This window comes from Bos javanicus, chromosome 11, assembly GCF_032452875.1.
Source record: "Bos javanicus breed banteng chromosome 11, ARS-OSU_banteng_1.0, whole genome shotgun sequence".
NCBI classification, from domain to species: domain Eukaryota; kingdom Metazoa; phylum Chordata; class Mammalia; order Artiodactyla; family Bovidae; genus Bos; species Bos javanicus.
The window spans coordinates 31,410,909-31,482,997 of record NC_083878.1 but is presented as its reverse complement, the minus strand read 5'-3'; the positions used below and the strand labels follow the sequence as shown (position 1 = coordinate 31,482,997).

Genomic DNA, 72,089 nt, shown 5'->3' with positions numbered 1-72,089 from the left:
GAAAAACACAATACTTGTTAAAATATTTTTTAAACCATAATTAGGGATAAACTTGAAATTTACAGAGAGAGTGGAATTCAAGAAAGTTATTGCTTTGGAGGCTTATCAGGCTTCTACGTTACTGCTCTCTTCTCTCTACAGGCTGAGGACAGTCCCAGAGGACTGGCACCACACATTTGGTCCTGTGCTGCCTACACTGCTATCCCTGGCCATCAGGTGGTGGAGCATTCCCAGCCAAGCTCCTCAAGTTACAGATTGCTTCTAATGTTGTTGGTGGCTGCTCTTCTCTCCAGGGAAGCCCATGAGTAGGGGCTTCTAAAAAGAGATGTATCTCTGAGTACTTGGTATTCAGATGAAATGCACAATGCGATGTCGAAATGATGATCTAAATATCAAACAACTTTAAAGCTGTAGAGCATTAAACACACCTGCAGGCATGGAGAGCTCTTTAATCCTGTGGCCAATCTTCCTCTGTTTGTGCTTGGACTATTGTGGTAGGGTTTGGGTTGTTCTTCCTTTCCCCCACAATGCCTTGCTCGAATTTTGAGTGAGGATCTCAAACAGATAAATTATCTTCAAACTACAATTTCCAGCCTGTCGGCCCCACAAATGTTTTCAGTGGCTCCCTATTATATGGCAAACTCCTTGCCATGCCATGTAACTCCTATGAGTTCCCTCCGGGAATGTTTACTTCAGCATGGTGATTCTCAGTGGGGGGGGTCATTTTACCCTAGAGTGCATATTCAGTTCTCACAGCTTTGAGGGGGAGGAAGTTATTGGCATTTAGTTGGTAGAGATTAGGGATGCTGCTAAACATCCTACAATACCCAAGACAATCCCCCATAAAAAATTACAGTTTCAAACATCGATAGTGCTGAGATTGGGAAACCCTGCTCTAGATAAACAGGACTGGAAGCTGTTCCTGGTATATTGAGTGCACTACTGCCTACCATACAACCTCAGTTTTCCACCTTCAATTCCAAAGTATAACTCCTCCCTTGATTTCTCCAACTCTCCGAGGCTTTTCCAAATCCTCCCTCTCTCCTGCAGTTTCATACTATATTTTAGCCCCAATACAATGCAATATAATACAATGTAGGAGATGCAGATTCAATCCCTGGGTTGGGCAGATCCCCTGGAGTTGGAAATGGCAACCCACTACAGTCTTCTTGCCTGGGAAATCCCATGGACAGAGGGGCCTGGTGGGCTACAGTCCATGGGGTCGCAAAGAGGCAGACATGACTGAGTGACTAAAGAACAAACAATTGGCCCCATTCCTGTGTTATTTTTCTTAAATGTTTTATTTCCCCAACTGTATTATACACTTTTGAGTATAAAGAATATAGATTCTCTCTCTCAAATCCCCCACAGTATTTATCACAAGGGCCACACATATAATACATTCTAAAAAATATTTGTTGTTTGGACACAGGGAAAACAGCTCCTTGCAACAGCAGCCTCTCAATATAGCCATGTTGCTGCACTTACTATATAATTTGATTACTGCTCCTGTAGTCACTGAATTCCTACTATGCAGACTCAAGCCCAGTTCCCTTAAGGCACTGGCAGTCTCACCAGGCCCGCAGCTCAAGGAAGCGTAATGGAATATTGGTGATCAGGTATGGACCCATCTCTTTTCGTCACGCCTATTGGCTTGCTATTATCCTAAATGAGTGGCCATGTGGAACAAATCACTAACGTGAAAAGACAAGACAAAAATTACTAGGAAAGAAAGCATGAAATGGTAAATGTTTTATTTAATCTAGAATGATAGGGAAATGTTTCATCTGATGCCAGCTTGCTGTTTTAAAGAACCTCAGCCTCATTATTTAGGACTCCAAGCTTTAATGTGTCTTTGCACTGGAGAGCTTGCTAAGTTGACTCCAAGACCACATTACTGCGATCCTATCTGACTTGGTCTCTGCCTCTCATACAGATAAGTGGTTCATATAATTTAATTTACCAAACACTTATGGAGCATTGATTCTATACAATGCACATATGCACAATCCCTGGTGTTGTGGATGATATGAAGATGCCCTCATAGAATTCATAATTGGGTGCGGATGAAAGATTAAGTAGGGTGAATGGTAGTAGAAGGCAATTCTGTGAGCATTCCAAGGATAGAGTAACCAGGTTTAGCAAGTGGACAAGACGTCATTTTTAAGACCCTTCAAAAAGGAGAAATAGGAGTTTTTGTTTTCAACATCCTTTAATTTCTCTGTTATGTTAGTTTTCTACGGCTATTGTAACGAATTACCACAAACAAAGCTGAGTGCCAAAGAATTGATGCTTTTGAACTGTGGTGCTGGAGAAGACTCTTGTGAGTCCCTTGAACTGCAAGGAGATCCAACCAGTCCATTCTGAAAGAGATCAGTCCTGGGTGTTCATTGGAAGGACTGATGCTGAGGCTGAAACTCCAATACTTTGGTCACCTCATGTGAAAAGTTGACTCATTGGAAAAGACCCTGATGCTGGGAGGGATTGGGGGCAGGAGGAGAAGGGGACGACAGAGGATGAGATGGCTGGATGGCATCACCGACTCGATGCACATGAGTTTGGATGGACTCTGGGAGTTGGTGATGAACAGGGAGGCCTGGCGTGCTGCAATTCATGGGGTTGCAAAGAGTCGGACACGACTGAGCGACTGAACTGAACCACAAACAAATGTATCACTGTATGGTTCTGTAAGTCAGGAAGGTAACATGGGTCTCACTGGACTAAAATAAAGCCACCATCAGAGCTATGTGCTGCTCTGGAAGTTCAAGGGGCAAATCTGTTTCCTTGTCTTCTCCAGATTCTAAGCTGCCCATTTTTTGGCTCATGGACCCTTTTTTCCATTTTCAAATTCAGAGTGGTGGACTGAGTCCTTCTTATGCTTCATCATTCTAACCCACTCTTATCCTTTTCCATTTTTAAGGACTGATCAAGTCCACTCAAGTAGTTCTGGATAATCTCCCCACCTCAGCTTCCTTAATCTTAATTGCGTGTCGAGTCACTTCAGTTGTGTCCAACTCTTTGGACCCTGTGAACTATAGCCCACGAGGCTCCTCTGTCCATGGGATTCTCCAGGCAAGAACATTGGAGTGGGTTGCCTTGCCCTTTTCCAGGGGATCTTCCCAACTTAGGAATTGAACCTGCATCTCTTATGTCCTGGGCATTGGCAAGCGGCTGTCTTGCCAGTGTGCAAGTGCCAAGTGTCTTTACCACTAGCGCCACCTGGGAAGCCTAATCTTAAATATACGTGCAAAAATCTCTTTTGCCCAATAAGGAATATATTCACAAATATGAGGGATTAAGCTGTGGTTTGCGAGATTATTATTCTCTTTACTACACAATGTAAAACTTACAGTATGTTGAACAAATCTTAAATATACAACTTGAAGAATTTTTATGTGTCTATACCCTTATAACCATCACTAGGAAAAGATATAGCACACTTTAAACCCTCTCATTTGCTAGAAACTCTTGGTGACCCCTCCCTGTCATCCAAAGACAAACACTCTTTGACCTACATCACCATGGATTACTTTTGCCTGTTTTGAAAATTCATGTAAATAGAATCAAGCAATATGTACTACTTGTGTTGGGTTTCTTTTTCTCAATACTTTATGAGATTAATTTGTGTTCATACAACTATAACAATAACTTATCTTTTGTTTTTCTGGGTATTATCCTATTGTGTGCATAAACCATGTTTATTCATTCTCCCACTGTTAAGCATTTATAGTTGAGGGCTATTGTGGATAAAGATATGATGAACTTTCTTTTGCAAGTCTGTTGGTTTGTATGTACATATGTTGTTCAGCTTTAGTAAATACGGCGGAAGAATTTTCAAAGTGGTTTTAACAATTTACACTCCTACCAGCAGTAATAAGAATTTCAGTTGTTCTGTATCCTCAGTGACAAATATCATCATCAGACCTCTTGATTTGGGGGCTTCAGGTAGGGTTACAGTGGTGTCTCACTGTGATTTAATGTGTAATTTCTTGGAGGACTAATGATGTTGAGCACCTTTTCTCATGATAATTGAATATCTGTATATTGTCTTCAAGTCTTTTGCCCATTTTACTTTAGTTCAGTCATATGACTTTTTAAAAATAAAATTTGTAGATGTCCTTTATATATGTCCTGTATAAGATGTCCTTTAATAATTTATAGATGTTGTGAAAATAGGTATTTGTCAGATATATTTATTGCAATGTATTTCTCACCACTCTTTCACTCTTTTAATGATCCTTTTGGTGAATGAAAGTTCTAAATTTTAACAAATGTGTATTTATTTATTCATTGTTTTTACTTTTGTAATCTGTTTTTTATTAGACTTGACATTTTTATATGTGCGGAGTGAATATTTGAAATATTTAAGTTGATTGCCAAGTAACTATCTTCTGTATTGAATTAAATGACATCCATTTTAACTCATCTGCTTTCTGTGGTTTATACTATGATATGTTTATTCAGTGCTTTTTATAACTACATAATAATAAAGACCATTTTAGCAATCTTTTCTATGGTTAATGTTTTTGAGTTATATTTTTAAAATAGTTGCCTACTCCAAAAACATGAAGATATTCTCTTGTATCATCTTCGAGATGTTCTATTGCTTTGCCTTTCACACTTAGGTCTGTGGTTCATCTCAAATAATTTTTTGTACGGTGTGAGGCAGGCATCACATTATATTTACTTCTCATATTAATATCCATGTATCTCAGCATTATTTATTGAAAATATTGTCCTTTTCTCCTTTGAATATAGGGACAACTTTGCATTAAATCAGATAACTATAGATATGGGGGTATATCTTTGGACTCTCTGTTCTATTCCACCAGCAGATATGTCTGTCTTCTTGCCAACATATCAAAGGGACACTAGAATGAGAAATGCCATGCAGTGAACTCTGACCAACAGTACTTTCATTGGTTAGAACAAACAGCACATTTTCATGATAACTATTATAATTATCCTATCTTGTACCAATATTTACATTGGATGTTTCTTGAGGAAAGCAATTTTGCTGCCTGTTTTGTAATTACACATTTTATATCTAGTAGACAATCAATAATGATTGATTATATCAAACTGTGAAGTTTCTCAACTAAAGGATAAATACTGACGTTGTTAGAATATTTAAAAGACTGGAAACCTGTTGAGAAATACCCTTTAAAAGTTAGACACATATTAAGTAAACCAAACAAAAATTCTCTCATTAGGTTCAAAGACTGAGACTCAGGAAACCTGAGATACAGTTCTGGCAATGCAGATAAAGCTATTCTACATAGGGCCTGGTGAGTCACTGACTCTTTTGTGTTCAATTGACCTTATCTGAAAAATAATACTGTAATAATACTTCACCTTATAGGACTACTGTGACATTGACTTAAAAACAAACTTGAAGAAGAAAAGCTTGCTGTGAAAAGCTAAGATTTTAGCTGTTATTTAAATACATATATATACACACACACATATGTGTGTCTGTGTATAAACACAATTCATTATAAGTTCACATTTGTGACATTATTGAGTTATATATATGTGTGTATATATATATGTGAAGATTCTAAGACCCTGAAAGATACTAAAGAACAGTTAAATTAGCAACAGGAGAAGAACCTAATTTTAAAACAAATTTAGAGTTCACAGTGTTATGACCTTTAACTGATAACTAATCTTAAAATTATATTATGCATATATACAGCAACTCTTTATTAACCAGAGCCCTCCCATCATTAATTTGGCCAGAGAAATGAGTGTGTAAAACAGTAGCCACAAATGCTTAAACTGATGAGTCTTTCTGTGGACTTGTCTGATTTAATTGAATATGTGCATAAATTCAAAATCAGCAGCAATTAGAAAAAGTGTAATCTAAAAATTACTTACCTGACATAACACAGAGATTCAGTGCTCAATAAATTTATGAATAAATGAAAAATTTCTCCTTTCTCTGTGGTCCCAAAGTTCTATCTAGTATGAGTTGTGTATCTTATTGTAATCATTTATTTATATGCTGTTCCCTCCTGCACTATGAAGTCCAGACCAGTGGAAACTTCTTTAATCATCTGGTGTCCCCAGTGCCTGACACATACCTAGATACTAAGAATATATCTCTCAGCTAATGCTGATAGATAGACTTCTCACAATAACCTCCTGGGGATTAGGGGAAAACATGACCTCCTTTAAGGCTTTGACAAAGACAATCCAGAGCCAAATGGGAAAGTGTTGATTAGCCTATTGTGCTGGCCAATGCCTGTTTGGACACAAGTGAAAGAGGGTTGATATGAGGAAGAATTCCCCCAAAACGGTAGGTAAACTATGAAGAAATCAGTTCTGTACAGAAATACTGTCAGCTTCCCATCATTAACAACTGACCTCAATACCTCTGGACATAAGTTCTGAACTAAATGAATATTTATGGCTGTGCAATAGATAATATGGGCTGCCTTTGCCATGGTGAGACATTTTTATCTTTTATGAATCCTATACATTAGGATAGATGAAACAGCCACTAGTCAAGCCAAGCTGGTCTAGGCATTTGTTCTCTTTTTAACATTGGCCAAAATGTTGATGCAGTGTCTCTGCAGAAGAAACCTGCCAGCATTGTGGCACTGTGGCTCAAAAGACCACACTACACAGGATCCTGCCTGATGGAAAAGATGCATCTCAGAATGCTTTCTTATATCTCATGTTATTGACTTGCATAAAGGTGGAACAATTACAGTTAAAAATCAAAGGAAACCGAGAGGGCTGGTTCATATTTTTTAAATTGTCATTTTTTGTAGATATCACTAAACATTGCTTAATTAACAGCAGTGGGCAGGACCAAGCAGGATAAACTTGGATTCCCCGGGAGGAATCAGTGTTTTACATGCCCATTGAGTGTCTAATTAGGTCCAGAGCACGGTGTCCGAAGGATGGAACACTGGTAGTGTTTCGAGCAAGAGGCTAGCAGTAGAAGAATTTAACACGAACATTTGATGTTGAGAGCGGGGGTACAGCCAACAGAGATATTCTACTTATTAAGCATCTGCTCTAGGCAGTTATACGGGGCTTCCCTGGTAGCTCAGATGGTAAAGAATCTGCCTGCAATGCAGGAGACCCAGGTTCAATTCCCAAGTTGAGAAGGTCCCCTGGAGAAGGGACTAGCCACCCACTCCAGTATTCTTGCCTGGAGAATTCCAAGGACAGAGGAGCCTGGTGGGCTATAGTGACAAAGAGTCAGACATGACTGAGTGACTAACACATACACACTAGGCACTATATACATTATTTGAGGTGACCATGATGAAAACTTTTTGAAGAACAATTATTTCTCCAATAAAAATACTAAAACAGAAGTTTACAAAGATTACATAATAGTTTCAAGGCCATAGTATTGCAAAGAAACACAGAAATACTTCAATCAGATACACCTGAAACCCCAGCCCCATGCTTACATCACCATATTATTCTGAGTCTTGAAGTGAATTGAAAAATAGGTGGTGTTTTTAGAAATTTACATCAATGCTGCCCATAAAGAAGCCATTTGCTAAATGGTGCTACTGAGTACTTGAACTGTGGCTAGTCCAAACTGATATGTGTTATAAGTGTAAAATATACATCAGATGTCAAATATTTAGCATAAAATAATAATTTTGATATATTGGATAAAATATCATATATTACCAAAATTAATTTTACCTGTTTTTTTTTGTTAAGTTGCCACTCTATTAAAAAATTTAACATTACACACGTGACTCACATTAGAGGTTCATATTATATTGCATTGGCCAAAAGATTTGTAAGATCTTATGGAAAAACCTAAATGAAACTTTTGGCCAACCAAATATTTCTTGGTTGGGCAGCACTGAAATCACAGAAGCCTCTGGGAGGTTGCTCACAACAATCCTGGGGTGCAAGGACAGAGCATCAGTCCTTTTATTTCCATTGGGCAGAAATAAACCACCAGTTCTCAGCTAGTGGCAATTTGTTCCATTCCCTCCAAGGAACATTTGAATGTCTGGAGATGTTTTTATTGCTGTGACTGGATTGGGGGTGCTGCGGGCATTTAGTGGGAAGAAGTCAGGGATGCTGCTAAGCATCCTCCAATCCACAGCTTTCCTAAACAAAGAGCTATTAGAAGCAACACATTTACCGTGTCAAACCTGAGGAACCTTGGATTTGAGGACAAGGAGGATTAGCATAGGCAAGTGAGGTTCTCCATTTTCTGAAGAATCAGGGCACTTAGCAGAGAGGTAAGCAGAGACATGAACACAGGATCTGGGAAGACAGCATTAGGAGCAAGGTGCAAGGATTAGGTCTCATAAACAAACAGCATGAGTCTATTCAGAAGAACTAAAGTGGATTCCAGAGGCCCCAGGCCCCACCACACCCATCCAACCGAGGGTTAGACTGGAGTTACCGAGATCCAGTGATCAGAGAAGAGCCAAGCCCTGTTTGTCCAGCACTTCTAACTGTGGGCAAAGATGTGCAAAGACTTGGAGCCAGGCAAGTCCTGACAAATCTGACACATGAGATCAATTATATGATTTTTCCCAAAGAACTTTCCATGCGTGAGTGTCGACCTTGGCCCCCACTTACGTCGGGGCTCAACGAACAGTCTCCTGAACCAAATAACACAAATTGAATTTATGAAAAAGAGAATTGGCTGTGTGGGTTAAACCAGCATTTTCCGGAGATGCTTTATTGGTTTCAATAGACCTTTATTAAACATTTTAGAACACATTTCAAGTCAAAGAGACAGCTAGGTTTTTGTCGAAGACTGAATTTCACCAGTGAAATCTGAAACTTGTGATATGTGCATATTAAACCACAGAGGCCTTCACTTCAGAGGATGAAATGATTAAATTCTGCCTCTATTCCTGAGACACTGTAGAAAGAAGGAGGATGTGTGTCCTGTCAACAGTTTATTTTTAGCCTGGGCTGGAGACAGAATATTCTGTCTCAGTGCACTCAGCGATAGATGGCTCTCCATCTCTTTAGGTATTTGTCTGCGTCATACTGGTCCATATCTGATTATGAATGTTAACACAGAGAGTCATGGCATAGTCACAGGGGCATAGGTGACCTTAGTCACTGCATCCCTTTGGGTCTCTCCACTGTCCAAGTTTCCACACATATTTTACACATAAGAATAAGCTGAGAAACATACTCATAGCTGGGTGTCCATTACCCTCTCAGGGGAATCTTTTGTTTTAAGAAGAAGGCAGAGATGACAGTGAAACAAAGAATGAGGGCTATGGGACTGGAAAGGTGTGGACTGGGTTCCATTCTCACTCTCATAACTGAGCGAGTAATCATAAGCAAGGGACAGAACCCACTCCTGCCTTGTTCTGCTATTATGAAGTAGGAGCCATGATAAGTTGGCCGATTTCTTGGGCTTATATGAGATTAGAAAGAGCAGCATTTGTTCAGAGCAACAGATTCTGGAGTCACAGCAGGTAGGCTCAAGTCCTGGCTTTGCCATTTACTCACTGTGTAAACTTTTTACCAGTTACTCATCTCTGTAGCTCTGTGAAGTGAGAGAAAGAGTATCCCCTCTCTACCACAGTAGTGTGAGGGCTAACTAGGTTATGACAGGTGAAGCACAGAGAGCCTTCTGGTCCGAGATTACAGTGTTACTTAGCCCTTGGTGGAAAACACAGACGCAGGGCATTTGGACTGGGTTCCGAGGAGAGTGGGACCACAAATCACAGGAGTACAGGAAAGACCTTCTGGATTTATTTATTTCCTTCCTGCTTTAAGTATGATTTGTTACCGTATATAAGGTTTGATTAAGTAATTGCTCATTTCCAGAGTTTCCGCTCACATCATAGTCTGCTGGAATGCCACCCCCAGATCAGCTGGATGTGGCAGCCGCATGAATCTTAGAATGCTGGGCCTAGGTGCTCATTTGATCATGAAACAGCTCTAACCATAGAACTTGGCTGATTACAGGTGAGCAGGGATCCCAACTGAAAACTGAGTTGCAATTTCTTGCCATCTGTGTGTGTGGTGGGGGGTGAGGCTCTGAATAGAGTGATATCACCGTCTCTTGATAAGCCCTGGAGAAGCGAGCAAGATCTGCTGCTGTGATGACATTGACACTTACAGAGTTAGAAACCAAGGTATCATCTCCCTGACCCTCTCACTGGTTTCATTTGTGAAGAATGGGTTATGGGTACATCTTTTAGGGTGACAACTTTTGTCCTGACTGTAAGCAGCATCAGGGAGAAGAGTGGCTAGACCAGCCTAAGACTGGAAATAGAAGGTCCTTCGAGGTCACGGGTTTAGGGAAGAGCAAGTTTTTATCTGTCTCCTTGACTGTCTGATTTGATAATGGAGATGCTGAAAAAGAGTACCCTGTGAAGACAAGGCGGTTTATTTACACTAGGCACTGAATTGAAATAATATGCAGTCAAGAGGGACAGACCTAGAAGAATATTCCTAAGTGGTACTAAACAAGTCTTAGTACCAACCCACTTCTGCAATGGTCAAGTGTCCTCTCTAACCACATCTGCCCATGTTTTGCTGCACTCGCCTCTCTTCACCAAAATCACTACTATTCTTAGTTTGAGCACTGCTCAGCACTCTCTCTCAGAGTCATGGAGTCACAGAGCATCTGAACAGGTGGGAACTTTGAGAATACCTAAACTGAAGTCCTCATTTCTAAGGTGAATAGACATAGGCCAAGATATACTACCCAGACTAGAGCTCCAAATGACACAGCAACAGAGATGATGCAAGAAGCCAGAAAGTTTCTGTGATAAAAAGAACCAAAGAGACTTGGATTAAAGTGCCATTTAAAGTGAAGTCGCTCAGTCGTGTCTGACTCTTTGCAACCCCATGGACTGTAGCCTACCAGGCTCCTCAGTCCATGGAATGTTCCAGGCAAGAGTACTGGAATGGGTTGCCATTTCCTTCTCCAGGGGATCTTCCTGACCCAGGGATTGACCCTGGGTCTCCCACATTGCAGGCAGACGCTTTACCGTCTGAGCTACCAGGGAAGCCCATAAAGTGCCATTAGGCTAAGTAATAATTGCACAGACTTGGGAAGAACCTTCTATATTCTCCGCTCTCACTTTCTCATCTGCAAAATGAGGGTAGCAATCATCACAGTACATGGTTGTGAATATTTAATGAAATAAAATATTAGAGAATATCAAGTGGCAAGACTGCAATGGGAATGTGCTGGCAGGTTTGAGGAACAGATCAGGATGCTACAGCTGAAAGAGGGTGGGCAAGGGTGGTAGGAGATGAGGTCACCATGGAGGTCACAGTATTTGGGGCCTTCGAATCATGACAGAGGCTTTGATCTTTGCTCTGAGTAAGATGGGACACTTTCGTGGAGAATATCCTTCTGACTGCTATGGAAAGAATAGACTATAGAAGAGGCAGAGAACAGGTAGGAGGATATTACAAGAATTCTGTCAAGAGAGAACTGTGGTTGGGACCACAGCATAGCAGTAAAGATGCTGCCTTTGGATTCCAGAAATATTTTGAAATTAGAGCTCAGATGAAGCTGATGAAATGGATGTGAGGTATGAGAGAAAAGAAGAGTTAAGGATTACTCCAAACTTGTTTCAATGAAAGAAGAACAGATTTGGTAGAGGAAAAGCATGGATTTGGTGTTGGGGAGACTACATTTTGAGTACAAGTAGAAATGTTGAATAAACAGTTGAATGCTGAGTTTTGAGTTCATCACAGAGAGGCTAGCTGGAGTTACAAAATGTGGTCATCATTAGGATAGAGGTAGTATTTAAAATGTTGTCCCCAGATGAAATCATCCAGAAAATGAGTATGGGGACGGTGGAAACAATGACAGAAAACCAAGCAATGGGACCACTGGGGAATGGGCAGATCAGCGAAATAGAAAGAATGTACAATAGAGACTAAGAAGGAGCAAGTGATGAAGTAGGAAGAGAAGGCTCTCCCCAAAGAAGGTATTTTAAGAAGGAAGGACTATCCAGCTATGTCAAATGTTATGGACTGATCTAATTTGATGAGGACCGACAACCAGCCATCTGTCTAAGTAACACAAAGGTCATTGGAAATCTTTATGAGAGCAATTTGGGTAAGTCAGTGGGGATAGAGGCTTAACTAGAGTGGGTTCATTAGAGAAAGTGGGTGGAAATTGACTAGCTTGCCTACATATTAAAATATATTACAAAACTTCAAGAATTAAGACAGATTTTATTGGAACATGAATAGAAAGACTGACCGATGTAACAGAACAGAATTCCCAGAAATAGATTCAAATATATATATATATATATATATATATATATATATATATACACACACACACATATATATGAATTTAATATATGATAAAGGTAACATTTCAAGAATAAATGGTGTTGAAATAAAATATATACCATCTGGAAAAAGATAAAGTTGGATCCAACTTTATCCCTTCAAGATTTCCAATGAAATGCTTTGATGAAGGGGGAAAAAAGTTCTGAAAGAAATCATGTGAAATCCTTTACAAACGGAGTGGAGAAAACTTTCCCAACTATGACTCAAATTCCAGAAGCCATACAAAAGATTAATAAATTACTCTAAACAGAAATTTAGCAAGTCAGTATTTCACAAAATGAATTATAAACTATAAAAAATATTTTCAATATATATCACAAAAACACTAACTCTGTAATATGATTTGGAACAAAAATGACAATAACAACAAAAAAAAACAGCAAAAGACAAAAACAGAGAATTCACAGAAAACATAGATATTAATAGCCTTTCAACATAGGACAAGATACCAATGCATGAAAAGGAAAATATAAATTAAAACTGCACTGAACTATTATTTATCACCTATCAGCAACTGAAAAATTTAACAATATTCTCTGTTGCGAAGGCTGAAGGGATAACAATCATGGCCATGCTTTGCTGGTGACAGGGTACATGGCAAATATCCAGTGGGGGTAACCCAGGAATAGGTATCAAAATTGCAAATGCTTTGTATTAGTTTCCTAGGACTTCAGTAACAAAGAGACACACACAGAGTAGCTTAAAATAGACTTTTTTTTCACAGTTCTGGAAACTAGAAGTCTGAAATCAGGTGTCAGCAAGGCCATGGGGAAGAAGCCTTCCTTTCCTCTTTAATTTCAAGTAGTTTCTGGCAATCACTGGCATTCCTTGGTTTATAGATGCATCACTTTAATCTCTGCCTCCATCTTCACAGTTTTCTTTCCTGTGTATCTCAGTCTAAACTCCCTCTTCTTATAAGGACAATAGTTGTTGGATTAGTTTGGACTCTCATTTTAACTTCACCTCAATTTAACTTGAAATGACCTCATTTTAACTTGGTTACGTCTGCAAAGACTGTACTTCCAGATAAGGTCACATTCATGGGTTTCAAATGTTAGGACTTGAACATATTTTTCTAGGTGACACAATTCGACCCAAAACATACACTTTCCCTTTTGACCTAGGCAACCTACCGGGGGAGGCATTTATCTTATATATTCGTATCTCTTTAAAATTACATGTGTGTAAAGTTATTACACCACCGTTTGTGACAAAAGATTGAGAATAGCCCAGGTGACTACCAATAAGACCCAGTTCAACAAACCATGATATATCTGTAGAATGAGATATGTATAACTGAAAACGTGATTGAAGAAACTCTATGCATTAACATGTACTGAACGGTAGATAGTATCCACCATTCGGTGGAAAAAAGAAAGGTGAAAACAATTTGCTTTGTATGATACCTTTTGGGTAATAATATATATTTATTTTGGCTCATATTTGCATAAAGAATCATTAGAAAGATAAATAAGAAATTTAATAGAACAGTTTACCTGTTGGAAGGACCAAAGGAATGAGAATAGGACAGAGATGGAAGTGAGACATCTCACTGCAAACTTTTTAATTGTTTTGATTTTTAAGCCATGTATATATATGACTTGTTCAAAATATGTTGTAAGACTTCCACAAAAACAATTAGAGAATGAGAAGAGAGGACTGAGGGAACATGAACATATGAACCCTTTCTGCAAGTTTGATGCTGGTGAATTTTCTGCATGTAAAGTTTCCAAACCAGAAGCAGGATTCATGACTTTTCCCCAAATGATCCTTAAAGAGCTTCTTGATTGAAAAGTAGAGGAGTTGCCATTCAGTTGGCCATATCCCCAGGAATGCAACCAAGTTCTAACATCACCACCACCATCTTGATGACAGGAATTGATGCTGACTATAAATTACATGCTGATTTCACAAATGTGAAAAACTATGAATCTTAGAAAAGGTTAAATATGGTAGCACAATTTCTAGGCTGCACTAAGATCTCACTTAGAGTTTATGATCATGGACTCAAAGCAGATCTGGCTAGCATGGTTATGTGTTTCCCTCCACCCATATTTAACTGACTAAGAGGAGGTGGAAAATTGGGTTTACCCAGCACTGGAGTCTGACCAGGGCATAAAGGCTGAAGGGAGAGAGGCAAGGGAGCTGCAGGACATACAGGTAGAGATTATCATGGGGAGGAACCCTGAGCTGGGGAAGGAGGGAAGTAAAGGCATGGGACCATGACAGACCTCTCTTGGTAGGTGGCGTATTTGCATTTCTTGCATGTATTTATTTATTCATTTTCCAAACATCTACTGAGTGCCTCCATATGTACCATACACCATTGTAAGCACTGGGGATATGATATTAAGACAGAAAAGTATCCTCGTGTCATTAAGTTACATTCTGATATGTGAAAAACAGATCGTAGACAACAAAGAAACAAAGACAAATTAAGAAAACAGGAACAAGCCAAATAATGCTCACAGCTATGCAGAGATTTAAAACTGGGTGATGTGATTAATTGGACAACTAATTAGGGTAGTCAAGAAGAGCTTCAGTGATGAAGTGATGTTTAAGGTGAAGTCTGAATGGCATGAATGACCCAGTCCTGTACATTTCAGAGAGAATAAAGTGAAATGGGCATGGGGAAGGCCATGTGCAAAGGTCCTAATATGGGGAAAGTGAAAGACACTCAGTCGTGTCCAACTCTCTGTGACCCCATGGACTACACAGTCCATGGAATTCTGCAGGTCAGAATACTATAATATTGGAGTGGGTTTCCCTCTCCAGGGGATCTTCCCAATGCAGGGATCGAACCCAGGTCTCCCACATTGCAGGAGGATTCTTTACCAACTAGGCTACCAGGGAAGCCCTAATATGGGGCTCAATTTGTGATAAATATAGAAAGGAAGCCAGAGCAGCTGGAGCATGGTAGCTGAAGTGTAAAATGAGATGAGATGGGAGAGGTAATGTAGATCATGTAGCTTTGTAAACCAGGACAAGGGTTTAGATTTTATTCTAAGTATACACCTCATGGTATGATCTGGTTTGTGTTCAGGAATGCTCAATCTGTAAGCTGTAGGATGAATTACAGATCTTCCCTGATGAGGTTGTGTCCCTATAAACCCACTGCAATTTGAAAATATTTCAAGTAGAAAATACATTTAATACACTTATCCTATGGAACATCGTAGCATAACCTAGCCTACCTTAAACATGATCAGAATACTGACAGTAGCCTTCAGTTGGGCAAAATCATTTAACCCAAACCTGTTTTATAATAAAGTACTAAATAGTTCATTGAACACTCATTTTCAAGTTTCATTGAAAGTGAAAAACAGAAAGGCTGTCTGGGTACAGAATGGTACATTGGTTGTTGACCCTCATCATCCCATGGCTGCCTGGGAGCTGTGGTTTGCTGCCACTGCCCAGCATCAGGAAAGAATATCCTATTGTATTGCTAGCCTGGGAAAAGATCAGATTCCAAAATTCAAAGTTAAGGTTTCTACTGAATGTATATTACTTGTGCACCAGAGTAAAGTCCAACGACAGTAGGTCAGGGACCATCTGTATACAACCAGAACAATGGAATAACAGAGCCCAGTCAGAAAGTTATTGCAATTATACAGATGAAAAATCATGGTAGTTTGATGAGTGAGAGAAACAGACATTTAAAATAAGCATTCAATATCTTATACTTTTAAGTGGACAATGCTTTAATCCCTAAAAAGGATCGCATTGTGGTAGGTCAGAAAAAAAATCATTCAGAGAGATGAGTGAATACTTGACTCCAGCTTTTGAACACAGTCTCTTATTATATTCACCCCCTTGGAGCTATGGGTCCTGGAGGCAACCTTGGGAATATTCATTTATAACAAATGGTTCTATTCTACCAAAAGCTTACTTGAATTGCTAATAGGGAATTCACTTACTTGTGTAGAAGGAAGGAAAGAAAGTGAAGGGGAGAAGGGAGGGATGAAGTAAGGAAATAAAGGACCAAAAGAGGGAGGGAAAGGACATTGAAAAAATGGCAAGATCCCCATGAATGGAACTTTCATGGAAAGGATACAGTGAATACGGTGTGTAGCTCAGCTTTCATTCGGTAATTGGAGACCTGTGTTTTTAACATTCACCATGTCCTTCTCCAAGGCACATCTGAAAAAGGTAGCATTTCTGTCTCTCTGGAAATGATTAAGCACACACTTGTCCTAATTGTGTCTGCCGGCATGCGGTGGTGAGCAAACCTGCCCTGTCCATGCTCTATAAACAGTATAGGTACTAATGTTCATGAAACTCACTGCACTGCCTTTGGGATCATGGGATTTCTCCATCCACATTAACCTTTAAGATGAAGGATGGCATTTGCCTTTGCACAAGGTGGGTGAAGGAGAAAGAAAACACCCTAAAGATATGAGAGGCTCCAGCAAGCTGACAATGACATAAATAGCGACTGTGTTTTGGTGTGGAATGAGCTTTGTAGTAATGAACTGGGGCGGTGTGTGTAGCGGGGGAACAGCTTAAATTGAAAACCACAAATAAGTTCTACAGGATAAAGACACAGATTAGCTCAGTAGATTCCAGTGGAAGTAATGGGCAATAGTCTGGGTTGGCGAATATAGCTTTAAACATGTCCCAGCAGGACAGGCAACCTAGCAACATGGGTCCCAGTATCCAGCTGCATCATTTCAAAGAGCGATCTGGGAGGGAATAGACAGATATTTGAACCTGGGGACTAATCTTTACATAATTTAAATGTGCTGCAGACAGCCACACCTGTGCAATTGGCAATTTCTGTTCACAGCTCCATTTTTAGTAATCAAAATTAACTCTAACCTCAGCAAGATGTGGTTGGTACACAGCAATTTTATTCCCATGCCTGTAGCACGGCTTTGGAAAATTCCTGCACTTTGGCCTCGGTTGTTCAGAAGTTACAGAAAGAGTAACCTTTATTAAAAAAAGATTAAATTGGAGAAAGAACTGCCCTCAGACTTAGATGTATCTCATTTATACATAGAATTTTAAAGAAGTTCATAAGAATGGATCATGGCCGCTTATCACTGACATTTTCTAGAGAGGGTGTATTTTGATGACATAACGCAGGACTACAAGTTATTCATTAAGCAATATTGTAATCCTGGTAAATTAATTAAATCTCTATGCATGAAATTTGTTTCAGAAACTTGATGCTGGTTAGGGTGCCCCCTGAAATGGTAACCAGAGTTGTGATGTTTCACCTAGTGCTTTGTCACGTGACTCTCTGTGAACGACAGCATTCATTTTAGAGTTGCTGATGCCAAGTAGAAAAACACGAGCTGAGAAATGTTATTGGGCTGTGCTGTGATGTGATTAAAGCAGGTTGGACTGAGGGGTATTCTGGAACCAAATGAAAATGGCACTAGTGGAGGCAGGTCTGTGCTGGAAAAATGAAAGCAGAACATTCTTCCTTTTCAATGCAGGAAGCTGCAGGGGGAAAGGAGAAGAAAGAGCTGTGCCAGCATCTTGCCAACGATAATCATTTTTCAGTACCAATATCTTCAGCAAACGTAAATGCCACCTTCAGCTAATTCATTGCCAACCTGCCTTGATATCATCTTAAGTGATCAAGCTGCTAGATCAGTCTGTGAATGAGAGAGAGCCTTGAGAACAGAATTCTAGTCCCTTTAATTCAATTCTGTCATTTGGGGCTACAATTTAGTAAATCCATGTGTCCCAGCAAAAAATAGAATATAGTGAGAGCACATTTCAAAGCACTGATCATTATGTAATTTTTTTATGAATCCTCTGCAAATTCAGCACATGAATACATAGTACATAACTAGCCCTCCATGCTAGATGATTGAGCCAAAAACTATGACCTCACGTTTGGGAAGGCAGATACTATACGCTAAATGTACACACTACCACCACTCTGTACTAAAGGTTTGTCTTGTTATATGTCTAGACTTTTTAAAGTAGTAGAGAAAATAGTAATAATGCTCATTCAATTTATGTGTGTCATTTTATAGTTGTCACATTGTTATTAGTGCAAAAAGTTAAGGAAGTATCTTTTTTAAACTGTTAAAAAACTATTATTTGACTCAACAATGATGTTTCTCATGTCCTTGATGAAAGAATAAATTTATGACACATATTTTTGTTGTTTTACTTTCATATTTCTCTTTTATGCAAAGAAAATTTTGACCAATATTTGTGTTGAAATTGTCTTTGGTCACCAGTGGTAACCATAGATTATCTACAGATAAAATAATTTTTTAAAAAAAATCAACAAAAATATTCTATGAGAATCAATTGGTTTTATGGAATTTGCAATAAATAGTATTGTTTATGTTACTATTATTTGCAAATGTGTGCTATACATCCTATATATCAATAAATTCATAATAAGCACTCACGTGTGTGTGTGTGTGTGTGTAGAGTCAATTGTTAGACACTCACCACAAACCCACTGAGGACTAAGGAAAAGGCAGATAGGACTAAAAGTAAATTCACAAAAACAAAGAAAATGAAGCCTGAAATGGCCAAACTTCCATATTTAAAATATAGAACAGATGGAGATCTGGGTCACAGAAAATCAAAAAAATTGAAAGAATTAACAGAGGCTGGTCAAAGCAGGTAGAGTTGACAAGTGGCCTCTATTTTTGAGAACATGTACAATTTTTGTTTATACTTTACTCCTGGGATCTAGCAACTAAAAGATTAATATTAATATCTAGTAAATAAAGGATTAATATCTAGTAACTAAAGGATTAAAGGTAATCACATATATCAGATACTATACTAAACACATTCCATAGGGCATCCATTGTGCCCATAATAACCCAAGAAGTCAATATGGTCATCCCCACTTGTTCAGATGGAATACAGAGCATCAATATGACATGAGGCAACTTGTTCAAGGATACAGGACACTAAGTCTCTCTCTACTACCCAATCTCTCAAACTCTATGTTGGTTGTTGTTCCAGAAAAGAAGGACTTACTTCCACTGGAAAAAATATCTCCTTCATTTGAATCAAATTGTCCAGAATTTTAATCTACCTTTTCTAGCCCTTTTCCACCAAAAAGGACTCTTCAACAAGCTGTATTTTTGTCCATTTCACTTAACTTTTAACATATTTACCTTGTTTTCTCTCTGCCTTTTTCAAGTACCATTCTTCTGAATAGCTTGTCTTCACAAATCTCAGTTCTAATTCTACCCAACTTTAGAGTTCGACTTAAATGCAGTCTGGTCTGTGGATTCCTTGATTTTCCTGGCTTGAAAAAAAAAATCCTCTTCTCTACTCACTTAAAACACTTTATCTGTATCTCTCTTTTAGCACTTAACCACTTTCCACGTTGAATTAGGCAGCCTTGCCCAGATAGAATCTAGAACAACTCCACTCTCTTGGTCCTACCATGACACTCTCTCTTAGCATTAAACATTCTTCAGCTTGATTTTTCCCAATGTTACCTCCATTCATCTACCCTGGAAACCAGTTTCCCCAAATACCATTAACATTACATGACTCCAGTGTTTTAAAAGCACCACAATTTAGTGAATACTGGAAGGTATTATCCCTCCTTGACCACGAAGGCAGGGACACAAGACCAGATTTTATCTTTGTAACATTCAGTGTGACTTACCCATTGTTTTGTGGGTAGGAATAGAGAAATATATTGGTTGAATGAATGAAAAAGAATAAATAGTTTTATACTTGAGTAAAAAGGAACTAAGTGCACAGAGTACAAACTCTGGATGACCTTCCATAAAGCTTGCCTTTGGAAACTCTCATTTGTAAGTATCTAACTGGGCAGCATCTCTACCACAAAGCGAGGCCAAAGAACAGTCTAAGCAGCAGTTGACAGAGGACATCTCAAGGCATGTGGCTGAGTCTTCCTCAGTTTACTGCACAAGTAACGGGACAAGGCAGTGAAGATTTAGGAAATGTATCAATCTGGCCTCCCATTACCCAAAAGTGTCTCTTGCACTGGCGTGCCAGAAGGCCAAAATCTTTATAGAAGTTCTGTGTTCAGGTTTAGGCCCCTTCCCCATGGCTCTTAATTGAAAACTTCCTGGTAGGAGTTTGTCATGTATACCTAACAATTTTATCCCATGGTCCTCTTTTTCCAGGTTGGAAAGAGAGGACTACAGGAGAAAACGTGTGCCTTCCATAGAAAGGCTCCTGGAGTTAGGACACAGGGGAGCATTCAGAAAAGGTCATCAAAGGACCATCTCATTTAACATCACAAGTTTCCCAAACGCATATGTGATACGTGGGTGTGTATTTGTGTGGTATTAATACAAGGGTTTCCTCCTCTTGAAAGCTATTTTTTCAGCCACTGATAACCATAAAAACATTGAACATTGAAAAATTAGGATGAAAATTAATAACAATATTATTTTCCCCTTACCTTGACCCTGAGGTACTTTGGCTTCTGACTCACATAGGTTTGCAATGCTTTCAGAAACTCTATATACCTTGTCCTATTCCACTTTTTGGAATAAAGTGATATAAGTGTGTGGTTAACAGGGACTTTTGAAAGTAGTGGCCCAAGGATCATGGCTGAGGACGAAATCTGTGGATACAGTGTACCCAAGTTCTGTAGAGTCTAGCAGAAGCAATGGAAAGATGTATCTTCATCACCAATTATAGGCTGCCTGCCATGTTCCCTGAAAAATGATCAACTCTGTTACTGCCTCACAGCAAATCACTGATGCATGCTTCTCCCCTGCCCACTCACCTGGGGCCCCATCTCTCTTGCCCAGTGTCCACACACAGTCTGCCCCATCATGATTTATGGCTCAGAAAGAAGAGGACTGCTGGATGAGGTGTCTATAAGAGCAGATGGGAACCTAGACAAACCATCAAAGAGAAGAAAGGAGAAGGAGTAAACACGAAAAGAAAAATAGAACAACTATTAAATAATTCAGGACAGCTGCCCAAAAGGAAAACAGACACTGAATGGGAACAGAGCAAACAAGTAGATCAAGGTATACCAGAAAAGGAAAAAGCAGAGTGGAAAGAGGGAGATGAAAGCACTCACACAAGGGGAAAGAAGCAAAATGGCATTGCTGGTTTCTGGCAGGAATATTAATAACTGGATAAAGAATAGAAAAAAATAGCTGATAATCGCCCCACCCTCTGAAGAGGCCGTTGGCTTCTGACTCACATAGGTTTCCAATGCTTTCAGAAACTCTATATACCTTGCCCTGTTAGAGGCTTTTTGGAATAAAGTGATATGAGTGAGTGGTTAACAGGGACTTTTGAAAGTAGTGGCCCAAGGGTCATGGCTGAGGATGAAAAGAAAGGCGTTTTCACTTCATTCTAAAATGGAGATGCCACGTGTTCTGACATGGGCAGTGAGGCCTAACTCAGCTAAACATTTTAATCTGGCCAGAACTGAGGAAGCTCGGCTCATCCTATGCTGTGGATATTGACCCATCAGGGCAATTTTATTTTCCAACCATTAGTGAAAATATTCCTTGAATAACAAATGCAATAGATACAAGAGTCAGTGGGAATGCTTAACAAGCATTCTTCACTTGACAATGCTTTCCTCACTTTGCAAGAGGAAATCTATCCAGAAAAAATGTCCTGTGATGGTCCTGATGAGACACTGGGAGAGCAAACGTTTGCTCAGATGTTTACTGAGCACACTGCTATGTGCCAGTCCCCTTCCTCCTCCAAGTGAGTGAAGCAGCAATCTGGGGTGGTGCCAGGTAATCTGAGGACACTCTGTTGCTTCATCTTAGCAAATGCTCTGGGGACACAATCTTCTGACCATTTTTCCAGAAACAATCTGAGGGGAGCTTTTCTCAACTTTCCCCCACCCCCCACCCAATTATCACTCACTGAGGAGCCTTTCTAGACATTTTTTTTTTTTTTCAGGCCATACCTGCCCCAATGAAAATAGAATACCACCTTATATCTGTTTTTGTACCATGGCCCTTCAGAGGGCCAAAAACCACTTAATGTATAAATTTTCAAGAACTAATATTCTCCCCCTTAGGGGGTCATTTTACCCCTATTAAGATATCACCTATGTTCTAGGGGTTCAGTGACAGACCCCACAGATTCAACAAATCATCACTGAGCTAGACCCTGGTGGCACCGTGTACAGAAATGAGTAATACACTGTCCTTCTCCAGCACTCAGTGGTGACAGAGGTCGTCAAGCATAATATGGGAGGCTATGGGACAGATGAGAGGGCTCCCCTCATAGCTCAGTTGGTAAAGAATCTGCCTGTGATGCAGGAGACCCTGGATCGATTCCTGGGTTGGGAAGACCTGCTGGAGAAGGGATAGGCTACCCACTCCAGTATTCTTGGGCTTCTTTGTGGCTCAGCTGGTAATGAATCCGCCTGCAATGTGGGAGACCTGGGTTTGATCCCTGGGTTGGGAAGCTTCCCTGGAGAAGGGAAAGGCTATACACTCCAGTATTCTGGCCTGGAGACTTCCATGGACTAAGTTCATGGGGTCACAAAGAGTTGGACATGACTGACTTTCACCTTCACTTTCACTTTTCATGGGACGGAGTCCAGCAAAGGATACCCTCATTCCATGGAGGAAGATGGTCAGTCCAGAGGGAAGATGAAGGCAGACATCCTAGGGAAGACATGTGTGCTGGTTTATGAAGTTGAAAGAAGTTAACCAGAGAAAGGTGGGTGGTTGAACCAATCTTAGGAAGATGTGGCTTTTGGACTGGTTCTAGAGTTATGCCTGGCATTTGGACAACAGCCATTTGAGATATTCCTGAGACAGACTTAAAACAAGGAAAGTTCTCCCTCTTTACAAATATAATTTTTGGCTTATGTGTACAGTGAGTGTACAGTTTAAGAAACATTAAAAAAATTTTTTATAAGTGGAAGAATGAGGCAGGTGTATGTATGTGTGTGTGTGTGTGTGTGCACGCACATGTGTGTGTCTACCAATTCTGCACATCACTAAATATCTAGCAAGCAACACATGTGTATGAGATTTTAGATTTATTAGTTTATTTTAGGAGCTACATCAGTGCAGATCCCACCCCAACTCTAAGTGTGTTAAGTCCATAGAGTTTCTTATCCTTTGATTCCATCTATCCATTGCAAGGCCACTCAGGAAGCAAAATGCCCTGGATGTGGCATGGCTTCCTTTCTCACTGATTTGCAAAGAGAGGAAGTTTCCAGGATGATAAGTGACACAATTACAAGTTCACTGGTATAAGGAAGCTCTTATTTGTCTGTCTCAGTCAATCAGGGCTGAGCTGAAAGATTACATGGATCTCTAGGTCTGATTTTCCTCACAACAAAATGCTCTACTCATGGTTCACATCTCCACAGCATGTAAGTGAACATTAAAAATTTACCCTGCCCTACAAAGTCTCTACTTGGAGAATATATATATATATATTTTTTTGTTTAAAGAACAATTGTTGGCTGAGAGGGTGCCAGGTGCCCAGCAAGTTACTGTGGACGGTTACAGAATGTAACGGAGAAGGCGATGGCACCCCACTCTAGTACTCTTGCCTGGAAAATCCCATGGACGGAGGAGCCTGGTAGGCTACAGTCCAGGGGGTTGCTAAGAGTCAGGCACAACTGAGCGACTTCCCTTTCACTTTTCACTTTCCTGCATTGGAGAAGGAAATGGCAACCCACTCCAGTGTTCCTGCCTGGAGAATCCAGGGACGGGGGAGCCTGGTGGGCTGCCGTCTATGGGGTCACACAGAGTCGGATACGACTGAAGTGACTTAGCAGCAGCACAGAATGTAAGACATAAACATATTAGGAGCCTATTTCCTAGTTGGACACGTGCTTCAAAACATAACATGAGAAAATGCACACAGGTCAGCATTCACCAAAATGTTCAAAGGAGTTACCTGAATAGAATAGAAAGGTCCCTTACTTATGTATGTTTAAGAGCACTGGGGTAAACAAAAATCAACCACCTTTTTGAGTTCTTCATTCAGTCTTTAAAATGTGAATGTGAATCATTGAGCCACGAATCCCTAAAAGTAGGAGGGCCATATAATGTATTAGCTAACCTGGGATCCTTATTAGAGGAAGAGGACAGAATGGCCATACGTCAGACTAACAGACAAAAAGCAGAGCTATCTCAGGCATCCTTGGCTGTATGGTCACCTTAAGGGAACAGTCGATAGAATGTCTGTGTTTGTCAAACTCAATCCAATGTAACTTTTTGTTGCTGATGTTAAGCTAAACTTCCATAAAGGAGCTGTTGAGAATAATACCTGTACAACAGGAGAAGGGGTGGTGTAGGGGAAGCGGCATGGTTATTACAGGCAGACAGACTTGGGCACATTACCCAGCTCTACCAGATACTAAGAAATACTAGAGCACTGGTTCTTAAAGTGTGGCCATAAGACTAGCAGAGTTAGCATCATCTGGGAACTTGTTATTGATGTGAATTTGTGCCCCAGACCTTCTGAACCAGAAACCCTGGGGATAGAGAATAGCATTCATGCAATCTGTGCTTCACAAAGCTCCCAGGTGATTCTGAAATACAATGAACCAAGTACTGTATGTGACCTCCTGGAGCCTTGGGTTACCTATTTAAGAAATGGTGCTAATAACCTGCCTTATAGATGACCCATGGCTTGCAGCAGATGTGGGTACATTAAAATGTCTGCTACCTGTATTAGTCTATTGGTTCTTTTGGAGTTACAGATGGCACACTCAAAATATCAAATTAAAAACAGCTCAGTGAAGACATATATGAGGGCAAGGTTGACAAACCCCACTTCCAAGGCTGGGCCAATCCTCTGCACTGTCTGATACAGGGCAGGTGGAATGCAGGTTAGAGATACCCTCTGTACACATTATTCTTATATTATGGGACCTATGACTATTTTAACTCTCTGATTATGTATTCCCTTCATCAGATCCTAAATTCCTTAAGGGCAGAGGCCATGTCATCCAAATTTATTTTTCTACCCCCAGCACATAAGTGGTCCTTAATTCATGTCTGAATAAAGGAAAACATGTTTGTTTTTTTTTTAAAAAAACACAGTCTCTGAATTGTCTTGACACATCAGAAAAGAGAGAGAAGAGAACTGACAATGAGATAATAACTCTTTTTGCCACATACCAGCCCACAGGATTTGTCATCAGCCTAGAGCAAATTGTTCCAGTTCCTTGCTTAGATTTCTGCATCTTTTAAAACAAAGGCATAATGTATGAGGCTAAAGATGGAGTCCCAGCAGCACATCTTTTCTGGATATTGCTATTTCAAGCTTCCTTCTGCTGGGTGCACAGCTCCACTGCAATGTATGTATCATCAAAAACAAACTTTGTACTGGTTTGGGTCAGTTTGATAATCATTGTCTTTTAGGGAGGTCATGGAAAGATGGGAAAGTACATGGTTTCCTATAATTCACTGAGCAAATTATCCCTTAATTAACAGTTGAGTACATTGAGGCTCAGAGAAATCATTAGATGGTCCAGAGCAACTTTGCATTTGAGGGTACATTATAATTCAGAAAAGAGTAGGACTCCCCTGGCCTATTTAGGCAGAATGCTTTAACTAAGCCCTCTCATCTCTCCACATTATGCTGCAGAGTCTGAACACAGGTAGAGCTGTGGTCAGCTAAAGAAATTATCTGAATTCCATCTACTGGTTCTGCCTTATGAAAAACACATTTATGTTCAGTGTCTAGTTTTGACCCAGTAGGTTCCTCAGAAGCCCCGAATTTTTCTTCAGTATGATATTCCTTTCTTTTCCTGAAATTCCTTATCTGATCTAACTTTCAACTCCTCTGTATTTAATGAGCAATGCCCAGCATATGTTCAGGAAATATTAATATTTAGTGCCAATTCTACAGTTGATCTTAGCCAAAAGGCCAAGAAGCTATGGGGCTTCCCTGATAGCTCAGTTGGTAAAGAATCTGCCCAAAATGCGGGAGACCTGGGTTTGATCCTTGGGTTGGGAAGATCTCCAGGAGAAGAGAAAGGTTATCCACTGCAGTATTCTGGCATAGAGAATTTCATGGGCTGTATAGTCCATGGGGCTACAAAGAGTTGTACTCGACTGAGCGACTTCACTCAGTGCCAATTCTATCTGCTGCTGCTGCTAAGTCACTTCAGTCGTGTCCGACTCTGTGTGACCCCAGAGACATCAGCCATCCCTGGGATTCTCCAGGCAAAAACACTGGAGTGGGTTGCCATTTCCTTCTCCAATGCATAAAAATGAAAAGTGAAAGTGAAGTCGCTCAGTCGTGTCCAACTCCTAGCGACCCCATGGACTGCAGCCTACCAGACTCCTCCGTCCATGGGATTTTCCAGGCAAGAGTACTGGAGTGGGTTGCCATTTGCCAATTCTATCTAGTCCCTATTTAAACTCCAATTTGGTTCTGTCTGGATGTCTCAACCCTACTGCTCATTGTTTTAGTTCTCTGGTTCCCTCTAGGTTACTTATTTCCTCCCAATATTTTTAGAGTATTAGTTAAAAACTTCATATACTCTACAGAATCTGCTCCCTAGTTGATTACTCATTCCTTTTTATCATAAATCACACTCCCAAAGGTCTACAAGACAATTAATTTTCTGCAGTCCCCTCTGCCTCCAGTCACCCTCACCTTCCTGGAAGTATTTACTCAGAGCCTGGCATTGTTTAGGATACCATGTCCAAGCTCTCATATACATTCATCAATGGCACCACTAATATTAATATTGCTAACTTCAACAGCCATTTTCCTCTCATCTTAATCAGCCTTTTAAGAGCATTTGGCACAGTTGACTCCTTTGCCTTCAAAAAACACATTCTGTGTTCCTGTGGTTTTCTTCTGGTTTTCTTCCAGTCTTACTGGCCTTTGCTAATTTTTTCTCTTCTACCTGATGCTACCTGATGTCTACATGCTGGGGCATTCCAGAGCTCTTCTCCATCTGTATTCTTTTCTCTCCCTGGGCGATAGGTCTTAAATTTAAGATTTTACAGTAGGAAACATTCAAGTGATGTCAGGTTCCAGAGAGATGTGAGTATGGATGTTATTAAGATTAAGTAGAGTAAGAAACCAAGAATCTGGAGCTTCCCTGGTAGCTCAGTGGTAAAGAATCTGCCTGCCAATGCAGGAGAGATGGGTTCAGTCAATGATCCAGGAAGACCCCACAAACCATGGAGAAACTAAGCCACAATTACCGAGCCTGTGCTCTAGTGTCTGGGCCTGCCAACTACTGAGCCTGCGTACTGCAGCTACTGAAGCCCACTCGCCCTAGAGCCCGTGCTCTGAAATAAGAGAAACCACCACAGTGAGAAGCCATGCAGCCAAACTAGAGAATAACCCCTGCTTGTTACAACTAGAGAAAAGCTTGTGCAGCAATGAAGATTCAGCACTGTCATGAATAAATAAATAAATAAAATTATTTTAAAAAAGAAACCAAGAATCCAAGGTTTGGGGACAGATGCCACATGAACCTTGAAATCACTGAAAAACATGGTAGGCAAGGGGGTAAGAGAGCAGCTGCAAGCCAGGTTCCTGGTCATTTGATGAATTTGAAGGTAACAGTGGAGGATGGATGAGACAGCCTGATAGTAGGAACCAAAAGAGGCCTTGGGATCCGAAAAGTGTCCTTGGGACCTGAAGACTGTAATGATCTCACTTCTCAACTTGAACAACTCGAGTCACTGCTGACTTTTCTCCTCTGGACCACTCACAGTAAGTTGCTGAATATATAACACATTTATGACTCTAATTTTAAAAATATGTCAACAGATATGGCCTTGTACTGTTCTCTTTGACCATATTGTAAGCTCTGGGCCCCAGGAGGGAAAACACTGATTCAAATACCCTGTGAGTGTTGCTCATTCATACAACTTCACAGAAATAATAGACTAGCATCTGACACAGGCCTGGATAAGAAGGCCTCAATAAACGGAAACACGGCTTGTGGGGGCAGTGTCATCTTTTCCCTCAGGGCTGTCTAAGTTTTGGAGCCTATGAAGTTCACGGTACCTTTTTTCCCATAAGTGACAATCATCCCATCTAGGCAGACCTAGCGCAGCCATTGACTCAGGCTCATGGAGAGAGGCTGAGGGCTCAAGAATGCTGCCATTTCCCCTTTTCTATGAGTCTGGTCTTGGGTATCTTGTGCACAGAATCATCTGGGCCAGGAAATACTGCTCAGATGTTTGTCCCTATGCTCAGGAAAGTGGTAAGGTTATTTCAATATTCTCAAGGGAATCGTTTGCTTAAAGAGGGAAAGACATCATGCTTATCACCCCAGGGCTGGAGAATCCAGGTCTACCACCTTTGACCCAGGACTGTAGTTGATTTTTACAAATTAGATCAATCCAAGAAGTACCTAAAAAAGCTTCTCCATCCTTCATCTTCATCTTCTTCTACCATGTTTCCATTTGCCAAACCACATTGGATAATTTCTTTGGAATGACCTCACTCATTAATTAAAAAACATGTACAGCATCTGCATCCCTAATATCTGCCATTCATTGTGCTAGGTAGAGACAACAGAGGTGAATCAGACTTATAAATTCTCTGTTTTTAAGAAGCTCATGATTTAGTGTGTTGGGGGGCAAGGGTTCTAAAGTCAGCAGCCTGAGACAGAAGTGAGTACTACAGTTAGTAAACACATATGGATTTAGAGGCATGCAAGGGAAGAACCCCACTGCAGCATGGGAGGCAGTAAAAGCTTCCCACACAACATGAGCCCTGTGCTGAGTGTTGTGAAACTGGTAAGCCGTCACTCAGAATACGGGGCTCCAAGCAGAGCCTGTGCCTAAGATAGAACTGAGTATGGAACACTGTGAGAATTGCCTCAAGATGGCAGATTTTCCCACTCTCACTTGCATGTAGGTGTTATGGACACGAACATTGGAAAACCAATGTCATTGGTACCAACTGAGAATTTTTTCAAGATGGTCACAGGCATAATTTCGGTAAGTGAAATTAAGGATCAGGGCTAGAAAAGGCCACTGAGGGGTAAAAAAACACTGTGGAAAGGCAATAAAAGAAATTCCGCTTCCGGACTTACAGTCAAAAGTAATAACAGCGGTAATTTTAAAAAATATACATCTGCACCCCACGTTCATAGCAGCATTATTAACAATAGCAAAGCCAGGGAAACAACCATGTATCCATCAATGGACAAGTAGGTAAAGGAGTAATGGTGTCTGTGTATATATATACACATATATATGTATGTTGTATGCATATGTGTGTGTATACACACACACAGACATGCATGATGGAATATAATACAGCCATGCAAAATGGGAGATTTTACCATTTATAACACCGTGGATGAAGCTTGAAGACATTATGCTAAGTGGGAGGGGAAATTGGAGGAAGGTGGTCAGAAAGTACAAATTAAAGATAAATAAGTACTAGGGATATAACCTGATGACTACAGCTATCACCGCTGTATGATAGCAATATAGGAAAGTTGTTAAAAAAGGAAACCCTAAGAGTTCTCGGGAAGGGGGGGTTACTTTTTTAATGACTTTAACAACCCAGATAATCACAATGGTGTGATCACTCACCTAGAGCCAGACATCCTGGAATGTGAAGTCAAGTGGGCGTTAGGAAGCATCACTACCAACAAAGCTAGTAGAGGTGATAGAATTCCAGTTGAACTATTTCAAATTCTAAAAGATGATGCTGTGAACGTGCTGCACTCAATATGCCATCAAATTTGAAAAACCCAGCAGTGGCCACAAGACTGGAAAAGGTCAGTTTTCATTCCAATCCCTAAGAGAGGGAATGCCAAAGAATGTTCAAACTACTGCACAATTGCACTCATCTCACACGCTAGTAAAGTAATGCTCAAAATTCTCCAAGCCAGGCTTCAGCAATATGTGAACCGGGGACTTTCAGATGTTCAAGCTGGATTTAGAAAAGGCAGAGGAACCAGAGATCAAATTGCCAACATCTGCTGGATCATCAAAAAAGCAAGAGAGTTCCAGAAAAACATCTATTTCTGCTTTCTTGACTATGCCAAAGCCTTTGACTGTGTGGATCACAATAAACTGTGGAAAATTCTGAAAGAGATGGGAATACCAGACCACCTGACCTGCCTCTTGAGAAACCTGTATTCAGGTCAGGAAGCAACAGTTAGAATTGGACATGGGAGGAGGGTGGAGGGTTCAGGATGGAGAACACATGTATACCTGTGGTGGATTCATTTTGATATTTGGCAAAACTAATACAATTATGTAAAGTTTAAAAATAAAATAAAATTAATTAAAAAAAAAAGAATTGGACATGGAACAACAGACTGGTTCTAAATAGAAAAAGGAGTACATCAAGGGTGTATATTGTCACCCTGCTTATTTAACTTATATGCAGAGTACATCATGAGAAATGCTGGGCTGGATGAAGCACAAGCTGGAATCAAGATTGCTGGGAGAAATATTGATAACCTCAGATATGCAGATGACACCACCCTTATGGCAGAAAGTGAAGAAGAACTAAAGAGCCTCTTGATGAAAGTGAAAGAGGAGAGTGAAAAAGTTAGCCTAAAGCTCAACATTCAGAAATCTAAGATCATGGCATCCAGTCCCATCACTTCATGGCAAATAGATCAGGAAACAGTGGCTGACTTTATTTTCTGGGGCTCCAAAGTCACTGCAGATGGTGACTGCAGCCATGAAATTAAAAGATGCTTACTTCTTAGAAGGAAAGTTATGACCAACCTAGACAGCATATTAAAAAGCAGAGACATTACTTTGCCAACAAAGGTCCATCTAGTCAAGGCTGTGGTTTTTCCAGTAGTCATGTACGGATGTGAGAGTTGGACTGTAAAGAAAGCTGAACGCCAAAGAATTGATGCTTTTGAACTGTGGTGTTGGAGAAGACTCTCGAGAGTCCATTGGACAGCAAGGAGATCCAACCAGTTCATTCTAAAGGAGACCAGTCCTGGGTTTTCATTAGAAGGACTGATGTTAAAGCTGAAACTCCAATACTTTGGCCACCTGATGCAAAGAGCTGACTCATTGGAAAAGACCCTGATGCTGGGAAAGATTGAGGGCAGGAGGAGAAAGGGATGACAGAGGATGAGATGGTTGGATGGCATCACCGACTCAATAGACATAAGTTTGGTTGAACTCTGGGAGTTGTTGATAGACAGGGAGGCCTGGCACGCTGCGGTTCATGGGGTCACAAAAGTCAGACATGACTGAGTGACTGATCTGAACTGAACTGAAGAGTTCTCAAGGAGAAAATTTCTGTTTTATTCTTTACCTCTTTCTCTTCCTTTTACTGTATCTATATGAGAAGATGGATGTTAGCTGAATCAATTGTGATAATCATATACATATGTGTGTGTGTATATATATAAATAAAACCATCATGCTGTGTGCTTTAAACTTATACAATGAAATATGTCAATGGCTTCTCAGTAAAACTGAGGGGAAAAGTCAGTGGAGGAGAATTCTGCAATTTATTAGGACTCACATAAAGCTCTGACAGAGAAAACAAAGACTCCTCACTTCTTTCTATTTATTCCAGCCAAGTTAGAGACAATGGAGAGTGAAATAGTACTTTTATATTTTCTGGTGATTTTGTCTGTGCATATTTGATAAATTCCTAGAGGTAAAGTCACAGCAACAGCCCATACCAGGCAATAAAAGGGACAGTTCAACAAACACGTGCTGTGTTTGACAAACGCCTTCATTCCAGGCACAGTCCTAGACACTGTTGATACAGAAACAAGTAAGACATATCATGAGCGCTCTGAGCAGATGACTCATCTTTTCAGTTCATATGCAGCATCACAGCTGCCATCCCCAGGGAAAGTGGCCCAGGACTGCAGGCGGGAAGATATTAACAGCCACTTGAGCCAAGTCTTATAAAGCTAGCTATACTCCCTGGGCGCTCTAGGCCCTGAAGTTTCATTATTAAAGAACATAAGATCAAGCTCAGCTTCTAATTGTCTAGGCCCAAGAAAATTAATAGAATTAGTTCTAAAACTCCTTGCATTTCCTTAGCTGCCTGTTACACTGTATCCCTTATCACTGAGATCGTAGATGCTATCTTCTAAGTCTAAGTGACACAAACACTTCTCCTTCCCATTCCTGGGCCCCAACTAGCACATTAGTGCATTTTGAATTTATGGCTGCATTTCTATTAGTTCCCAACAGTATTCATCAGATTAAAGCTGCATCAGAAATCAGATTTTTTTCTGCTTTTGCCCCGGAAGAGTGTAATAAAAAAATAACCCAATAAATCCGGTAAATTAGCAATAAGATCTCAGACTTTGGGGCATATGTGCAACTCTGCTGTTGGGGAAGAAATGTCAAACTATCGACAGTTGACCCAATCAGATTACACATTCCCATTTACAAGCAGTAAGGATGAAAGATGATTCCTCCCTCTAAATTGAACCAAGTTCACCACAGGAATGAAAAAGTCTCAGGAATGGAGAATATCATTGTTTTATTTCATAGGCAGCAACCATAATCTTATGTAAAAGAGAACATTTTCAAAGGTCATTTCTTAATTTTCACTCAGAAGTTGGAAAGTTGGACAGATGTGGGTTTTGGGCCATTTCCCCTCCTAGACTCATTGATTGTAGTATTGGACTAGAATTGAAAAAAATCACCTTGTTCTGATTTACTGTCCCTTGACTGTAATAAAAGGAATATTAATTCCAAGTTCACAAGAAACACTTATAAAGGGAAAGTACGGATGTTATTCACTGAAAAGTTTATGAGCATACAGTCTGCTAAGATCTGCTTTGAAAGGGGAGATGGATTACATGGAGTGGGCTTCCTGTTTGGGGGCTAGAATCATATACTGCTGCTAAGTTGCTTCAGTCGTGTCCGACTCTGTTAGACCCCATAGATGGCAGCCCACCAGGCTCCCCTGTCCCTGGGATTCTCCAGGCAAGAACACTGGAGTGGGTTGCCATTTCCTTCTCCAATGCAGGAAAGTGAAAAGTGAAAGTGAAGTCGCTCAGTCGTGTCCAACTCTTAGCAACCCCATGGACTGCAGCCCACCAGGTTCCTCCGTCCATGGGATTTTCCAGGCAAGAGTACTGGAATGGGGTGCCATTGTCTTCTCTGTAGAATCATATAAGTTGTGAGTAATCAACTTTTCTGTCTTTATCACCCATCTTCTCTAAAATATCTCTCTTCCCAGACAGTGGCTCATAACCTCTGTCTACAATGACTGCCAGAGACTTAAAAAGCAAAGCCAAATAAATAAAACACTTTGCCCCCTAAATCTTCCATATCAAAATATACAGCCTCAGATATAGAGCCTCAGATATAGAAGGTGAGTGTGGATGTCCTTGTGCTTTTGTTTAGAATCTCACCCTTGCACTCAGCATTCATACAGCCTGTTCCATGTGCTCCCGGGTTCCAAGCTGGATGTTCAGTTTAAAAGGCATAGTCTCTGCTCTGAGGAACTCATCAGCAGATCCCCCCTTGCCTCAGTGAAAAGAAGTTTGCAGATACTCTGTTCTCCACCTGCAATGTATTCCTTCACCTTATTTCCATTTATTCTAAATCTACTGAATATTCATTGGAAGGACTGATGCTGAAGCTGAAACTCCAATAGTTTGGCCACCTGATGCAAAGAGCTGACTCATTGGAAAAGACCCTGATGCTGGGAAAGATTGAAGGTGGGAGGAAAAGGGGGAGACAGAGGATAAGATAGTTGCATGGCATCACCGACTCGATGGACATGAGTTTAAGCAAGCTCCAGAAGATGGGGAAAGACAGGGAAGCCTGGCATGCTGCAGTCCATGGGGTTGCAAAGAGTTGAACATGACTGAGCAACTGAATATTATCATAAAAACTCAATTACAGCTCCATCACTTTTATGAAACACTCCCTGACCTCACAATCATTCTCTGCTCTGAACCCATCTAGTCTTTTGACATTTAATGGTTCCTATTTTATATATGACATAAACAGCAGGATGATGAGTGTGGTTGTGGTGGTGATGATGATGGTCATATGACAGTTGACACTTTATGCATTTGTTTTATTTTCCCAGGCTACAATTGTCTGGAGGGCAAAGACAATTTCATCTACACTTTTTGGAATTCTTCACAAAACTTAGGTAGTACTGTATGTCTAGTAGGCATTCAATGACTTGGTTTTAAAAGAAGGAAGAAGAAGAGGGAGGGAGGGAGGGTGGAACTGACTAAACACTTGCAAATTCTAATCTAGCCAATCAAATCCTCATTCATATTAATAGCTCTCACAAAAGGCTACACATCTAATGCAAACCATGATGCATTACAGGGAGTAAGGGAAAATTTTATAACAACAATGAATTTGCTTTGTAAAACAGAAATGCGGGTTTAATGACCTTATGTGCTGATACAACATTTTATGATTTATGTTTAGGGCAGTGTGTGGGGGTGAGGGGTGGGGAGAGAGACAGAGAGAGGGAAAGATACATAAGAATAAGCAGGCATACTGAAAATACAGTCCCCAAATCCTGGCTCTAAAGTGTTTGGTCATTTCCAGTCTGTCCGTGTTTTTATTTGTAGAATCAAAATTTTTTTCCTCGCTCATCCATTCCTATACATCCTTCTCTCCCAACACCTACTATCTTTTAACTGAATAGACAAGGCTTCTGTGAATAACTGGCAGTGGGAAATGTTAAATGTCAGCAAGTTGGCCCTAGTTGGTATAAGCGCAACCAACTTATAGTTGGTATAAGATGGGAATTTAGCCGAGGATTCCAACTCAGCTGGGGAGAGAGGAGCTTGGAAGTTAAAGAGACAACTGTCTGTCAAAGTAAATGTTAGGGAAGATAATTTGAACCCCTTCCAATTGGTTTGCCCAGAGCAAGGAACAAGATTGACAAGAATGGATTGGCAATTCTTTTGTTCTTTGGGAAATCTGATCAATATACAAAGCTGATCAAGCTAGACAGCATATCAAAAAGCAGAGAGATTGCCGACAAAGCTCTGTCTAGTCAAAGCTATGTTTTTTCCAGTAGTCATGTATGGATGTGAGAGGTGGACTATAAAGAAAGCTGATCACTGAAGAATTGATGCTTTAGAACTGTGGTGTTGGAGAATACTCTTGAGAGTCCCTTGGACTACAAGGAGATCCAATCTGTCTGTCCTAGAGGAAATCAGTCCTAAATATTTATTGGAAGGACTGATACTGAAGCTGAAACTCCAATACTTTGGCCACCTGATGCGAAGAACTGACTTACTGGAAAGACTCTGATGTTGGGAAAGATTGAAGGCAGGAAGAGAAGGGGATGACAAAGAAGATGGTTGGATGGCATCACCAACTTAATGGACATGAGTTTGATCAAGCTCCGGGAGTTGGTGATGGACAGGAATGCCTAGCACGTGGCATTCCATGTGGTCACGAGTCAGACGTGATTGAGCGACTGAACTGACTGATGCATAGCTTGGAAAATCATTTCCCTGGTTCATCTTTAATTCAGTTCAGTTCAGTTGCTCAGTTGTGTCTGACTCTTTGTGACCCCATAAACTTCAGCATGCAAGGCTTCCCTGTCCATCACCAACTCCCGGAGCTTACTCAAACTCATGTCCATCGTGTCGATGATGCCATCCAACCATCTTATCCTCTGCCGTCCCCATCTCCTCCCATCTCCAATCTTTCCCAGCATCAGAGTCTTTTCCAATGTGTCAGTTCTTCCCATCAGGTAGCCAAAGTATTGGAGTTTCAGTTTCAGCATCAGTCATTCCAAAGAATATTCAGGACTGATCTCCTTTAGGATGGACTGGTTGGATTTCCTTGTAGTCCAAGCGACTCTCAAGAGTCTTCTCCAACACCACAGTTCAAAAGCATTAATTCTTGGGCACTCATCTTTATTTATAGTCCAACTCTCACATCCATACATGACTACTGGAAAATCATAGCTTTTGACCAGAGAGAACTTTGTTGGCAAATAATGTCTTTGCTTTTTAATATGCTGTCTAGGTTGGTTAGCTTTTTTCCAAGGAGCAAGCATCTTTTAATTTCATGGCTGCAATCACCAACTGCAGTGATTTTGGAGCCCCCCCCCCGCCCCCGCCAAAGAAAATTATCTCACTGTTTCCATTATTTCCCCATCTATTTGCCATGAAGTGATGGGATTGCATACCATGATCTTCATTTTCCAAATGTTGAGTTTTAAGCCAACTTTTTCACTCTCCCCTTTCACTTTCATCAAGAAGCTCTTTAGCTCTTCTTCACTTTCTGCCATAAGGGTGGTGTCATCTACATATCTGAGATTATTGATGTATCTCCCGACAATCTTGATTCCAGTTTGTGCTTCATCCAGCCCAGCATTTCATATGACGTACTCTGCATATAAGTTAAATAGGCAGGGTGACATCTTCAGGCTCCAGAATTTTGTGGAAAGAGATGAGAGAACAGGAATGATGTACCTTTGGCTATAGAAGGATAACAGTTTATACCACTTTATCAAAGGTGTAGGATGGGGAGGTTGTGTGCATGGGGTAGGAGGTGAATAAGAAATAAAGTCAAATGTACATGTGTATGTATGCCTGAGTCCCCTAGCTGTTCACCTGAAACTATCACACCATTGTGATATCACAACAATTAACACTGTTAATTCACTATGTCCCAATACAAAATAAAAAGTTCAAATAAAAATAAAGTCAAATGGAAACTTACAAGAAAGTTTCAAAAACGTAAATAGCAGAAGATCAATACTAACAGGTTTACATACACATGTGTTCTTTCTTCACTTCACAAATTTTAGGGAAATTAGTACTTCCAACTTTTAAACAGCTAATTTAAAAGAGTAAAAACATTAAAAAGTGGCCAAAATGTTGTGAAGATTTTGAACTTTGGGACAATTGAAAATGGCAAGATGTAGAATTCTCTGCATAACAGAGTTTCCAGAAAAGACCAAACCATAACTTTTTTTTTTTTTTTCAGAGCAAGGAAAACCTCTATTAAAAAAAAAAAAAGTCATTTGTGCTTCTTGGTTTTGTTTTTAAGGCCAGGATTCTTCGTTCTTGGAGGTAATGCTTTGTAAAGTCCATTTGATCACACAGATGTAACACAAGCATTAACCATTTTTCTTAAAGGCAGCAGGATAAGGTAATTTCTACTGGGTCTAGACTCTAAAATGAAAAGGACCATAGAGATTTTTAGTAACTGGTGGAAAATGGAGGTTGTGTCAGCTTATTCCTGTCATGGGTGAACACCAGGGAACTAAGCAGGGAACTCATCTGCCAATGAACTTTGAAATCTGATTCGTGTATATAGGCTCTTTAGGAATTGCCTCTTTTTGCAATAGTTGGGGTTTCTGGCCACACTTCAGGAGCAGTAGCTCAGGAGAGAGCCATGTCCCTTTCTGGAGGCAAGAACAGAGGTGTTGGTAATGCCCACTAGCCTTGAGATTAGGGTACAGCGGGAGCAGGCAAAGCTAAAGGAAGCCAGGCTCAAGGATGCACTCGATGTCAGGCAATAAGTCAGAGTGGCAGTCAGGAGCCAGTGGCTGCTGAGACAGGAAGGGACATTAGGCTGACTGGTGGAGGAAGTATGAACAGGCTCCAAGGAGGAACCATGTGGCAGAAAGACTAGACTTCCTGCACTTAAACAGGATGAGAACTCTCTACGATAATTTGGGTATCAATGTAACTGTATCATTATATTATAGACTCACCATTCAGACTTGTGACACATAAATTATATCTATAATTAGGGTATCAGCCCCAATATAGTGGTAGGTTTTATATTTACCCAAGTAAGAATACGGTATGCACTGATACACAAAAAAGCATGAGAGAAATGTATAAAAGGTGAAAACAGAGACCTTTCCCTGGGTCTCATTGGAATGAGAGTTTTACCAATATTAAGAAAGAGAAGTTAGTACTCAAATGCAATGTATAATAATGTAGTTTGTTATATTATAACTATGCTTAAATTATTTAACTAAGGAGATAATTCACCCCACAGAACAGAATCAGTATGAGAACCCTTGTTTGTTAACTTAATACAGTGGTTATATTAAACTAACAGGTTCCCAAGGTGCCTAGAAAAGCAATACCAAAAAAACGTCTAATCAAAGTCTCTTTCTTACACACATTATATACCCTTAAAGAATGTATATCTTCAAGAACAACACAGAGGTGTCATATGGTGTCTCCTTTTTTAAATCATATGCCAGTACTTGGGGGGCTCAACAGCCAAGCGCCCAAATCAAAAGCTGTACAGAGGCACAGGCAGACAAAGTACTTCAATTAAACACCTTCCCTTGGCCATCATTGGCTATTTTCCCTTACCACTTTAATTTTTTTATAGTGACATGGACTTTTAGAAGTAGAGCAAAATTTGTGCCATCTCCTGATTTTGAGAGCTGGATCAGTAAATGAATAAATGCCCTGAAGGCATCCTTAGGAAAGAAACTAAAAAACACTGTGTAAATCCACTTCACTGTACAAAATGGTGGAGTAGAAGGATGTGTGCTCATCTTCTGTTGTAAGAACTCCAAAATTACAACTCATTGCTGAGCAACCATCAGCAGGAGAATGTTGGATCCCACCAAAAAAATATACCCCACATCCAAGGGCAAAGGAGAAGCCCCAGCAAGATGGTAGGAGGGGCAAAATCACTTTTAGAATCAAACCCCATACCTGCCAGAGTTACTCAGAGGGCTCAAACAAAACCTTGTGCACACCAGGAGACCCCACAGAGACTAAGCCAGACCTGCCTTAGAGTGTTTGAGTGCTGCCTCCTGCAGAGGTACGGGTCAGCAGTGGCCTGCTGCAGGGGCGGGGCTCTGGGTGCAGCAGTTCTAAGTGTGGCATAAGCCCTCTTGGAGAAGGGTGTCATTAACCCCACCATAGAGCCACCGAGCAGACAACTCACAAACTCAGAACAATTATACCAAACAAATTTTCGCACTGTTAAGAAAGTTCTAGGACCCACAGCAGATTTCCCAACCGGGGGATCTGGCAAAGGGACTGAGACTCCCCAGGGAATTTGACTTTGGAGGCCAGTGGGATTTGATTACTGAACTCACACAGGACTGGGGAAACAGACTTTTGGAGGGCACAGACAAAACCTGTGCACACCAGCACCCATGAGAAAGGAGCAGTGACCCCACAACAGACTGACCCAGACTTGCCCAGGAGTGTCCAGGAGTCTCCGGCAGATGCCTGGGTCGGTGGTGGCCTGCTGCAGGGTCGGGGGCACTGAGTACAGCAGTGCGTGCACAGGACCTTTTGAAGGAGGTCACCATTATCTTCATTCCTCCACCAGAGCTTGGTTTCAGGTCAAACAACAGTGCTGCCCGTCAACAGAAAACTGGATTAAAGATTTACTGAGGATGGCCCTGCCCATCAGAACACACCGTTTCCCCCACAGTCAGTCTCTCCCATCAGGAAGCTTCTGTAAACCTCTTATCCTTATCAGTCAGAGGGCAGACAGACTGAAAACCACAATCAGAGAAAACAAATCAAACTGACCACATGGACCAAAGCCTTGTCTAACTCAGTGAATCTATGAGCCATGCCAGGTAGGGCCACCCAAGACAGATGGGTCATAGTGGAGAGTTCTGACAAAACCTGGTCCACTGCAGAAGGCACTGGCCAACCACTTCAGTATTCTTGCCTTGAGAACCCCATGAACAGTATGAAAAGGCAAAAAGATAGGACACTGAAAAGATGAACTCCCCACATCGGTAGGTGCCCAATATGCTACTGGAGATCAATGGAAAAATAATACCAGAAAGAATGAAGAGATGGAGCCAAAGCAAAAACTACACCCAGTTGTGGATGTGACTGGTAATAGAAGTAAAGTCCGATGCTATAAAAGCAATATTGCATAGGAACCTGGATGTTAGGTTAGGTTAGGTTAGGTTAGGTTAGGTTAGGTTATGTTAGGTCCATGAATCAAGGCAAACTGGAAGTGGTCAAACAAGAGATGGCAAGAGTGAACATCAACACTTTAGGAGTCAGTGAACTAAAATTGACTGGAATGGGCGAGTTTAACAAATATGACCATTATATCTACTACTGTGGGCAAGAATCCCCTAGAAAAAATGGACTAGCCATCATAGTCAACAAGAGTCCAAAATGCAGTGCTTCTGTGCAATCTCAAAGGCAACAGAATGATCTCTGTTCATTTCCAAGGCAAACAATTCAATATCACAGTAATCCAAGTCTTGCCCTGACCAGTAATGCTGAAGAGGCTGAAGTTGAACAGTTCTGTGAAGACCTACAGACCTTCTAGAATGAACACCCAAAAACATGTACTTTTCATTACAGGGGACTGGAATGCAAAAGTAGGAAGTCAAGAGATACCTGGAGTAACAGGCAAATTTGGCTTTAGAGCACAAAATGAAGCAGGGTAAAGGCTAACAGAGTTTTGCCAAGAGAACACACTGGTCGCAGCAAACACCCTTTTCCATCAGCACAATAGAAGACTCTACACGTGGACATCACCAGATGGTCAATACTGAAATCAGATTGAATATAATCTTTGCAGCCAAAGATGGAGAAGCTCTATACAGTCAGCAAAAACAAGACTGGGAGCTAACTGTGGCTCAGATCATGAACTCCTTGCCAAATTCAGACTTAAATTGAAGAAAGTAGGGAAAACCACTAGACCATTCAGTTATAACCTAAATCAAATGTCTTATGATCAGACAGTGGAAGTGACAAACAGATTAAAGGGATTACATCTGATAGAGTCCTGAAGAACTATGGGTGGAGGTTCATGACACTGTACAGGAGGCAGTGACCAAGACCATCCCCAAGAAAAAAGAAATGCAAACAGGCAAACTGGTTGTCTGAGTAGGCCTTACACATAGCTGAGAAAAGAAGAGAAGCTAAAGGCAAAGGAGAAAAGGAAAGATATAAGCATCTGAATGCAGAGTTCCAAAGAATAGCAAGAAGAGATAAGAAAGCCTTCCTCGGCGATCAATGCAAAAATAGAGGAAAACAATAGAATGGGAAAGACCAGAGATTTCTTCAAGAAAATTAGTGATAACAAGGGAATATTCCATGCAAAATGTGCACAATAAAGGACAGAAATGACATGGATGTAACAGAAGTAGAAGATATTAAGAAGAGGTGGCAAGAATACACAAAATAGCTATACAAAAAATATCTTCATGACCCAGATAACCATAATGGTGTGATCACCAACCTAGAGCCAGACAATCTGGAATGTGAAGTCAAGTGGGCCTTAGGAAACATCACTATGAACAAAGCTAGTGGAGGTGATGGAATTCCAGTTGAGCTATTTCAAATCCTAAAAAAAGATGCTGTGAAAGTGCTGCACTCAATATGCCAGCAAATTTGGAAAGCTTAGCAGTGGCTACAGGACTGGAAAAGATCAGTTTTCATTCCAATCCCAAAGAAAGGCAATGCCAAAGAATGCTCATACTACCACAAAATTGCACTCATCTCACACACTAGCAAAGTAATGTTCAAAATCCTCCAAGCCAGGCTTCAACAGTATGTGAACCATGAACTTCCAGATGTTCAAGCTGGATTTAGAGAAGACAGAAGAACCAGGGATCAAATTGCCAACATCCACTGGATCATTGAAAAAGCAAGAGAGTTCCAGAAAAACATCTATTTTTGCTTTATTGACTATGCCAAAGCCTTTGACACTGTGGATCACAACAAACTGTGGAAAATTCTGAAAGAGATGGGAATACCAGACCACCTGACCTGCCTCCTGAGAAATCTGTATGTCAAGAAGCAATAGTTAGAACTGGACATGGAACAACAGACTGGTTCCAAATAGGGAAAGGAGTACATCAATGTTGTTTACTGTTGCCATGCTTATTTAAGTTATATGCAGGGTATATCATGTGAAATGCTGGGCTGGATGAAGCACAAGCTGGAATCAAGATTTCTGGGAGAAATATCACTAACCTCAGATATGCAGATGACACCACCCTTATGGCAGAAAGCAATGAAGAACTAAAAAACCCCTTGATGAAAGTGAAAGAGGAGCGTGAAAAAGTTTGGCTTAAAACTCAACATTCAGAAAATTAAGATCATGGTATCCAGTACAATCACTTCATGGCAAATAGATGGGGAAACAATGGAAACAGTAACATATTCTTTGAGCGGGGGGAGCTCCAAAATCACTGCAGATGGTGACTGCTGCCATGAAATTAAGACACTTGCTCCTTGGAAGAAAAGCTATGACCAACCTAGACAGCATATTAAAAAGCAGAGACATTACTTTGCCAACAAAGGTCCGTCTGGTCAAAGCTATGATTTTTCCAGTAGTCATGTATGGATTTGAGAGTTGGACTATAAAGCTGAGCGCCAAAGAATTGATGCTTTGAACTGTGGTGCTGGAGAAGACTCTTGAGACTCCCTTGGACTACAAGGAAATCAAACCAGTCCATCACAAAGGAAATCAGTCCTGAATATTCATTGGAAGGACTGATGTTGAAGCTGAAACTCCAATACTTTGGCACCTGATGGGAAGAACCGACTCATTGGAAAAGACTCTGATGCTGGGAAAGATTGAAGGTATGAGAAGAAGGGGTCGACAGATGATGAGATGGTTGTATGGCATCACCGATGTGATGGACATGAGTTTGAGTAAGCGCTGGGAGTTGGTGATGGACAGGGTGGCCTGGCGTGCTGTAGTCCATGGGGTCAAAAAGAGTTGGACACAACTGGGTGACTGAATTGAACTATGCAAGTCCAGAGACCTAATGCAGGCCCAGTTTCCTCTGGCCAAGGGAAACATAATGTGGGATTTGTAGTCAAAGTCAAGTCCTGGCCCTGCTGCTTCACATACATGTATGACCTTGCACAAGCAGTCAATCTCTCTGAATCTCAACTTCTCCAACTTTAAAATGAAAATATTTATGATAACCAGCACATAAGCTTGTTCTGAAAATTAAGTACAAGAGCATACATGCTGCTACTGCTGCTAAGTCACTTCAGTCGTGTCCGACTCTGTGCGACCCCATAGACGGCAGCCCACCAGGCTCCCCCGTCCCTGAGATTCTCCAGGCAAGAACACTGGAGTGGGTTGCCATTTCCTTCTCCAAGGCATGAAAGTGAAAAGTGAAAGTGAAGTCGCTCAGTCGTGTCCGACCCTCAGCGATCCCATGGACTGCAGCCTACCAGGCTCCTCCATCCACGGGATTTTCCAGGCAAGAGTACTGGAGTGGGGTGCCATTGCCTTCTCCGAAGAGAATACATAAAAAGTATTTTTATAAACTATATTTACTGCTCACAATGAATTATAATTTTAAAGGGGCTTAATCTGGAAAGTCAAAAATAGACACTAGACTATACCATTGTGCTTTAACAGGTGTAGTTGAGATAGGAGTAGGGAAAGATTCTACTTAAGAAAGGAGACAGAGTGGCATGTGAAAAACGAGAGTCTGAAAAAAGTTATCTGTGCCCCACCCTCCACACCTGTGCTAAGGATGATGCCCAGGGTTTTCCAGCCCAATCAGAAGCAGCCCTCAATGTACAATGAGGCATGTCACAGCACTTCTGGATCTAACCTGGACCATATCTTGTAGCCTATCAAGGGTTAGAAACATTGGGTAGGTGAAGCATTAAGCTCTTGGGAAATCTATTCAACCAAATGTAAATTTTAAAAGGGAAAAAGAAAAAAAAAAAAACAGTCTTCTATAAAAACTCTTTATAGGCAACACAGGGCATATGCTGTGGAGGTGAGACATTTTATTTTGCTGTACTGTCTGTAAAGCAATTTCTTCTTTTAGGAAAAGGTGTTTCTATTGGACTCTGAGCTATTTGTCATTCTGGGCCCCAAACAAAATATTTTTCATGAGAACATCAGAAATGCCATGCTGAATCAAACCGACAGTCCTTCCAGTCCAGTGTCTTGCATTCGAAAGTGACACCAAGAGAGGGTTCACAAGAGGACACAGACACTCTATTTTAGTGGCTTCAAAAACATTTTTGACTGTGGGTCCCAGTTAGAAATAGAGCTTACATGGTAATCCAGTACTCATACATACCCATGCAAAAACACTCACTTGTACATACTTAAGTATATTATATATACCTTCTAGGTTACATGTAACAAAGGATACTTTGTATTCCATCTGATTCCTTTTTTTTTTTAACGTTGAACCACTGGTCCTGACCTACTAAATAGATTTCATGATTCACTAATAGGATCACAACTTACAACTTGAAAAACCTTGCTCTCTATATTGTCAGCCACAAAGGCTAGGTATATAGCTCTAACACCTGCTTCTTGTACCTGCTGCTGCTGTTGCTGCTAAGTCGGTTTAGTCATGTCCGACTCTGTGCGACCCTATGGACGGCAGCCCACTAGGCTCCCCCGTCCCTGGGATTCTCCAGGCAAGAACCCTGGAGTGGGTTGCCATTTCCTTCTCCAATGCATGAAAGTGAAAAGTGAAAGTGAAGTTGTTCAGTCGTGTCCAACTCTTAGCGACCTCATGGACTGCAGCCTTCCAGGCTCTTCCGTCCAGGCAAGAGCACTGGAGTGGGGTGTGAGGATCAACTACCCATAAATTTACCTAAAGCTACCTTTTGGGGGAAATGAGTTCTATAAGGCAAATACTTACAGTCTAAGTAGAACTTTCTCTCACTTGTGATTCTGTAGTATGCTTGATAAGATAAATGTGATTAAAAGATCTAAATGAAGAATACCAGGCTTGGTTTCCCTTCTCTTCCCCAAAGATTTCATCTCTATGATAGAGATGAAAAAAAAGCAGCTTACATTGGATTAAACCTTATCACACTGAGAGGCATTGAACATTTCTAGAGAGTTAATTGATTTTCATGACATGGTCCCTTGGGCACTGATTTGTCAAACATGTATTAATTACATCACAGATTATAGCTCCCAAAGATGGCGGCAAATCATGCTCCATCTCACATGCTTTCATTCAATGTAATCTTGTCACATACCATTACGAGGTGGCGTCATTTCTCCACTCCAACAAATCTGGTTGGATTCTGTCTGCTTTGATCAACAGGGTTTGCAGAAACTGACTCATGCCAGTTCCAGGGATGGCTGCTACCTAGCCTGGCAGTATCCCATCCTGCCTCTGGGAGACAGCCACCAGGTAGGAAATGTAACTACTCAGACACCACCCTGTAAGAAGTCCAGGCCAGGTAAGAGGCTCTGTCACATGAGAGACAGAGAAAGAAACCACGAAGCACCGAAGTGCCCGTGTAGAAAACTGCCACCATGAAGGTACTCCTCCAACTGTACGGACCAACCAGTCAAATTCTTCCTGCATTTCTGATTCATAAAATTTTAAGCATTAACTGTTTAAATCCTCTAGGTTTTAAGGTAGCTTATCATACCAAAAGAGATCATCAAAATAATTACCCCTATCATGTAAATCTGAAATTTTGCCATGGACTAACAAAAAAGATTTGACTTTGTGATTTTCTATTGATTTTAAATTTTTGTTTATTTTGCAGTAACAGAATCAACATGCGTAGTATAATTGTGTAAATTAAAAGATGAATCATACATTTAGAAACTATATGATTTTTTGGTGTAGTTTTATTTTCTCATCCCCCTCCTCCCCACCTGGGAGGTGCTTAGTATGTGTTCCTGGGCACAGCGGAATACAGGGGTTAATGAGAAAACATCCCTGACCTTGCTAGAAAAGAAACAAGTAAAGACAACACTTTACTACATCAATATGAGGAGAATTGTTCAGGAGGACTTCACAGGTAACTTTTAAGCTGGGTCTTTGAGAATGAGTGGATCAGGAAGAAGACTTGGAGAGGGGAGATGATACTGGGATCAAAACAGTGGCATTCCAAGCAGAGAAGGCAGCCATTTCCTAGAATTGCTGTTGACCTATGCGTGGCATATAATAACAGGAAGCAAAGATTTTTCAAGAATAAAAGAAAGAAAAACAGTTAACCAAAATGATAACAACTCAGCATAGGGAAAGTTTGCACAGGGAATGTATATTTCCAACACTAGGATATTAAACTTTATCCTCATATCTAAAACTATATTTCTATCACAGCTTACAAAGCAGAAAACATAAATCACTAGCAGATATAACTTTCTGAGGTGCTTAGAGTTTTTTTTTTTTCCTTCCTTTACCACAGCTTCAAAATTTACACTTCCCTAATGTTCAAGAACAAGTTTCAGCAAAGACAGGGGTCAAGATGTTTGGTGTTTTGTTTTGTTTTGTTTTGTTTTAAATCTAATCTTATTATTACTCCAGTGGAGCATTCAAGGAAAGAAAAAAGCAACTGGGCCAGATTGCCTCTGGCTAAAGACTATAACATAAATGGACATTATAGCCCAAGGAATCCTACTGCTGGAAACAAACAGGCAGGAAAGAACTGTAACCTCTTTGCATGCAAACCTCATGGGACTGACCCAGGAAAATGAAATTCTCCTTGCTGATGTATAATGCTTTATTATGATGACCCAGTCTCCAGGGCTCTTTAAAATTCTGAACTCAAGTTCCCTGAATTCTGATTCCCTTCTCATCAAAATTGCTATCCCAATTTTAACTGCACTTCCCTGAGGGCAGAAAACATCAACTCACCATATTTATAGCTGGTGCATAATTACTATATGCAATATTTATCTGGCTATTCATCTGTTTGCGTGTCTTTGGTCTAGCTGGTGAAACTGTCACTGACAAGGTTCTCAGCATCTTGTGCAAAGATCTGTCATTCACTGGATATTTTATCCATCTGGCTTGTCCCTTGGGTTTCTTGAAAGGATGGCTCCCCTTTATCAGTCCTTACTGAGAGGTTTCTCTTGTTGCCTAGTGAGGTTTAGGGCCCCATTAGAGCTTTATTTCTATCTAATTATTCTGGATACTGATGTACACCAAGGTCCTGAGTTCTTGTTTCATTGTTCTGTTACCTCACTTACAGCTTCCCTGGTAGCTCAGCCGTAAAGAATCTGCCTGCCAATACAGGAGGCCCAGGTTCAATCCCTGCACTGGGACGATCCACTGAAGAAGGAAATAGCAACTCACTCCAGTATTTTTGCCTAGGAAGTTTCATGGACAGAGGAGCCTGGTGGGCTATATAGTCCATGGGGTTGCAAAGAGTTGGACACTGAACAAGAGCAACCTTATTTACAGCAACCTTATCTCATACACTCAGTGTAACTTCAGGCTACTGGAATCAATAAATAGAATGGATATTTTAATGTCATTTAAAACACTTCATCCTATGGTATAAGTTTGGCACTGTAAACTGTAGGAATGTCAACTCCACACTTTCTGGAGATTCTAATCCGTGTATATATAGAGAAGAGTCAGACCAGGAATTTCCTAGATTCCACTCCCTTCCATGCTGAATTGGAACATCTAATTGGTAAAAAGTCTAAGAGATCCAGTATGGTCATCAGCCTCTTACTATATCCCCAGTTTTACTTTACTATATCCCCAGTTTTACTTTACTATATCCCCAGAAGTAATATCTCAACTGAGCCTTAGAGCAAGTGTTTGGCTCAGGACAAAGGAGTTAGGGTGATTGCAAAAGCTACCCTCGTTAGTTCACTCATTACCATACTGTAAATGTAAACTAATTTCAACTTCTTTACTTTCCGAAGCATTGGACCAGGGGATATTTTGGCATCTAGACTGATACTTATCCAGCATTAACCCACAGCAAGAAGAGTGGCTGCATTCTCGGAGGCTGTTTAGCCTTGTCCAAAGCATGACTTTCCATCTACCACTGTATCAGCTTTAATTTGTAGTTCCCCCACAGAGAGAAGACCTATGGGATTGGGGAAATAAACTTACTTTGACATTCAAGCTTTCCTTCATCTGTCATAAATTTTCTAGGGAAGAAATTTCAGCCCTCATTTTTCAATTCACTGTGCTGTAGCAGAATGCTGGGAAATAGCAGATGAATAATCATTTATTTTTCATTAGTCAGTCTTACAATATTGACCATTATAACTTAATGATTTATTTTTTTCCTTCAACATAGTCTTAAATTTTCTCAATCTCTAAATCTCTCTATGTATTTCCATTCCTAATTTTTCTTTCACCCTTATTTCTTTTCCTCTTTTATTTCTTATGGGACTCAGATGTCCCATTTATATTCTCCCTCCTCATTTAGACCTGAGCAACAGGGAATGGTCTCTAAACATCATGGTTATTGAGGGGCAGAGGCTGGAAATGAAGCTGGAGGTGCAAATATCTGAATGGAGGAAACCCTCTTTTTGAGCCAGCCAGTCCTTTGGGGCTCAGTCCTTCTGCTCTTATCTTAGATATTATGGAGCTGGTCCCCTGCAAGGCAAAAAATTGCCTCCTCCTCTAGGCATTTGTCTGTTGCAGTTCTCAGCAACAACCTCTTCCCTGTTTTGTCTACCTGCTTCGCCACCAGTGAAAAGGACAGAAATCCCAAGTTCCTTCTTCCTTATTGTTTGCAGTCATTTTTAGAAGCCTCATTTGCCCCAGGTTCCCTGAGAAGAGTAAATGCTAAGCGCTGCATGTGGGCCAGACCCCACCTAATGATCCATCTGTTCCTTTAAGAAAGTCCCATTCTCCTTCAATTGGCCATGACTTCCATGAGAATATCCAAAGAGATGGAGACTGGAGAGCCTTCTCGTCCCTCCTACCACTCACATCCAGGAAAGAAAACAGAGTCTTGTGTTCTTTAAATTATTATCATAAACTTGATTTGCTCAGTAGTTAAGCAGAGAGGTAGAAGACGGGCAGTCCGAAACACTCGTGCTATTCATAGCCCATATCAGAGTTTATTACTGTTGTCTCTTCTCAAATCCACATAAATAACAGGTCAACTGTCAATGGTGTCCATGGAAACAAATTGGCAAAATGGACAATGCTCTTGGGAAAAAAAAATTGAGAGAGAGAAACCACAAAGAACAAAACGGACCCTGTGAGAAAGTAAAAACACTTTCCTTTTTAAAATCACACATGTGTCTCTGTCATTACACTTATGATTTCAAAAGATAAAAATCAGAACCAATTTTCCCTCCAGCATATACTTGACTCTTTCTTCCAGGAAGCTGGGCAAGGCTGGACAAGAGGGCAGAATCTGCAGGCAAATGCAGAGGATCAGGACTTTTTGTTCTGGGTTCTCCCTCTTTCCATCTTCTCTGCCCTTTGCCCCTCTTTTTGAGTTCTCTCTTACTCCCACTCTGGCATCCAGTGTTCACCTTCTCCCCAAAGAGAAGCTTTCTGATTACCTACTTTTAAGAAAAGCTTAAATGACTAGCCATCAGTCAAGGATGTGAGAAGGGATGCCCTTCACAAAGAAGGAGACTCAACTCTTTGAGCTCGAGGTTTCTTTCAGGCAACCTCTGACTCTGTTAGCAACTGTACTGAGGTGTTAAGGATTTAATGCACCATCTCTCCTGATATTCTTGTAATTTTAGAAATCTTTAGGGTCCAATATTAAAAAAAAAAATCATCCCCACAGCACTATGCCATGAGTGTCTTATGTCCAAATGTATGCTAAGCCCAAAGGAGACACCAAGATTAGAACCCTGCTATAACACCAGTTGGGGAGAAAGGAGGGAAATCCATTCATGTATCCCTTCCAATACGTTTATTGAGCTTCTTCATGTCATGCAAGGTCAAGTTGGTGGTTGTTGGAAGAGTGGAAGGATGCATAAAACAAATATAAATAAGAGCTATTCTCATCATGGTTGAAAAACATATATAATTATAGTAATAATAGCTACAATGTATCAAGCATTTTTCACATGCCGGATGCTGCTCTAAGTGTTTTGCAGTATAAACTCACTTCATACCCACAACAACCTGTGCTTCTTCTCGGATCCACTTTAATCAAGCTGTAAATTTTCAGTGGTTTCTATGGGAACAAATTGACAAAATGGACAGCACACTCAAAATAATAAAGAAAGAGAGAGAATGCAAAAGGACAAAAAAAATGTCAAAAATAAAAAGTTTCCTTTCTAGAATCACACATAGTTCATAGTTGAAACAGTCAAGAAACCAGGAACAACTTTCCCTCTAACATGTATATTCACCTCTTCTCCAGGGAAGGTAAACGAGGCAGGTTGGGGGAAAGGACAGACCAGCAGGCAAGCCCACAAAGTCTGGAATTTTCATCTTGAGCATCCCTTGCATCTACATCCTCTGTCCCTTCCTTTCTTTTTTTTTTTTTTTGAGTTATAATAATTCACTTTCAAGTTCAGCAGGTAGGCTTCATTAGTCTCATTTTAGAAAGGAAGAAACTGGGACACCTAGGGATTAAGAAACAGGCTCCAGGTGACAAAGCTGGTAAATGGCAGGGCTATGATTTGACGCAGGGAACCCGGCACTGAATCCATTCTTGTAACCACTATGGTAACTGCTTTCCTAAAAAAAATCACAAGCACCCATAGAGGCACTTATAAAGTGCCCCAGGGGCATGAAGGTGAGAGCAAGAACTGGACTTTTTGTTTTGGGAGCCCCCTCTTTCTAACTTCTCTGGAAAGGGTGTGGGAGATAAAGTAGCTGTTAAGCTGAGTCTTGGAGACATACAGAAGTTTACCGGGAAGCAAGAGCATTTCACAGAATATCAACAAGTGTGTACACCACAAAATAGCATGACACGTTAGGCAACGACGGGTATGTTGACATGAGGGCATCTTCAAACACACATGTTTGGAGGCAGGGATACTATGACAAGTGATAATGCTGGGACATTCAGTAGTGATAAACTTATAAAAGAAATTTTACTATATTATCCCTCCCACAGGGAGGGATTAATAAGGATTTAATGAATCCTTAAGGGTCAATCATTTCTTTGAGAAACTTTTCACTATTTCCAAGGCTTATCTAGGAGCACTCTCTTCCTGGCATATTCCATGCATTTCTATATCAGAGTATAATGAAATGGCTGGTCTACTGAGCTCTCTCCCCACTTCCTACTCCTGTTCCATGTTGTCCCCAAAGGCAGAAAATAAATTTTTATGCTGTATACACATGGTTCCTTGAATAATGCCTGTCACATAATGGATGCTTAATAATACCCATAACCTCTTTTCTACTCAAGGACCTCACATCTGGAAGTATTCATCTTTCTTTTGTATCATCATTTTCCTCTCACTGAATTCTCAACAATCTAGAAATGGGTTGTTTCTTCCTTATCAAAAACTCATTGTTGCCCCCCATGTCTCTGTTTAGCCATGACACAATTTATCTTGTTCAGCTTCAGAACAAAATGTCTTCAGTTCAGTTCAGTCACTCAGTCATGTCTGACTCTTTGCGACCCCATGAATCACAGCATGCCAAGCCTCCCTGTCCATCACCAACTCCCAGAGTTCACTCAGACTCACGTCCATAGAGTCAGTGATGCCATCCAGCCATCTCAACCTCTGTCGTCCCCTTCTCCTCCTGCCCCCAATCCCTCCCAGCATTAGGGTCTTTTCCAATGAGTCAGCTCTTCGCATGAGGTGGCCAAAGTACTGGAGTTTCAGCTTTAGCATCATTCCTTCCAAAGAAATCCCAGGGCTGACCTCCTTCAGGATGGACTGGTTGGATCTCCTTGCAGTCCAAGGGACTCTCAAGAGTCTTCTCCAACACCACAGTTCAAAAGAATCAATTCTTCGGTGCTCAGGCCTTCTTCACAGTCCAACTCTCACAACCATACATGACCACAGGAAAAACTATAGCCTTGACTAAACGAACCTTTGTTGGCAAGGTAATGTCTCTGCTTTTGAATATCCTATCCAGGTTGGTCATAACTTTCCTTCCAAGGAGTAAGCATCTTTTAATTTCATGGCTGCAGTCACCATCTGCAGTGATTTTGGAGCCCAAAAAAATAAAGTCTGACACTGTTTCCAGTGTTTCCCCATCTATTTGCCATGAAGTGATGGGACCGGATGCCATGATATTCGTTTTCTGAATGTTGAGCTTTAAGCCAACTTTTAAACTCTCCACTTTCATCAAGAGGCTTTTTAGTTCCTCTTCACTTTCTGCCATAAGGGTGGTGTCATCTGCATATCTGAGGTTATTGATATTTCTCCTGGCAATCTTGATTCCAGCTTGTGCTTCTTCCAGTCCAGTGTTTCTCATGATGTACTCTGCAAAATGTCTTAGGAGTTGTTAACTCTTGCTTCCTGACTTCCCCACTCCCATTGTCGGACTCACTTCAAACAGGCTCACATCCCTTATCTACCTCTCCACCAAAACTGCTCTTATAGCAATGACTAATAATCTTATAGCAATAATAGCAATTAATGCTATAATAGCAATGCTATAATCTTACAGCAATGACTTATAATGTCAAATTCTAAAGTCACTTCTCTGTCTTTATCTTGCTTGACTAATCCTTCTTTCTTGAAACACATTTCCTTTCTTTCCATGATACCACATTCTCCAGAGCACTCCGAGAGTCAGTCCTGGTCTCCACTGCATTGTCTCTGTACACTCCAAAATACAACTCATGGTTTTTTCCTTCTAGTTTGCCCCTTTCTTGTTCTCCCCCTCAGTCAGTGGCCTCATCAGTTATACTCAGTCCAAAAACTGAGATATTATACCTCCTTTCTAAAGAGAATAGAACTTAGTCTACACATAATTCTATTCTGGAGAGAACAGATTAAGTTCTCTAAGTTAGTGGATTATAACTAAGTCTAAGTCTACTAAGTTAGTGGAATCTAACAGTCTTAGGAAGTCTACCTCCAAACCATGTCAAGAATCCATTCACCTAGCTCTTTTTCTGTATACCACCATCTATTGCATAGATTATGGTAAGTTCCCCCTATCATCCCATTTCCATTCTTATCTCTTCAAATCTACTTTCCACACAGCAACCAGAGTAATTGGTTTTGTTTTTTTTTTTTCTTATTTTTTAAACCTCTATTTTTGTCTTCATATAAAACACATATACAGAAAGAACATAAAACATAAATGTTCAACTCAATGAATTACAATAAATCAAATATCCATGGACCCACCCCAAGTTCAAAGACTAGACAGACACTTATCAGCACAGAAATCACTATCGTAAGTATATATTGGATTTTACTGGGTCATCTTTGTCTTTCCCACCTTCTTATATTTTCAATTCTTTGGTCCCTCTGTATTTTGTTAGAGATATTTTCTTCCAGCTTACATTTCAAGCCACTACTTTTCTCTTCATCTATGTCTAATATGCTGTTTAACAATTTCATTGAATTCGTAATTTTGTTTCTTGCATTTTCAACCTCAGAATTCATATCAATTCCTTTTAAAATCTGTTAGATGACTTTTTAGAGTGCCACATTTTCTGCCAATATTTTCTAACTTATCTTTTGTCTTTTTGAAGATGATAGGTTAAAATGTTTTAAATCCCAGTATCTGAAGTCCTTGTGGGCCTGTTTTATATCTTTGATGTTTCTACTATTTCTCATTTATGTTTTCTTATCTGCAGACACCTGGTTCTTTGATTCTGTACCAGACAGTTGTATTTTTAAAAAATATTTACGGAATTGATTGGATCCTAAGATGACGCTAGATTCCTTGGTAGGGAACTTTGTTTTGTTTCACCCAAGTGCCTGTGAGAACTATAATCAGGAAGGCATCCCCTTGATGTAATTATAAGGTCTGAGAACTCCTGAGTTACTGAGAGGATTCAAAGCGCTGCAATTAATGCATCAGTAGGTTTAAAAGTTACTCATTTCACCTAGGATGCAACTTTAGAAGCATCTCAAGGAAACTCCTAAAATTCAGATATGTTCTGCTGACCCTTCTAATCTGTCAAAAGAGTTATTCCACTTTCTAGATGTGAATTTGGTCAGCATATGGCTCTTGCGCAAAAGTGGATTCCAAATACTGGGATTTTCAAGATGCTGGTGTAATAATTTCTCCCAAACTTAGTTCCCCAAGGCCTTCCAACAGATTAAAACGCAAAATTCAGTATATGTTTTATGCTCAGTGAGATTAGTTTGAACTACTTAGTCAACTAATCCAAAGACTGGAATCTAAATAATATTTTTGAAATTTATATAATTAGACAATTTGTAAGCCTCAAACAACAGATATCAAAAACAAAAATGAACTGATGAAGAGGCAGGCTTTTCAATGGAGAAGGCAAGGGCACCCCACTCCAGTACTCTTGCCTGGAAAATCCCGTGGACAGAGGAGGCTGGTAGGCTGCAGTCCATGGGGTCGCTAAGAGTCAGGCATGACTGAGCCACTTCACTTTCACTTTTCACTTTCATGCATTGGAGAAGGAAATGGCAACCCACTCCAGTGTTCTTGCCTGGAGAATCCCAGGGATGGGGGAGGCTGGTGGGCTGCCGGCTATGGGGTTGCACAGAGTCGGACACGACTGAAGTGACTTAGCAGCAGCAGCAGCAGCAGGCTTTTCAAAATAGGTTTCAGAGAGCCAGTGAGACAACTGTCCCACAAGGAAGACAAAAAGGTACTGAGAGAAATGCAATGGAGAGGTGGATTTTCTAAAGCTCAGAGAAAGGATTTATAATACTAGTCTTAGAGTTTGAGAAACTTTCTCTGCAGTAGAACACAGAAGAACATTGCTGACTCAGTCTGAAAGAGTCCAAAGATGAGAGGCCAGATAAAGACTCCTACAGTGGCAGAGTAAATGCTTTATCTGGAGAGTAACTATCCTCAGTGATGATCAAACATGCAAGAATGCAGGGGACTAGGTACGGAACCCATGGCAAACGTATGAACTTAGGATCATGTTTAAAGTGACACTGCACCCAAAGGGTTACTTCTGGGGACCACGAATTTCCAACCAAGGGTGTATGTGAAGTGGACTGCCAGAAAACCAGAAATTGAGGGGCAAAAGGAATGGCAAGTCAAAGAAGAGGCAATTCCCAAATGAAAGAAGCTGCACTCTGAGAAATTAGCTGGGGAGCCTCTGAAGAATCCACCAATTCCATAAGAAAGACACTTTATACATCTTTCAGGCATCAGGAAGGCAAAACTCTCCTCTAATGATGGGCTTCCCTGGTGGTCCGGACAGTAAAGAATCTGTCTGCGATGCAGGAGACATGGGTTCAATCCATGGATCAGAAAGATCCCCTGGAGAAGGGAATGGCTACCCACTCCAGTATTCTTGCCTGGAGAATTCCATGGTGGGCTACAGTCCATGGGGTCACAAAGAGTCAGACACAACAGCCCTCTAATTAAACTAGTTGAATAAAAGCTGTTCATTCCACTACTCTTCTTTCCATGCACTATAACCCTGAAAAGGAATAGCATCTAGCAGACAAAACAGGTGACCAAACAAAAAGACTGGATCTGATTGCATTCTGCTCCTTGAAGGCAGGAAGCCCTAGCTGCAGGTGAAGGGAGAAATCTTTCCAGTAAATGAAGATTAAAGTCTTGCTTATTTAATGGATCAGCTTGGATATCCTGCTTTCTGTATTGAGTTTATATTTGTGGTTTAAAGAAACCAGAGGGCTTTCTATTGCCTAGAAGTTACTGGAAAATTAATGGAGGTCACTTTCAGAGAAGGAGAAAGAAATTTTCAGTGAGTTAATTTTAAAGGGTCAATGAGAGGTAAAAATAACTTGAGTTTTTGATAAGATCCCACTTTTCTGAGTAAGAAAAAAATGACATCATAGTTTCAGTAAAATGACTCCAGGAGGGAAAAATAATATGGATTATATGGAAAGGAGGTTAAAGTCAGAAATGCTAGCAAAGCCACTATTATGATATTCCTTTGTGAGACAGTGAGAGAACAGAGGCCTTCCAGACTTGGGGGACCTGGAGGTAATAAGAGGTTTTTGTGTCACCCACCCCCAGAACAACTGTGAGGATGCAGAAAGAGAAAAAAATTAATCAAAATCTTCTAGATACATATCACCTGTAAAGTTTATTTTCAGCATTGTCTTCAACTGTTAGCCTTGATAATCTCCACTTTCCTCATTTATAAAATGAGGAAAATCATGCTTGAGATATGAATGTGATAAAATACATAATAATAGATGAACTCACCACAAGTTAAATGAAATTGAGGTATAGAAAAGAGTGAATGAATGAATGACTCTAGGGTAAGATTAGGAGGGAAGAAGGGCTAAGCTCTGCATCTTGAAATCTAGACCAGATGCCACATTAGAGCTGAAATTCCCCATGTAATCATTTCTGTGTGTGTGTGTGTGTGTGTGCGTTTTGCTTTTATAATCGAAGTCACGTTTAAATATTAAAAAGCTGGTTTTATAGCCTCAGGCCCAGTCTGGAGAATCCACCTAGATTGGCACAAACCTGTTGGGGTGAATGATCCTACTTGTTATTCAGATTAGTATTTACCAGCAAACATTCTGTCAGAGCCATGTGCTAAAGGCTGCTGGCAAATCTTCCCATGATGACTGAGTTGAAATGAATACCAAGGCACATCAGCGGCTGGCTTTCATTAGACACTCTTTGACTGAGTTGAATATTGAAACAAGGCCATCTGATAGAGTCATCCTGGATTCCTGTAGAAAGGGACTGGAGGTGCTGGAAGCCAAATGAGGTGCAGGTGGGAAAGCATAATAAATTCTGCAATTTACCAGTGTTAATACGAAAAATCAGAATGCGAACCTCATTGAAAAGGATCTATAGGCTATTTATCTACTCAAAGTGACCTTGTAATCTATCAGTCATTTAAGTGATAGCAAAGAACATGAATGCCACCCTGTGGCTACCAGCAGAAATCATACTTAATATAACATAATTTTACATAATTAGAGGGTAATGGGAATGTGATTAAAAGAAATCATGCAGATGCCAGGAGAAAGAGGGATGGCCCAGATAAACAGTTATCACTGCTAATAGATGATGCAGGGAGGCATTACCCAAAATATTAAGGGAATAAACTCCCTCGTCTCTTCTCTAAATAATGTAAGCAAAAAGATAAACTCTGATTATACACACAAAAAGCATTTGACAAAGACAAAAATAGATTACTGGTAATAACAGAGATGAGAATAGAGAAGGAAAAGTATGTCTTTCGGTATCCTTGTCACTCAAGCATACTAAGATTATGAGGCCCTCCCATTGACACAAAGATGATTATTCCTCTCTGCCCACACACATCTCCTTATATACAACCGTGCATATCCTAATTCACAGACCCATTTTTTTCTTCTGCTTTTTCTGCATCTGGTGACTGCAGACTGTGGATTTTATTCACTTATTCACCAGATTTCCACAGAGCCAGGTACTATCCTAAACCCTGATCTACAACAGTAGAGGTCCCTGCCCTCACTAAGCTTACATTCTATGTGGGTCAACAACCACCAAATAAGCATATACATGTCAGGTGGTAAACAATTCAATAGAGAAAAATTAAACAATGCAAATGGAAGTGTGAATGTTGGAGGGTGGAGGAAGTTTGGGGAAAGCCCCTTCAACAAGATAACACTCAAAAGCCTGAAGGATGCAGTGAGGGAGCAGCCATGCATATATGAGGCAAGGAAACTTTCAGGCAACCGGGATTATAGTACAAAGGCTCTGAGGTCAAGTTTTCTTGGAGTGTTTGTGGAACAATGAAAAGGCCAGCATGGCACAAAGCAAGTAAGAGGATGAGTGGTTAGGGATGAAGAAGAAGATACTATGGCAGTGGGAGGGCAGGCAGACACACACGGCTTTGTGGACAATTTCAAGGACTTTGGCTTTTACTCAGAATTAGAGCTTTCTGACATGCTCTGATTTATGCTTTAAAAGGATCAATCAAGTGTAGATAAGGACTACTGGGGTAAAGCAAGGCGGTTATTTCAAAAATCCAACAGATGATGGTTGTGATTTGGTCCAAGGCAGCAGCAAAGAATAAGGCAATGGCAGTCAGATTTTGGACAGATAGTAAAGGTAGAATCAGTATCATTTACCACTGGATTCAACATAGATATGCAAAAATGACAAAGTCAAAGGGTTCGGACTGAGTAATCAGAAGAATGGAATGATCAATCACTGATTCCACATGCTTCATAATCCAAAAACCAAAACATAAAACAGAAGCAATACTGTAACAAATTCAATACAGACTTTTTTTTTAAAGGTCACATCAAAAAAAATCTTAAAAAGTAAATAAATAAGTGGCACAGTACAGTGTGGTTATCAAGCTTCCAACCACTCAAGACTTCATTACTTTTTGAACATGAGTCACAGAATTATCCTTACTAGAATCCCTCATAGGCAGACAGAGGCCAGTTTCAAAGCAGCATTTCTCCCAATGTGTCTGTAATAACACTTCTCCCACACCTTATCCCTTCTATCATACCGTGAGCTTCTGTAAAAGACAGGGACAAAGAGGCAGATTTCTTAGTATCAAGATATAAAGGGAAGAAATCTCACCAGCTCCATCCTGGGTCACCATAGTAACAAAGGTTGTGAAATTATTTAATCTATTTTCAAATTCCATCTCCAAGGTGAGCAAAATCAATGTTAAGAGAAGAAATATTAGGCCACTGAAGACCAGTGGGATATTTAAGTTTTAATACCAGTGTTTCAAACCTTAAAAGAAAGAGTGTTAAGGTTTGAGTGGATCTCCATCTTATTTCACCTAGAAATACTTCAGGTTTCAAAATGGAAGAACAGAGGGTCACTTGAAGATGAATGGGCAGTCAATTTGGAATAAATGAAGCAGACTTCCTGATAATATGGCTATGGGGATGCAGAGCTTTATTCCTGTGTATAGATGCTAAGACTACTTGGCTATTTTGCTGTCTTAGTGCCTTATTTGCATTTATCTCATCCCTCAGTCAGAAGTCATTTAAGTGTCTGGCTGGATTCTTCTTTCTGTCCTTTTATAAGCTCATCAGAGTGATATAACCTACAGGTCATAGACAAACATGCTTTCACTGTCAGACAAATCATAACTTCTCTTGTTCCTACCCTTTGTAACTGAATCATCTGGAGCTTGTTAACCTCTCAAATTTAGATTTCTCCATCTGCAAAGGAGGCTACTAACAGTACCTAGCATGCAAGAACTTTGTAATGATTAAATGAGATAAGTATGTTAATCTTTCAGTAGAGAACCTGCCAGGTAAAAAAAAAATGCTCAATAAATGGTTGATATCATTTTTATAATCATTAATGCTATACAGGCAGTGTCTATGAGTGAAATATAGTGCAACAGTATTAAAAGCATAATCAACTGAGACAAAAAAAAATTTACTGTAGTGTACACATTTTCTGTATCTAATAACCACCCAAGTTCCTTACTTTATAAAATGTAGTAAATTCCCATTTAACAGAATGACTGACTGGAGTCAACCACTGCTGCCATTGAGGTTATAGCTGCCACTCTGGACCTAGCCCACAATATTAGGAGTCCACTATTCTTGGCATGATTCACTGACATATGTAGAAATATCTAACCTACTGGGCATTGTAATACTGACCTCTAACATGAATTTTGAGAATGAATTTATAGAAAGAAATGTAATTAATGAAAAAAAGCATATAATTTATAGACTTTAAACATAGAGATTAAAAAATTACAATGAAAGAGATCATCAAATTTCATTTTTATCATGAAAATACTGGAGAAGGAAAGCAACCCACTCCAGTATTCTGGCCTAGAGAATCCCATGGAGAGAGGAGCATGGTGGGCTGCTGTCCATAGGGTCGCATGGAGTCAGATACTACTGAAGCGACTTAGCATGCATGCATGCATTGGAGAAGGAAATGGCAACCCACTGCAGTGTTCTTGCCTGCAGAATCCCAGGGACGGAGGAGCCTGGTGGGCTGCCGTCTATGGGGTCACACAGAGCCGGACACGACTGAAGTGGCTTAACAACATGAGAATACAGATACTACTTGGAATAAGTGGTAAAGCAGGATTTGGAGGCAAAGACTCTGTAATTCCAAGAGTTCAGGCTTCCCTACTCTCTGGCCCTATCTTCTAACAGTCAGAAGCTCATTTCCAAAACAAGACAATTATCTAGAGAAAAGGCTTTGGGATCCTCTCAGCGCCCCTTCTACTGGTGCTACTCTGGCCCAACATGCATGTTCAGTCTCTCAGCTGTGTCTGACTCTTTGGGACCCCATGGACTGTAGCCTGCCAGGTGCCTCTGTCCATGGAATTTTCCAAGCAAGAATACTGGAGTGGGTTGTCATTTCCTCCTCCAGGGGACCTTCCCAACCCGGGGATCAAACCATGTTTCCTGCATCTCCTTTATTGGCAAACGGATTCTTTAACCACTGAGCCACCTAGGAACCCAGACCCAGGCCACAACCTAGTCCTTGCTACTCCCATCTCTTCCTCTTAATTTATAAGAATGGTCTGTACAACTTTGTTTACCAGAGCACTGAAATGGTACAAACATGTCTACCCGCAAAATGGTGATACAGTTTTTCCTCACAACTATATCATCTATAAACTTCTGAGCTGTATCATCTGATGAATCATCACACTAGACTGCAGAAGAGGAAAACTTTGTTACTTCACAATATGTGTTAGTAAGAACCCATGATGATATAATTTCTTCTGGGAAAGCAGGATGCATATGGTTGGGCTACATAGTAGAAAGTAAACGTGTATGGAGAAAAACAATCATTTGAGGTACTAGGATAAACTATATGAAATTGTTGGTATTTGACCATTTTTTTTCCCTACATACACAGTCATCTTATATAGTTCAACCTAACAGAAATATTACATTATTTTACTAGGTGCATATTGCCTTTGGAGGAAAAAAGTTATTGAAACAGTGAACTAATATTTGTTATCACAAAAAGACAGGGTAGACAATCAATGTGACTCTAAGGAACTCAAAATTTTCCCAAATACTTTTTCAATACTCAAAATGAAAAAACTGGAGAAAACATCAGATGTTCATTTCGCAGGTGGGAAGGTTCAGTTCAGTTCAGTCTCTCAGTTGTGTCCAATTCTTCTCAACCCCATGAATCGCAGCACGCCAGGCCTCCCTGTCCATCACCAACTCCTGGAGTTCACTCAGACTCATGTCCATCGAGTCAGTGATGCCATCCAGCCATCTCATCCTCTGTCGTCCCCTTCTCCTCCTGCCCCCAATCCCTCCCAGCATCAGGGTCTTTTCCAAGGAGTCAACTCTTCCCATGAGGTGGCCAAAGTACTGGAGTTTCAGCTTTAGCATCATTCCCTCCAAAGAAATCCCAGGACTGATCTCCTTCAGAATGGACTGGTTGGATCTCCTTGCAGTCCAAGGGACTCTCAAGAGTCTTCTCCAACACCACAGGTCAAAAGCATCAATTCTTCGGCACTCAGCCTTCTTCACAGTCCAACTCTCACATCCATACATGACCACAGGAAAAACCATAGCCTTGACTAGACGAACCTTTGTTGGCAAAGTGATGCCTCTGAGCTTTTGAATATGCTATCTAGGTTGGACATAACTTTCCTTCCAAGGAGTAAGCATCTTTTAATTTCATGGCTGCAGTCACCATCTGTAGTGATTTTGGAGCCCCAAAAAATAAAGTCTGACACTGTTTCCACTGTTTCCCCATCTATTTGCCATGAACTGATGGGACCAGATGCCATGATCTTCGTTTTCTGAATGTTGAGCTTTAAGCCAACTTTTTCACTCTCCTCTTTCTTTCACTTTCATCAAGAGGCTCTTTAGTTCCTCTTCACTTTCTGCCATAAGGGTGGTGTCATCTGCATATCTGAGGTTATTGATATTTCTCACAGCAATCTTGATTCCATCTTGTGCTTCTTCCAGCCCAGCCTTTCTCATAATGTACTCTGCATATAAGTTAAATAAGCAGGGTGACAATATACAGCCTCGACATACTCCTTTTCCTATTTGGAACCAGTCTGTTGTTCCATGTCCAGTTCTAACTGTTGCTTCCTGACCTGCATACAGATTTCTCAAGAGGCAGGTCAGGTGATCTGGTATTCTGATCTCTTGAAGAATTTTCCACAGTTTATTGTGATCCACACAGTCAAAGGCTTTGGCGTAGTCAATAAAGCAGAAATAGATGTTTTTCTGGAACTCTCTTGATTTTTCCATGATCCAGAGGATGTTGGCAATTTGATCTCTGGTTCCTCTGCCTTTTCTAAAACCAGCTTGAACATCAGGAAGTTCATGGTTCACGTATTGCTGAAGCCTGGCTTGGAAGGTTAAAGGAGCACTAAAACTAAGTTGACCAACCATAATGTAAATTGATGGCCAATACATTCCTCATCATTTAGTATCCAATCCTTGGCACAAAAAATTTGATGTTTTAGAGAATGAGCAAATAGGAGGAAAACTGTTGTAGAGAAACAGAAGTGGTGAAAGAAAAGGGAAGGTACCTATGGTTGGTTCATGTTGGTGTATGGTAGAAACCAACACAATATTATAAAGCAATTATACTCCAATTAAAAATAAATAAATTTTTAAAAAGCAGAGCTAAAAGAAGAAAAGAACTGACAAAAATAACAAAAACTTTAAAAATGGGGCAAGATACCTAAGAGCTTGGAGGACAATAGAGGGGGTGTTAGTGCACTAAATGCAAATAAAGTCTGTCATGGCAATCACTGACTAAAAGACAGTTCTCACTGTGTTTAGAGGGCATTCATCTCAGTTCTTCTCTGACCAGATCCAAAATATGTGTTCCTAAGACACATACTTCTCTATAGCTGTCACTTTTTCTCCCTTCAAAAGCTATTCTTGCTGAGTTAGACCTCAGTTCTGTTACGTAAGTTTAAAAAAAAAAATCCAAAGACTGCTTTGAGGCAGGAAGAAAAGAAAATCAATGAGTTGTCATGAAACACAGGACCCATAGACTCAGTTCAAAGGGACAATCTAAGGAGTTCTAGTCTTTCTTACTCATGGGGATGGCCAAGATGCTCAGGGACCACATGTGGATGCCATCACATTATTTAAACTCATTCATAAGTGAGGTTTAAGGCCAAATATTTCTATGAGATATTTCAGTTTTTAAAACACATTCCCAATTATTATCATATCAACCTATGGGATAGGTAGGAAAAGCAATGCCATCCCTCTGAATAGAAAAGCGGAAATTTGTTGCTAATAAGGAAATTGAGGCTCTTGTATTTGCTCAAGACCTCACAAGTATTGCAAGAACCATGACTAGAATCTAGGCCTTTTGATTGTTCAGTTTCAGAAACAACATGCTTTGGATGCAGAGAGATTCGAGTGTCAGCTCATACAAACCAATTTCCTCTGTAGTCTTCTGAGTCTCAGTTTTGCTGGCTGTAAAATGTGAATAAGAGAGTCTATTCTGTGGGGCCAGTCTGTGCTTGCCCCACAGTCTGTGCTTAAGGAATGTTGATTCTCTTTCCTTTGCTTGCAAAGACAGAATGCTCTAGTGGGGAAAGTGAAGTAAAATGACTGGATATTCAAAATGGTTAACTGTGAAAAGCAGTAAAAGAAAAGAGTTTCCAGGTGGAAGCAAAAATAACCTTTGAAGTTTTGGTGCCTCCTAGACAGCGTTATGGACTTCCCTGGTGGCTCAGACAGTAAAGTGTCTGCCTACAATGCGGGAGACCCGTGTTCAAACCCTGAGTCAGGAAGATCTCCTGGAGAAGGAAATAGGCTGTAGGCTCCTCTGTCCACGGGGTTGCAAAGAGTCAGACATGACTGAGGAACTTGACTCTCACTTTCTTTCACACAGCGTTACACAAATAGCTTCAATCTGAAGCTGACATCCTTAAGCTTGTTCATTTTCCCTATTAAACATGAATAACATGCTTTAACTAGGCATTAAATATACTTTAAAACCTAACTAAAGATGAAGATCACAACATACCTCCCCTTATCCAAAGGAAACAAAACACAAAAGAAGTTGCCCTAGAGTTTAATATGAAAATGAACCGGTTATCTTGATTCTTTTACCTTTCTAAAACATTTCAATTCAAACCTAAATTGAATACTGGATTAGCCTGAATAAAGGATGATAATTTCTTTAAAAATGCAATGTGTTCCTCTCTGAATTATCCTTATTTATAGAGGGAACCAAAGAAACAAAATCCCTAAACCAGCAGATTGCCTGAAAGTATTTTCTTGTCATAAAAATGAGGGGTATGTCATATGATATGAGGCAATACAAACTATTTACGAGCATACACATCTTTGGGGAAGGCTAACACAGTAAACTCAGTTTCATACAGATTAGTTCATCAGTGCAGCTAGTTATCACCTCCATCCTAAGCAAGACAATGAAAGAATGGGACATGGGGATAGTAAGTTTTGATGTGGCAAGACTGAACTCAATGGAAACACTCACTTCTCAGTGCTTCTGGATGGCAGAAAAGTCTTAGGTAGAAGAACAGAGAGTATCAGTACCAAGAATTCCCCATTATCTTTTGCCTATTTATGACACACTATTGAAATTTATAGGCTATTTACTGCTATTTTTCAAAAGTGCTTATATAACATTTATTTATTCTTTTCTAATTCAGTAAACACTTTGAGCACTATTTGCCATGCACAGGGCAAGATCTTACAGGAGGAAAGGGCTGACGATGAATTCATGGCTACTGTTCTCAATTTAGAATGGAGTAATATATAAATTTGCTTTAAAATAAGTTTACATCCCCTGAACCACATACTGTGGAAGTGGCATTAAGGAGTCACCAGCTGAACATTAAAAATTAAATGTAAGCATGTCAAACTATAAGGCATTAGCTAAAACTGGTTATGGTACACGCTGTAATGGGATATGATGAAATTGTTTAAAAATAGAGTTCTTGAGTTCTATTTAAGAACATAAGATATTTCTCACAGCATATTAAATGAAAAATCGGGTTTAAAATACTGCATCAGTTATACCCCAGCACCTGATGGCTTAAAATAACAACACAGCATATCTTATCATCCTTCGGTTGGCTAAGGCAACTTTGTTGGATTCTTCAGGGACCGCTGATGCAGGAGGGCTAGACAATGCAGCTACAGGCTCACCAGGGGCCCCGCTTATCTAGGACATCTAGGATGACTGTTTTTCTCCCTTATATCTCTGGCTGGGGTTGCACTTAAAATTGAGTAGACAAGCAGGACAAAAACATAATAATGAATTCAGACAATTTTTGTTTCTACTTTAATTTGGCTTTCTGATTCATCCATTAGGACGGGACCTCTGAAACTGAATTCATTAGTAAAACACAATAACAAAAATAAGAACCAACACTTTTTGAAAAGTTATTCTGTGTAGGGCATGGTGCTAACCACTTTATCTACATGAACATGTTTCATATTTGCAACCACCCTCATGACAAAGATAAAATTAGCTCCCATTTATAGATGAAGCCAAAAGATGTTTAGTCACTTGCCCAAGGCTCACAACTGGTAATGGCAGAACAGATATTCCAAGTGTAGCTGCCTCCAGAATCCAAGATCCTAACTCTACTCTACTGCCAATAACTTGACTTCCCAGAGTTTGCTAACTCCCTAAAATCATGTATAAAAATATTGCATGTATATAACTTTTTCTGTTGACAAATATGAAATATTCAAAGGGTCAAACAGTCTCCAGGTTTCTGTTGAACTTTCCTATAGGATGCCCAACAATCTCTTACAAAACCAGGTACTTGCTACATCTACCCCAATGGGTCACCAAACCTGCCCAGACACATCAGAACCTCAGTAATAGATGCATTGCCACTGTGACTAGTCACAAGTAGCAGAGTTCAAGACCATGTATTTAGCTGGGTGGAACTGATCCAAACAATAAGATCATACACTTCTCACTTTCCTACTTCCTGGACTGAAGATCTTTCTGAATTCTTTCTGGGTGACTAAAGACCTTAAGAAATGAGGGAGTTAAACAGATGGAAATAAAAGAATCCAATCCATGGGGATGGCGAGAAGACTGGAAGCCTAGTTGGTAGGAACCTTCATTCTGGGGGTTCACAGGATGGGCATCCTTCCCTCCCCATCTGTGTCTGCTCAGACAGCCCATAGAGTTACTGAGCAGGCTGCAGCTGTGCAGATTTCCATCTCTGATAAAACTTTGCCTGAGAGGTATTTGCTGATGATTGTCAACAATCAAATGAATTATAGATGATGTTGGTAAACAAAATGCTGCCTTGATGAATGATGAGTTGACTCTACTCTGACATGACTGCTAAGTCATTCAAAGCGCTGATTAAACCCATTACTGTAAAATAATCACCATCCATTACCTTTAATGTCGTGAACTGACAACCTAGTTAAGGCAGCTGATGGTGTCAGCAAAATGATTTGTGTTACTGCGTGTCCATTGACAATAAATCACTTCTATAAATCAATGAACAGTAGCAATAAAACAATATATTTTCATATTTCTTGACATTCAATTACAGAGTATGTATATGGACTTAGTCTTAAACACAAACACCGATATGGAAGGATTCAGCATTCAGCAGCAATGAACACAGGATTAATCCTATTTTAGCCTAGACTGGAGGTGGCTTGTATAATTATGTGTGTGTGTTAGCGTGTGTGTACATGTACCTTCTTCAGCTACTAATCTACTTGATGCTGCCGAAATAACACATTACACAAGAGCAATGATGATTCTGAAGATGCTCCTTGTCCTGACCTTAGATAAGGAAAGGCCAGAACATATAGAGTAAAGAGCAGTGGCCCAGGAACTGGGATGTCTGAGAACTCCATTTTTAAACCTGTTTGACCTTGCACAAGTCACTTAACCTCTCTGGGATTTAGTTTCTTTTTGTCCAAAGTGGGACTAACACCTGCCTATTTGAGAGAGTGATTAACAATCAAATGATGAGACACTTTACATGAGAATCCTTTTCAAAATGTAACACCTTCAAAATTTAGCTTTCATTTCCCTTTCTCTGGATGCACTATTAGCTTTAAAACTCTCTCATCTTATATGTCGATGGCTATTTCCAGGTCTAGAAGTCTTGTACACAATTAAATCTTAGCTAACTCAATTTTTAACACAGTAATATTTTATGTACTGAATCTTTCCTGACTCACTGACATATTATCTAGTACTAATTTTGTACCAAGCAATGTCCTACGTCTTGAGAGGACAAAAGTGAAAAGAAGTTTAACACGCAATGATGAAAATAGAAGAGAAACAGGAAACTAATAGAATCTGCATAAAAAATCATTATACAAAAGTTAGTTCCCCAAACACCCAAATCCTATTTTCTTTTAGCCATTATGGTCGTTGTTGTTCAGTAGCCTAGTTGTGTCTGACTCTTTGCAACCCCATGGACTACAGCATGGCAGGCTTCCCTGTCTCTCAGAGTTTGCTCAAGCTCATGTCCATTGAGTCATCTCATCCTCTGTGGTCCCTTTGTCCTCCTGCTTTCAATCTTTTCCAGCATCAGCATCTTTTCCAATGAGTCAGTTCTTCGCATCAGGTGGCCGAAGTACTAGAGCTTCAGCTCCAACATCAGTCCTTCCAATGAATATTCAGGGTTGATTTACATTAGGACTAACAAATTTGATCTCCTTGCTGTCCAAGGGACTCTGAAGAGTCTTCTCCAACATCACAGTTCAAAAGCATCAGTTCTTCAGTGCTCAGCCTTCTTTACGGTTCAACTCTCACATCCATATATGACCACTGGAAAAACCATAGTTTTGACTATATGGACCTTTGTTGGCAAAATGATGTCTCTGCTTTTTAATATGCCATCTAGGTTGGTCATAGCTTTTCTTCCAAGGAGCGAGTGTCTTTTAATTTCATGGCTGCAGTCACCATCTGCAGTGATTTTGGAGCCCAAGAAAATAAAGCCTGTCACTGTCTCCATGGTTTCCCCATCTATTTGCCATGAAGTAATGGACCGGATGCCATGATCTTAGCTTTTTCAATGCTGAGTTTTAAGCCAGCTTTTTAACTCTCTTCTTTCACCTTCATCAAGAGGCTCTTTAGTTCCTCTTCACTTTCTGCCATTAGGGTGGTGTCATCTGCATATCTGAGGTTACAATCTTGATTCCAGCTTGTGGTTCATCCAGCCCAGCATTTCACATGATGTACTCTACATATGGGTTTCCCTAGTGGCTCAGATGGTAAAGAATCTGCCTGCAATTTAGGATAGATAGATTCAATCCCTTAGTTGGGAAGATCCCCTGGAGAAGGGAATGGCAACCCACTCCAGTATTCTTGCCTGGAGAATTCCATGGACAGAGAAGCCTAGCAGGCTACAGTCCATAGGGTCGCAAAGAGTTGGACTGAGTGACTAACACTCACATACACACACACACACACACACACACACACACATACTTTACATATAAGTTAAATAAGCAGGGTGACAATATACAGCCTTGATGTACTCCTTTCCCAATTTGGAACCAGTTTGTTGTTCCATGTCCAGGTCTAACTGTTATTTCTTGATCTGTATACAGGTTCCTCAGGAGGCAGATAAGGTGGTTTGATATTCCTATGTCTTTAAGCATTTTCCACAGTTTGTTGTGATCCACACAATCAAAGAAAGGCTTTAGCATAGTCAATGAAGCAGAAGTAGATGTTTTTCTGGAATTCTCTTGCTTTTTCTATGATCCAATGAATATTGGCAATTTGATCTCTGGTTCCTCTGCCTCTTTTAAATCCAGCTTGAACATCTGGAAGTTCATGGTTCACATACTGTTGAAGCCTGGCTTGGAGAATTTTGAGCATTACCTTGCTATCATGTGAAATGAGTGCAATTGTGCAGTAGTTTGAACATTCTTTGGCATTGCTTTTCTTTGGGATTGGAATGAAAACTGACATTTTCCAGTCCTGTGGCCACTGCTGAGTTTTCCAAATTTACTGGTATATTTGGTGTAGCACTTTAACAGCAACACCTTTTAGGATTTGAAATAGTTCAGCTGGAATTCTACCATCTCCACTAGCTTTGTTCATAGTGATGCTTCCTAAGGCCCACTTGACTTCACACTCCAGGATGTCTGGCTCTAGGTCAGTGATCACATCATCATGGTTATCCAGGTCATGAAGATCTTTTTGTGTAGTTCTTCTATGTATTCTTGCCACCTATTCTCAATATCTCCTGCTTCTGTTAGGTCCATACCATTTCTGTCCTTTGCGTGCCCATTTTTGCATGAAATGTCCCGTTGGTATCTCTAATTTTCTTGAAGAGATCGCTAGCCATTAAGGTAGAAATTTTGAAAACTGTACTGTATACTTAATGAGTCTTCAACTCAGGTTCACAAATTTTTTTTTTTTTTCAGAAAACTATTAGGTATAAGAAGCTGCGAAGGTTAGACATATACATATGACTCAGACCCTCAGGAGGCCCTGCTATTCTAACCGAAAGAAAAAAGAAGTATACCAATAACTATGAAACGAGACAGAAATTGTGAAGAGTAATCAGAAAGGTAACCAACAAGCTTCTTTATGATTAGAAGAAAGATAAATTACATCTGATTGGGCAAATAAAGAGAAGCACTAAGGCAGGGTTGGCATTTGTGATGAATCTGGAAGGATGAGTAAAATTTAAATAAGCGGATTAATGTGATGAGGTGATGAAGGAATTGATTAAAGAAAGTTCACAATGTAGGCATAAACCAAGGCAAAGGTAAGGATACAGAAAGCACAAAGTTGGGCAGGGACTGGTGAGTTTACCCACTGTGGTTGATGGATTTCTTGAGATGAACTAGGTTATGCTGTAGTAACAAATTAGGAGCTCAATGTAACAACACACCAACACATCAAAGGTTTACTTCTTGCTCATCCTACACATCTGTCAGAGATCAGTGGGGACACTCAGATGCCACCATTTTGTACTTGCATGATCTGAAATATGCAGCTTCCCCTGTTGCTTCCAGAGAATAAAGTATGGAGAACTCCCACCTGTTCTTCTACATTCTAGAATGGAAGCAACACGTGTCTTCTCTACTCCTAGCCAATAAACCAGAAATGGTCATTGGTCTTGGGGAACTGCAAAGAGCTCAAACGTGTAAATGGAAAGTAGGTTGTCTGGTGAGCATTAGTATCCCTGTAATGGCTGGATTAAAAAATATGTACAACTGGGAGTAAGGCCTGAAATGGGAAATGTCCATCACTTTTAGCCATGAATGTCAGGGCGAGGAATTTGCTCTTCTCTTAAAAGGAACTGGGGAGATCATTGAAAGTGTATGATCAGCAGAGTGACCTAATGGGGTTTGGTTAAATCCAGCTATTATCTGTAAGTTAGCCTCTTGGCTAGGGAAAGAATTAAACACTAAATTGGTACCATGGCCATGATAATGGAAAGAAGGGGGAATGAATAAGAAAATTATGATATACAAATTGATTTGATTTGACAATTAACTGAAGGTGGGACCAGAAGGAGTAGGAAGTAAAGGAGGGAGAGAGTCAGTGGCTTGGACAATGTGGGGCCACCATACAGGTAGGCCAGCGGAGAAGTCACATTGGAGACCCCATATCTGGGAGATAAAGGTTATAATGATGAGAATCAAAGTGTTCAATTGAAGTACAGCAACTACAGTAGAAGCCAGAGAAGTGAGTCGGTCTAGTGAGCCCTGAAATGCATTCAAAAATTGTCTAAAGATTTCTAATCGGCTATTCTTCTGTCTCATCACCACCAATATTAGAGCCACACACATCAGCACTAAGACACCATGTATCTCATATATCAACAAATATTAAAGTTAAAAAAATCAATACATTTCACCACTCATAATTCATTACTATTAATAATTATAAACATAACTCTAAAAGTTTTATTTATAGCATAATGGAATAAGAGTGCTCATGTTCTGCCTCTTGTATTAACACTAACTGGGTGCCAGACCTCAGGGAAATGATTTCATTACTCTCTATTTTAATGTTGTCATGGGATATGAGCTATTTAATAAAAAGTTATCTTCTCTGGGAGGTCACTTTCCTGGTCACTCTACATAAATTTCAATTGTCACCCTCCTGCCAACATTGCATATGCTTTATTTTTTTCTCTTTAACCATTGATACGCTAAGTGTTTTCCTTCTTTATTTTTGCTTATAGTCTGTCTCCCCAACTAGAATGTAAGCTCCATGACAACAACGTATTTGTCTATTTTGGTCATAAATACTCAGTAATAGCAGGCTGTCTCTAAATGTTAATAATAAAAAGTAGAAGAACTTATAATTACCATAGAAGAGCTTATAATTGGACTTGGCAATAAATGGAATACAGGAGCTGTTGTTCTAGACTTTTAGAACTCAAATAAAGCCTATTCCCCTGACCCTCATTATATTGTTACATCATCTTTTGTAATATATGCATCACACTCCACTGCAGATGTCCCTTACAGTTGTAATGCCATTTCCTCCAACTTTGAAATTTGGACTATCTTCTTACTGTGGACCACACTTTAATAAATATCATTACAAGTATAATTTTGCATCTTTCTTACATCACTTACTATATTCCTAAAAGAATTCTTGGGTAAAAGGGTATGAACAGTTTAACAACTTTTGCAATTGAATTGGGTTTTGCCAAATTGCCTTCCAGAAAGGCATTATCAATTCATATCCCCCTTAAACAGAGATAACCTCACACTGATGAGTAAGATGATGGTCTCTGAGACAGACTTCAGGGTCCAGTCTTAGCTTAATGATCTCTGGTTGAAAATACTTGGCAACTCGCTAAATCCCTCTAGGTCTTAATTTCCATATGTGAAAAATAACTAAAATAATGCTATTATTTTTTAGAGTTGTTCTGAAGATTAAATGTGAAAATTTAAAAATATAAAATGGAATCTTATAGACTAAATAAAATTTAACCACTGTTATTTCAGTGTACAGGACTATCTTTCCTCCAGACCCTTACCAACACTGGGTATTTTTCTTTGCCAAGCTTAGTGTTTTTCTTACTGCTAATTACATTATATTTATTTCACTACTAGTTATGATGAACATTCTTTCTTATGGTTATCATTTCTTTTTTTTCCATTGGGATTTTCATCGCTTACTGACCTATAAGATTTCCTTAAGTATTGAGGAAATTAATCTTCCATTTGTCAAATGTATTATAAATACTTTTCCAGGCTGTGATTTGCCTTTTAATTTGGGTCTGTGGTTTTATTTGCTTTACCAAGTTTAGAAATTTTATGTTATCTAGTCTATCAATATTTTCCCTTATGAGCTGTGTTTTGGGGACTTTGCATAGGCAATTCTTCTTTATCAAGTATAATTATTCACTTATTTTTTCTAGTTCT

At 40.1% G+C, this 72,089-nt stretch overlaps 1 long non-coding RNA gene across 1 annotated transcript; it reads right to left on the bottom strand.

The window, feature by feature from the left end:
- Positions 1–45,671: 45,671 nt before the first annotated feature.
- LOC133257000 (uncharacterized) lies at positions 45,672–71,768 on the bottom strand. The gene is made up of 3 exons (XR_009739367.1): positions 71,022–71,768; positions 47,893–47,984; positions 45,672–45,968 (listed from the first exon to the last, which is right to left on the bottom strand). It is a non-coding gene; the product is annotated as an uncharacterized LOC133257000 (long non-coding RNA).
- Positions 71,769–72,089: the final 321 nt, after the last annotated feature.